This window comes from Xiphias gladius, chromosome 17 (genome assembly GCF_016859285.1).
Source record: "Xiphias gladius isolate SHS-SW01 ecotype Sanya breed wild chromosome 17, ASM1685928v1, whole genome shotgun sequence".
NCBI classification, from domain to species: Eukaryota; Metazoa; Chordata; class Actinopteri; order Istiophoriformes; family Xiphiidae; genus Xiphias; species Xiphias gladius.
This window is the reverse complement of record NC_053416.1, coordinates 16775432-16847520: the sequence shown is the minus strand read 5'-3', so window position 1 is coordinate 16847520 and position 72089 is coordinate 16775432. Positions and strand designations below refer to the sequence as shown.

Here is a 72089-nt window from a genome sequence, read left to right as displayed (position 1 = left end):
TTCTCTCACCATAAATCATGAACTCCAAACAAGGTGATTATAGGGACCTGGCTGTTTCCTTACATTATTAATGGAGGGGAGAAAGGAGGCACGCAGGTGCTCTGTCATGGTGTAGTCAGCATTTTAACCTATGCTGACATTTACAGTTAGTTTTCACCTGAGACAGGAGGAAGACACTCTATACAGATGGTTAGATGCAAATGATGGATTTTTTTTTCCTGCAGTTGTCATAAAATGCCACACACATGCTGAGCAGGCTCTTCTCCAGAGGGAAGCACACCTAGATATTAATAACACTCACGTCAGTGTGTGTGAGTGTGTGTGTGCGCGTGTGTGTGTGCTTATACATGCATTTTCTGAGTACAAACTGTGGGACGATTGTGGACTGTCTGTTCTCTACTCCGTTTCTGGGTTTTAAATGGTCATTTCATCCAAATTACAAAGAAATGTTCTCTCGTGCATTTAGCCATGCAGAGATTTCTGCCTCCACCTCAACACAGTGGGGGTGAATAAATGTTATTTGTGGTGCTCACAGCACTGATAAATTCAATTTAAAAAAAAAAAAAACAACTCCAACATCTCGTTTCTATAGTCAGTGTCCTAGTTACTCTGGATAATAGACCTGTTAACGTTTTTTTAAAGGGACTATTTTTTTCAGTAGAAAGTAGTTTCACTAATAAGATTATCCAGAGTATCAGGCACGCTGTTTCTGATGCTGCCGAATTAAAACAAACTATTTTTCAATGCTGTGACCAAAACAAACAAAATTCCCTTCACCTCCATTGTGTTGCGGTAGAGGCACAAATTTCAGAGACAGATATATCAAGGGCTGGACAAATAAACCAAATTTCTATGGCAAGAGAGATAAGTGAGAAAATGTGTGGTTTTTTTGTGTGAACCGACTCTTTAACTCTGAGGGACAAGAACCCAGTGTAATTCTGACAGTGTACTAATTCTTGCTTCAGCTATTATTGATGAATTCCGCTAAACAAAAAGCTATTCATATGACATGATGTTTTTAATTCAGTTATATTAAAACAGTTAGGAAAGTAGGTCCGTCCTAATTATAAAATACACATGCTGTGAGCGGAGCAAATGGAGGGGAAAAAAAACACAAAGACTCACTCACACATACAGACACGCAAACTCAGCTGCTCCCCTCCTATGTTATGCATCCACTGCTGAAACTTAATTGCTGGTTGTGACTCTCCTATTAACTGAAACTGCCTAATATGAAAAGTGTGAACCTTTTTAGAATTGTGTGAAGTGTCTGTTTTTCTATTCAAAGTTTGCGACTGAACATGAGGATTTGTGCAAGACTCCTTTCATTGGCATGGATTATGATTTTGAGGTGAAACTGGGTGTAAAATGTGACTTGAAGGTGAAACAATGCAAAAATGCCTATATACTTTAAATTTTGAGTCATCTCAACATGTTCAAAAGGAGTTTATTAGTGAAACCTATTGTCTGAAAAGGTCACCGCACTGCTACCTGCCGACCCATTTTATGTCTGTTGAGAAGGGGATGAAGATGAATATTAGAATGAAATGCCAGTTTCCTGGTCTGCTGCCTCATAAATACCAACTTTGACGGCTTGATGAATTTCAAATGATTAAAAGCAGATGCTAAGGTGTTTTTTAGCATCAAGCTGGGACTCAGTTTACCTAGTTTCTCTTTGTTTCTTGAAAATGTCTCAACAGAGCTTCTTTGCTACAATGAAGTAGTAACATTTGTTGAAAATGTTGAAATACTTTTACAGTCTTTACAGTTTAGAATATCCCAACAACCAAAATAAATGAAAGCTGTCAAAAACGTAATTTCTTTTTTTTTCTCAATAGCATTATTTCTAAATGCAAATACATGATCCAAACATTTGTTATTCATCTTATTCGGTAATTATGTAAACCATCTGCAGAACAGTCTTATTTTATTATCACACCAAAATGAATTTTAATTAAAAGTATATCTAATAGCAGAGTAGAAAAACTGATAACTTTAAAACACTTAAGACATGTAAAGAGCTTAAATCTAGATCATATATTTAAATACTTTTTTGAGAATTTTCTAGGACCTGTGGAGACTCTTTCATTAGTCTGTGTTTCCGCTCTTAAGTAATGAAATGCAATGATGACTTTGTCTCTGCCAGAAGACAATATCAGACCTTGACTTTGACTAGACAGCCTATTCAGAGGACGTGACGTGGATTTTCTGGCCCTGATTATTCAGAATGGGCCTGCTGATTGCCGCTGCCATCGCATCCATCTACAGGCAAATACTGACAAATGTAAGCCTCATCAAACAACACTGACCCGGCAGTAACTTCCCATTTTGAAAAGAACAAGTTATCTGCCTCATGTATTTTTCTGTGTACAAGTTTTAAAATCTTTGTGGGGTTGACGTGGTGTTGATATCTAGCTCCAGCATGCAGCTGCACAAATAATAATGGTCTAAACTATTGTTCAGTTTCATTATTAATAACTATAACATTTAGCAAACCGCTAATGCTCTGTATATTAGTTATATTACAGATGAAATAAGCAGCCAGATTTTTGCAGTTTAACAGCCAAAAGCAGATCAGAGTTTGGATACCTTTTGGTTATGGGCCAGGCTGAATTCTGAAAAGTGAAGATACAGTCTGACTTTGTCTAAAACTTGCTTCAGGACCTCAAAGTGATGTCACGGATCCCAGTGAGAGGATAGTTTAAGATCAAGGTTGGTGCAGCATGCTGTCTGTTTCTCCTCCCTGCTACACAAACCATTTGTTTCAAATCATTATTAAGCACAACAACAATATGAGGCCAAATTACTTCATTATCCTTTAATTATTATTCATGACTCAAATGTGGAATGCACATTTAATCATTGGTTGGGATTTATTACAAGTTAAATACATATGGTCTCCATAGTGTTTTATAAAATTGAGAATAATCTGCTGGTAAATGTCCCCACAGCTTTTCAGAGCTTAATGTATATGGCAACTGTAAAACCACATCACTTAAAGTAAAGTAAGCAAATTAACAAACTGGAGCTGTGAAGTGTGTGCGTGTGTGTGTGTGTGTGTGTGTGTGTGTGCGTGTGTATGCCCTCAGTGTGTATAAAAGGGTAACTGTAACAACAGGCATACTGTGAGAGTAATAAGACTGGGGCTGGATCACTGTTTCATAGCACTAAATGACCACAGTATATCTGTAAAACTTGACAGGGCTGTTCATCAGTACCAATGACTCCATCATTACTTCATCAGCTGCTGAGAGTACAGGCTTTCAGAGCTCACTGTTCAAGTGTACTCCGTTAGAGAACAGAACCTCTCTGCATAGTTGAATGTCAGGACACTTCAACTCCTGATACAAATGCAAAAACATCTGATCCTCGTTCTCTACATGCAACTGAATATTGGGTATTATTATTATTATTATTGTTACAGAGTTTAGCTCTGAGGTACATCACCACTCACTGCACATTTCTATTTGTTGTCTGCCTTAACTACTGCTTATTATGTCATTCCTCTTTAAATAAAACAAGCTATAGACAGGTGAGCATGAGAGTTCATTCTTGACCTTGAAAATAGAAGTTAAACAAAATAGTCCTTACCCAAGGCCCACCATAAAACTTCTTCCAGAGCTTTCTGCCACATCACAGCATCCGATGAAACTCACACCGATCAGACTGAGATGTGGTCGAGAGCTCTATAAAAATGCATAGTGTAAAACCAGAAAAAAGGGGGAAATAACCAGCCTGGCTCTGTCCAGTGGTAACAAAATCTGCCTACCTCTAAAGCTCACTTAATTAACACGTTATATCTTGTTTGTTTAATCAGCTGTTTAGTCTTTTTTGCCAAACTAAACTAACCAGCTACTGGCTCTGGCTTCATATTTACAGTACGGACGTGGCACTGATCTTCTCATCTCACTCTCGGCAAGCAAACAAATACGGTTATTTCCCAAAATGCTGAACTATTGCACTGGCGAATTATGAGCTGAGGCCGACAGATGAGCTGGGGATGACAGATTTAAAAAGAAGCAGATATGGTGTTCATGTGTCATCATCCCTGAATCCCTTCCTGTCTGTCTTTCCTCCTGTCGTGGAAGTTTTTTTTACAGCCTCAATACAGACATTTTGTTAAACAATGTTTAACTCTTTAACAGTGTCTGACTGTCTGTCCTGCGTGTTACAGTGTCATATGTTTTATGTTAGTACGGCTTTCTCTCCTTCTTCCATGCTCCTCCTCTCGCTCATGTGTTGGGAAAGTTGCAGCCAGCTGCCTGCCACTGACACAATGTGCCCTGCGGCCATTAACGTACAAAAATCCATGAGAGATGTCCACCAGTGGTAGATAAAACTACGCTGGAAGTGAACCTGACCGGCTTTGCAGTTTGCTGTTGCTGAAAGGAGAGGGCCTTGTTGCCATAGAAACAGCCAATTTGCTGAGTGACAGAACTTTGCCTCAGCGACTTCAAGACTCCCCCCGCCCCCAACAAAAACAAAGACTATAATTGCTTTGTTTTCAGAACTTTTAAAAAGATTTGAAGATATCCAACATAGTTATATGAACACGAATTGTTCATCTGGGTGTAATTGTTTATTTATATTTTATATTTATATCATTTATTTAATATTATGTAGACTTTATTCGGTGATTTTCCACCATTTCCACAGAAATTTAACTTTCAGTTTTTACAATTATTATTATAATCACATAGTGACACTTGTATTGAGATGAAATCTATCCAACTCTTCTAAGATACAAAAAATTCAATAATGTATAATGTATAAATGCACTGATTTTTGTTCATTTACAGTAACAATTATTATATTATTATTATTATTATATTATTATAAATGAAGCTGTTTTTCTATTATACTCCTAATATTCATAACAACACACACACACACACACACACACACACACACACACACACACACACACACACACACCTTTTCAACTTTGCAAACAAAGAATGCTGCAGTCAACTGTAAGAGTATTCACTGTAGTATTTTAGGGAAAATTAGTCAGAAATCTAGAAACGTTGATCAACGAAAGGAGCTAAAGAGAGAGATTCAGAGAGAGTCGGGGCCGGGGATGACAGCAGGGGCTCATGGGAGTGATAACTGGCAGCAGGTGCCATTGTCTGTGACCTGCTGGTGAGTGATGAATACTCAGGTTAATGAGATACCAGGGGGGGATTCGCAAACATGGAGTCAAACAGGGTGAATAGAGGCAACGATAGGCGCCATCTGTAAAATGGAATACAGATGAGATCAAAATTATTTGCAGTTGTTCACTTCTGCTCTGCTGTGATATTCAATTGGCCTCATCTCAAGAAATCTCCTACATTTACTCTCTGCTCACATATACAGACTCATTCATACAGCATGCGGATGTGTTTCATGGACATTCCTGTGTCTTCCTGACCACAGTCTGATTGTGACAACAGTGTAAAATGGAGAACGTGTGACCACTGTGCTGCCACAAACAGACTCTGTGGCCGGGTGGTGGGGCTCTGAGCGGGCTCAGTTGCAGAGGGGACTGATAAGTCACAGTAGCGCTGGCTGATTAGGAAATAAGACAGACAAAAACTAAAGGCAACGCCTGGGGTGTTGCCACTGGCAACTGGAGTTGGCCATATGCTATATAGACTTATTGTGCTGCTGCAATCCCTAATACTGACACTTTTCCAGAGACAGCAGAACAACCAGAATAGTCCAACCCAATCAGAAGTACGTATGCAATTCTCAAGGAGAAAAGAAACAGCAGTGGAGATATCTGGGTTTCATCTTGTGCATCATTCCCTTTTTAAACATCCTATTAAATGAAAATTTAATAGACTGAAGAGAATGGCAGCAATTCAATCAACCTGATTAACAGGAAAACAGGTCATTAAAACTCTCCTCCTAGTTATTGAATTTTAGAGTCAAAATTAAGGACAGAGATGGTGGTTGTGAGGTTACGGTTCTATAGATTATAGATTATATAATGTTAAGTGCATGCTGAGTGTTTTTATGTGCATTATTTTTCCATGGCTCTAAGAACCCCTGTGTGAGTGCGGGCCGCACGAACAGCTGTCCTTGTCAAGCTGAAGCTCTAATCCATCAAGGTGAACTGAATCTGTTTCTGTGCCAAAAAAACTGAAAGGAGGCAAAAAAGACAATGACAGTCTTTTCTTGCTGTTTTCCTGGTCTGTTTTTCATTCCTACGTTATGACTCAGACCTGCTGTGTGCAACAATGTTTTTTCTGTGCGTGAGATACTCGGCTGCAACACTGTTTTATGAAAATTAAATGCTTTCAAAACCTCCAAGAAAATCTGGGTGTCCTGGGGTGGTTTTAGGGAAGCTGTTATTGGAGGCAGGCTTTTTATTAATCTGTGGTGAAGAGCCAGGGGCCAGGGCAAAGTCTGTATTAAACACATAAGCCTGTGGCAAATGCTCCTATATGCATTCTGTCTGTTATACTGCGATAACATTATGGCTGTTTGCTATGGATTATATAAGCATTTTTACATCCATCAGAGTAAGCGTTTTTAAGAGTAAATGTCATATTTTTTATAAGGTCAGTAGAATCATCGCTGTATGTGCACCGAGTTGCTTTCATCTTGGCTAATGGACATGGAGGCAGTCTGCACAGTATATTACAGATGCATGCTGGTGATAATTCAAACTAACCTTAAATCCGCCTCACATCTCAACAAAGAGATGGACGGAAAGAGAAATAAAGGAAGCCTGGCTGGTAGGTCGTCATGATTAGACAAGGACCGATCAAATATCACCTTCCACCTTGTTTCTGGTGGAGGATTTTTCACTGATGCTCATTGTGATAATCTAGTACCTGAGAGATAATCTGGGGGTCAAAAGGCCTTAATAATCAAAACCATCTCTGAGTCAGATCCCTCTGATGCGAATTAACCCTCCACCGCTTCAAGCTCCGGCTCCTCGTCTCCTCACCGGGCCCACACTCACCTGTACTTCATACTGGTGTGGCGCCCGATGGCCTCCTTCATGTGGGCATGGCCCTGTGGAATCTGACGGGACCCGGGCCCCTCCCTGGTCTTGACTGAGCCTTGCGAGATGTAGTTGCCATTGCTCCCTTGTCCACTACCTCCTCCTCCACCGCCTCCTCCTCCACTACCGCCACCACCGCCTCCACCTCCACCTCCTCCACCGCCACCCCCTACTCCTCCACTGCTTCCTCCAGGAGGTGGAGCGGTGCGAAGGCCACAAAGCCGGTCCTCACTGCGACTCTTGAGATTGTGCTCGGTGCAGGCAAAGGACACCTGCATCCTGACCCTGGTTTCCGGTGTCTCTTATTTTGAGAGTTGAGGGGTTTGAAACCTTTTTTTTTTTTTTTTAGGAAGTCACACAAACAGTAATGTCTGCAAATTGTTGGTACTGCTTGACACTGTTTCCGGTTGTGCTGTTGTGGCAAAGCAGTGATGCTCATACAAAGGGCTCAGACGGGGCAGGTCAGAGATTTGGAGGGAGCAGGCAAGAGTCCAGCCTCTAACATGACACACACAGAGTCACCGTCTGCTCTGTCTCTTGTCTGATGATGCCAACCTGGCAAAAGGCTCTTAGAGTTTTCACACGCGCAAGATGCATCAGGGCTGCCCTCCAAAAATCGTCGGGAAGCTTGTAAGCTCGCAGCAGTCCTCAGACGGATCTGAGGATGTGGCAGTTCTTGGGAAGCCCCCGAACCTCAGTGCAAGAGATGCCTCCCTCGAGAGTGTCTGTCGCTCGGCCTTGTCGCACATACATGCACAGGCTCGTATGGCTTATGTTGGGTGGTAGAGCACTCGCCAGCTTAATGTCTTCTCTTCAGTTGAGGTTAGTTGTGGCGGACTTGAGCCGAGCAGCTCCGGAGTGTGCCGCAGCAATGACACAATCACAGCTACAGGCATCTTCGCACCTCGCGTCGAAATAAGGCATTTTTTTTTTTTCCCCCCCTCTCTTTTTTGTCGCAAGGTGGGTCAGCAGAAAACTGGCTCAATTGTTCGAATTTACATTGCCGTGGTCCGAACAGGGTAAATAGACTTGATAGGAAGCGAATTCACACAGTCAGACCCCAACGATGCATCATCGCCCAGCAGCCTCACGCAGCATCAAATTGATGCAAGAGAGAGAGGGAGAGAGAGAGATAGAGAGCGATGGAGAGAGGGAAAAAAGAAGCAGCAACAAATTCGAGAGCAAACACAGAGCCGGTTTTTGTAACCTTCAGTTTGTGAGGTCGCTCACATACCGGCAGCAGCAGCAACTGTGCAGGGCTCCTGTTATTCGACCAAATCTCACGGTGCACGGATTTGAAAAAAACGCCGGCATAGTGGCCCAAAAATCAGCTGCAGCAGACATTTCAAACGCTCCATGATGCCGCCTCTTGGCTCTCCCTCAGCATCATCTTGTCAGTTCAGAGTCCGACTTTTTTTTTTTTTCCTGTCCTTTTTTTTCAGAAGCTCCAAAAATGTTCACGACACACGAACAGTGTGGGGGTTTGCGAGATGCTCTCTCTCTCTCTCTCTCTCTCTCTCTCTCTCTCTCTCTCTCTCTCTCTCTCTCTCGGGTGTGATCGCTACATTTTTCATCACACGGGTGTACACACATTTCATCACATCGTCACATTATGTTACGGGAGCTTATACGCATTATTGCGCTTTGAGAAAGTAAAACGAAAAAAATCATCATGCACCATTTTTTTTTTTATATATTAGCACACAAAACGCCTAGTACAGCGTAGATATTACAGCCATTATATTCACTTTAATTTTCACTTTTAGTGCACGTTAAATCGCCAAAGGCTCCAATTTTTCACACATGCAAGGATCTGTTTTTCTACCACACCCAGTTTGGATGTGCAAAAACTGTTGTATTTTTTACCCCCAATTGATCTGCTGTGTATCTATATGGCCAAACACCAAAATTAGACTGAAACACTGCACCATCGTCATCATCTCAGAACCAAGAGCAGATTCATGACTTCTAAATCACATCACATCACATCACATCACATCACATCGCATAGCATAGCATGGCATATCATATCATATTGGATCACATCACATCAGATTAAAATAAAACGGATGTGTCATTTGGTAACCAGGCGATGATAATAGTCCCTTTAAGGCGGTGTTTACCAGCTAAACTATGCTGCCATAGTCTTAGAGAAGACTGTCAATCCAGAAAGTTTCAGCCATTGATCAAGTGTTTGCTCTGATACGTCTGTTTCTCACAGCAGGACAATCTGCAAAGAACCCCAATTGTGCAAATGAAAATGCACACAGACACACAAACATTCATCCCCTCTATCATCTCGCTCTCACGTCTAATGACATCTTGCTTTGGAGCTATCTGCAGTTCCAGGATGAGCTGCCAGCGAGTTGGCAATCAGCTCCCTTTAAAGAGCCATTCAGTACAAGCTGGGATGGGAAGTTTCCAGCTGTACGTGCAGAAAGGAAATGTGAGTGAAACCCACTGGGACATTTTAAAAAGAGGAGGTTTAATGATCTACCGTCCTGGTAAAGCACAGCGAGTACCTGCACAGAGATTGGGATGTGACAGCCACATCAGTTAGTTTTCCAAGAGTCGCCTCACTTTGTGTATCCAACCATTTACAGAGAGCACCAGCTGCTCCATCTTCAAAACTGAGTATGTCTTTAGATACGTCTATTCACTTTTCTGCAAACAAGAAGGCCGCATTAAATTGAGATCTCAGGAACTGAGGCAAAATATGACCACTTTTCTTATGGAGATGCTTTATGCAACAGATTGTATAATGAGAATGTCCTTGAAGGGTAGATGTTTTATACAAGTCTGCCATCAGACTCAGCACCAAAGCTCACTACAAAGCATATCTCTCCTACCGGTGATCCTCTATAAACTGCTAAGTCTAAAGCCTAGATGAAATGCTCAACCTCATTTGCATAATGCTGGCCTGATCCTATCTGCAGCACATGGGGCTACATTTTCATTTTAAAACTTGACAATTCCCAGTAACAACCGGTCGAAATAATTGTGAATTTTGGCCTGTAGAAAACCTAAATGGAGTAAAGAAGCACAGGGGTCACTTCTCTGGTAGCTAAAGGTGCTTACAGCTGGTTTTGACTTGCTTGTGCTAGAGTAGAAGTGAAGAATGCCGAGCATTGTTTGTGGTGTGCCTCTTCATGAAATGTGCGTGTAGTTTTAGAAAGCCGAAGGCGTTTATCCTCAGTGAAACTGGAATACTTGAAGTATTCTCTCAGACATCTTGTTTTTCTTACGGTTTTGGTTAATGTTGAAGCGATTCAGCATGACATTGAGTTCATCAAGAAGAGGACAGCCAGAGGACAGTTATTAAATGCTTTTAGTAGAATTGCTTTGACTTAACTCCCTCAAAATTCAGAATCCATCTGAAAAACTGTATTGTGTTTAAATATGTCCTTTAAGCTTGATTTTATCCAAAGACAACATCATGCATTCGGCCCTGATAATCTGTCTCACTTTCCCGAGTTTGCTCCGCACTCAGCAGATCAGCTGGTGTGGAAAAATTGTTGTTTCCAGCAAAACCAGCAAATTAGAAAGGTGGAAGTTAGCAGTTGTGTTGATTAGAAGTAATCAATTTCAGTCGTGAGGAAGTTTAAAGCTGGTGCATCATTACCCAAATTAAGCGAAGCTAGCACATCACACACACAGAGGCTGTAGAGATGGCCGCCATTAAAGACATTAAACGTGAGAGGGAATTCACAAGAGCCGGTTTGAGTGATGGAAGCAGTGCTGATAGAATCAGCTGAATCATACTCTGGCGTGGCATAAATTTATTTCACTCGTCAAATGCATGCTGTCAATAAATGCTACATTAGGTTCTCAATTTGAGTGGAAAGGAGGCATTTATTTTCTGAAATTTCAAATGTCACTAGTTCATACAATGGATACCCTTTAAGCAGCAGCTTTTGTTCCATCTCTGGCTGTGAATGATTGTGCCACACGGCTGACTTGTCTCCACACCAGGGTGACGCTGCCACCTAGAGGCAACTTTACTGGACTCTTAGTGACTGCGTTAGTGTGTTTGGGATACAGTGCATCAAATTAAATGATATACTGAATCATGAAAACCCTGTTTCCCAAAAATTTGGTTTATATACTATTATTTTCATCAGCCAATAAATCGTGAGTGACACTCACAAATAAGCCACTGATATTCTTAAATGCAAACAAATCTACAATGATGACATATGCTTCATATATCTTCTGTGTTTATGCTGTTATATGTGTCCTCCTTTTAGTTTCATTCCAAACTTGGCCACCATTTCATCCCAACATAGCTACACGGGGCACTGACTGAGAGATACAAGCACTGCAACAACCCACTGCCTGTCCCCTGCTGTCAAATCTTACATCACTGATCCTAAACTTCTGCCCCACTGATGTTGACCACCGTCAGGCTAAATTTTGGAGGTCCCATTTAAGTTAGTGTATCTGGCATTAACACTAGGGATCCTGAGCAAGCCGATGTGTCTGCAGTCCAGCCCCATTTATTCAGCGTTTGCTGCGCTTTGACATCTCAATAGACGCCTGATATGTCTTTCTAGGTCACTGGTGGAAATAAGAACTGCAAATATCTTTCTTTTTTTTCACCCATGAGTGATGTCTCCACTCACTGCCTTCAATTGCAGTCTTTCGCAAACACTCAACTACATTCATGCATTATATTAGAAAAAATATTAATCATGTTATTTAAAGGGATCATCCACAGATGGCTGAGTGCTCAGGGTGGTTTGACGTTCTCGCTCTATCCTGCAGTTTCTACTTCTTAGAAGCAGCTGATAATCAAACTATAAAATCCTCATGTTTCATTATTATGCCCGTATTTGGCTGTTTTTATCTGTCAAAAATCTCTCTTTTATGACTCTTTCACTGACACTTTCTTCACAGGTTTAAGAGAAAGGTTTAACTTAAAGATGTTTTACATTTCTTATCATTTTCTCATAATTGACATGCTTTTTATCTTCAAAAAAATCAAATTCCATTGTGATTTCACATCATAACTTTGCCGCACATGCACGAGCAAACCTCTCGCTCTCTTTTTCCCCTCGTTCTGCCTCTTTCCCTCTCACCTGTATACCATAGCAGAGCGTTCAGCCTCGCACTCGGCCAGGGAGAGGCCACATTCTCTCAGGTAGAGCTCCAGTCGGCGTCGCTCCACCAGCCTGTGCGCCGCCTCCAGGATCTGCGAAGCCAGGGCCTCGGACTCAGTCCTCTGGTCCGAGGTCTTGCTGCTCCGGGCCCCAGATTTGGCCACAATACTCCCTGAGGAGGACGATGCCTTGGGCTTCTTACTGATGCCATAGAGGTCTTCCACTGAGTATTTCCCTCCCTTTCCCCCTCCACTACCACCACGGCTGGCAAACATTGTTATCTGGAATCAAGTGCTGGAACTGATGAAAATCGTTCTTCTCTTTTGCTCGGTTTTACCTGCTACATCTGCTTTAGGTAAAATCAGCTTCTGAGATAGAAACAAAACAACAAGGCAGTGCTATTTTGATAGAGATTCGTGAAGATTTGAAACATCCGGCCCGAGGATGTCAGACATCAAGCTGCTGGAAACAAGAACTTAAAGCACCTTTAAAATATCAAAGGTCTCGATCGCTCCTTTGTGGAGTCTAAATCCAAAATAAAACAAAGCCAGTCCTAACATGTCAGCAGCAACACCCAGTCACAAACAATGATTCCTGCTGATGTGAGGTTCTTCTTTGAGTAAAAGCGGATGGGAAAAGCAATCAGCATCTTTCTCTCTTTATCTTTCAAAGGAGGGACAGTAAGGGATTTGTGTTGAAACCCCACCAGCTTACATTTGTTCAGATTACGAGAGCGCCCGGATGAAGTATACATTCTTCTGCAGCTGCCACATAATCTGAATCATTGAAGGCTGCGAGAGTTCGGCTCTCTGACCAATTCTTCAGACACTGAGTAGTAATGTGTTTTTTTCCCCACCTATACGGACAATTGATCAGTTGATCTGCAGGGGCATGCCATCATAACCAACGCTACCGCTGCCTTCCTGCTACTGTTGGCTCCAACAAAGAGAGAGAGGGTCTCTTCCCTTCAGGCCAGTGCTGAGTGTTACTGTCGGGGTCTGGGTTCCTGTGCAAGCCACAACCCCCAGTGCCCGTTTTTCACACAAACCATGAAGAAGCACAGAATGTGGGAACCTCTATCCACTGTAGCGGAAACTAAAATCTCTTACTCCTGATGAAAAGGACAGGACATCAACTGAGTGCTAAAATGAAACGATACTAAAGCAGATGAAATACAGACATATGGACAGAAAACAATAGGGAAACACAGGAGGCTGCAGTTTAGAAAAATGACAGTGTTGATGGAGAGGATTACTTATTTTCTCAACAGTATATGCAAAGAAAATCCACCTTCTAATCTCCTACATGCATAGCTATTACGTCCCAGCTTAAAAACCAATACCGGAAACAAAAATGAATTTGCATCTTTCATAAAAATAATGAATTCACTCTCTCCCACCATGAAACAACTACAGTCTATTATTTTGACCCCCCCAAGAGATTGCTCTTTACCATTTCAAAATAAAACAATCAGAGGAGTCATGATTCATATTTTGAAGGTGGTGAAAACATTTGCTCACAAGTGACATACAGTAGGTTAAAGGTTGGATACATAGGATTAAAAACCTATCAGTGACTTAAAGATTGAATGAATGTACACCAGTACACAAAGGTCAAGACCATTGACTGACTGAGATTCCATTCATGCATCTGTTTAACTGTCTCTGTTCCTTCAGCTGTCATGGAGGTTAGGCACTGTTCCAAAGATGCGGCCCTCTCTGCCTTTGCCACAGTGGCTTTTAAAAGCAGAGATCATCTGGGATTAAGCTGCTGCTATAATCGCTGTTCTGATTTACCACAGTCACAGCGGCAGCTGGTGGAGGTCAGTCTTGATCTTCAGTCTAAATTACAACCTCGGGTGTTTCCAGGTCAGAGAGGGCGCATCATGGTGGCAACCAGCGGTTCTCAGAAGTGGGAATATTGTCATGTGCGGTTGGATGAAGAAGTAGTGGATAGAGAAGTATATGTTTGCATTTCTTTGATGGATCCCGGTCTCCACAGTGCATAAGTATCAGATATCTGGGTTAGAACAGTGTGTTTTATAGTAATCTGTTCCATAACTGTGCAAAGATAGTTTTGGTCAGTCTGACAGTATACTGTAGTAGGGTATAGTAAGGAATATAGAGTACACAAACATGAGGGAGTCCTTTCCTTTTTTTTTTTTTGCCACTGTCTACATACTGTACAGTGATGAAAGGGTGGCAAGCTCAGTTGTTAGTGAGAGAAGTGGGTTTTCTGCAGGGGGAGGCATTTTTCTCAAGTGTGGCAGAAAAAACGCAAATTTTAATAAGAAATGAGGCCACCACAATTCAGGATCCTTGCCAGGTTCAGTTTTACTCAACCACCAGCACCTTGATACACCGTACACTAAAGGGTGTCAGATTTTACAGTGTTTTATTGTAACTGTGGGAGTGGTGGGGCAGGAAATTGTCTGAAAAAGTAAGGGTGGCAAATCATAAAACCACGCTAAGGGACTGCATGAAAGTTATTTAGCAAATTCTTCAAGTTAAACAACAAAATGCTTTGATTGTCCATGCACTGTAGAATGACACATAGAAGTTCTTTTGTTTCTTTGTTATAATGCCCCTGTTAGAACACTATGAATGTTAGTTAATTTTGCCATTAATGACTAAAGTGCACAAAGAACTTAAGACGGTGTATGTCCAATTTAAACCTTAATATGTTCGTCAGTAAATAATTTTCACATAGCTAACAAATGGACACGTCTTACTTTACGGTAGCTCTGCTTTCTGTTAAGGTGCAAAATAAAGTGAAGGTGGGAGCTGCTAGAGGACTCTGACAGATGACAGTCTGTCTTCGTACATTCCCCGAAGAACACAAGTTAACTCAAATGTACCTCTCACGTCCAGTACCTGTTTTTTAGGTCAGGGAACGTGGGGCTCCAATTGTTATTGTTATTATTGTTTTGTGTTGTACATTTGTTGTTTCTAAGGAGTCGGGGCGAGGGTTAGCATTAGGTCTATCTTAGCGTTAGGGTCCAGGGTTAGGCATTTTAGTGGTAATGGTTAGAGTAAGGGTCAGGGGCTAGGGGCAGGCATGATGTCAAGGAGTGTCCGCACAACAAGAGAGAGACCAGAAAGCGTGTGTGTGTGAGAGAGAGACTTTTTTTTTTTTGTTTTTATTGTAGTTGCACTCAGACCTCCATCTGTGGCCGGCCAAGGAAAACAGGACTCTGTTTTTCCGTCAGGGCGCCGCATCTCCCCCCCGCGACCTCTAGGGGGCGACAAAGTAGCGCAGATGAATAAACCCGCGCCTCGTCAGTCGTGGCCGATTCAAAGTTGCTGTGGAAGAATCGCGAACAGCTGAATTCTGAGACGACCCCTCCCCTCTGATGTGCCAAGGAGACAGACATTTCCATCAATAGTTAAGATGCTGTCGAACGCGCCAACCTTGAAAGGCAAGAATAAAGCCCCTTTATACAGGAGACGCACGCTGAGCGAATCGATTATGGATTAGTCCCGTGTTTGGCATAACTTGTCAACACTACAGACGAGCTCGCATCGCTTGTCCTGACCATTTCACTCATGCTGCCCCCCCTGTCTCTGCGTCTCTGCCCGCTTTTGTCGATCCAGACGTGCGGAGGCAATGGCGCAGGCTGCGCACCGTGTTGTACCTTCTGGAGGTGAGCAGCGAAAATGATCTGCTGTAGGTGCGACACGTACAGGCTTAGTTATTCACACAGCAGGTCCTCTGACAGGGAAGTCGGACTGATGCCTCGGATCCAAAATAATGCCGAGAGCCTGGACGCACAGCTTAATTTACCTTTACACACACACACACACACACACACACACACACACACACACACACACGCAGTAGCCTACATGTCTGATGTGCAGAAGATATGCACATGTATTTAGTTTTTAAAGCTTCAGCTGAGTTTATTTGCTCCACACACGGGAGAGCTTGTAGGTATGAGTCACAATAAACGTGAGGTAAAGCAATTATGATTTGCTCTCACTATTAGAATAAACGGAGCGCGCTTTCTGCACACTAGAGGGAGCTCATCACACAGTAAATCATGTCAACCCCTCTCCTCCTTTTGTTTTGTTTTGTGGTGGAGGAGTATGTTCTTCTGTTCTCGGTATGTTATGTATTTGGAGAGGGACGGTGGGCATTGTTTTTGAGCTGTGTAAAACTGTGGCCAACGTTGACTACAGTTACTGTATTTCTATAACCTGGTTAAATTCAATACTACACACACACACACACACACACTTTTTATACTTTGTAAAACCTTGCTGTATTGTGTCCAGATGCTGGTTAAATCATTACCATATGCTACTTCCTCAGATTTCTAAGTGGACTCTGCACATTTTGACCAATGGTGCAGGGACCTAGAAAGAAACACACACACACACACACACACACACACACACACACACACACACACACACACACACACACACACACAGAGTCCTGAGTGCCCTGCAGATTGTCACAATGTGAGCCAAAAAGCACAGTTTGCTCACGGGGTCAGCACTAGACGTGAGTGGTCATGTTTTTACAGTATAATCAACAGCTCTGACAGGATGTCATTTATCCAAAGACGGCTGAAACAGTGGGTGTAGGTTTTGGGGGGCGGGGGCACAGGGGAACAGAGGGGGGTAGCTTTAATCTGTAGGCCTGTTGTGAGAGGAGCTGCATTCATGCATCCCAAAAAAGTGACTGAATAATGCTGAAACTTAACATGTAAGAGCAAAATCTGCTCTCGGTGCAGTAACTTACATATGTGTATAATTTTTTCATTTGACTATCCAGTGCTTACTGCTCATTGCTCGGTAAATATCTAGTCCAGTGCAAGTAAACAACTGTGACCACAGTGCAAATACAAAGACCAGACTTGGTCTGTAATCATCAAAAAACAGAACAAATCAGACAAAGCTGAAGGCTTTACTGCAGAACAGAAAACAAGCCTTAGTTTTTTCAAAATGATGTTTGGCAGTTTCTCCAAATCTTGAAAGCTCTACAAACTCCGTCTGATCTAACTGAACCTCAAAACTCCCTGGTGGTTACAATAAAAAGGCTGCTTCTTAATTTGTGACGAGATGACTTTTGGCAGACGGACATTTTTCAGCTGACGTAAAGATTTACACTTGTGGGGTTCAGGGGTGCGGAGGAGCTGGGTTGAGTTAGGACATAAAGGTGAGGCCTGTGAGAGAGGTTAAGCACATGACCGCACAGTAAACTCATCAATCTAAGTTCAATACCCAGAGTCCAAAAGAGCTATCAATCACGCTGAGCAGAAACATCTTTAACATGAGATGTTTGCCATTTCTCATCAGTCTTTTGATCAACTTTCCCCTACTTCAGAAACATGCTCACACACACAAAATCCTTTAGTCACACAAAGCCTCTCTACTTCTTCTTTGGACTTGTGCAGCAATTTGATAGTTTTCCGCTACTTCTAATTCCCAACCCCCCTAGCCTAGTGGTCCTTGACGCATGTGGATTGAGTTTCAGAAAAAGGGGTGATTCGCATAGAGAGGATAAGGAGCGGGAAGGTCACACTCCTTTCATGTCCTCACAGAAGGCAACGGGCACATCTTAGCAGAGTGGAAAACAAAAGGGTGCCGCAGGGGAGATGGATGTCTGCTGTGAGTCTACTGAAAGCCGTGACAGAGCGGGAGCCTGCAAACGCCTTTGGAAGGGCCAGTCGCTCATCCCGAAGGTGTTAACGTTCATATTTGCATTCTTCATCCCACTAACACCTCCATCGAAAACATTCTGTGTTCTTTGAAGTCTGATGAAGGAGAAGTGGATACCAGGTATATACAGTATATCTGACTTATGGCTGTTTTGGAGTAATAATATGTGTTGGCAAACTGTTTTTTCTTTATGAATAATCAATTTTTATGAAGAAACAGAATCCCAAAGGAGCAGGCTGAACATGGATCTATCTAACTGTATCTAGGGCCAAATTTATTGAGATTATACAAAAATAAATTGATTTCAAAGGTGACGGCCTGGAAGTAGATAATATTACAATATTTGAATACCCTGCTCGAACAAATGTTAACAATAGTAACAAGCGGGAGACAGCAGGGGGCTGTCATCTAAATGTTTACATTGATTAACTGGATTAGGTTCATGATGAAAAGTACAAGACTAATTCCACATCAAAGTGTTTTGCAGCATGGAAGTATAATTACATTCTAACAACATTTATTTGATCAGGTGGGTCAGCTAAGAACAGATTCTCATTTACAGTGATGGCCTGGCAAAAGCACCAGAAAAGTCAACAGATATGCTGTAGAACAGTGGGTAGCAACATCTTTCCCAGTGATCAGATTTAATACAAAACAGAGTGAAAGCGCTCTGCCGAGCAATGGGCCTCCAATCTTTGACCACCATCACAGGTACACAGGTGCGCACACAGCTGAAAAATAATCTTAGCTGGCTGCTAGGCGGATTTGCTGAGAAATATTGGGCCATTTCGATCATCTCGGGGAGGAAATCTGGCAGCTAAGGCGGAGGGCGAGTGGCACAGGAATGACAATCTCTAATCTAACTTTCAATCTTCAAGCTACTGCTGCTGAAGAAAATCAAAGTTATGCTGCAGATTCCAAAAGAAGAATTAAATCAGTCAGTGGTTTCCAAAAAGTAATCTAAGTTTACATGTTAAAGGGGTATTCCACCATTTTTACACATGGAGTTCAAGGCGAGGGTATGACCGAAACGAACTAATTTGTACGTTGTAAGACAACGATGGAAAACAGAAGTGCTCGTATCTGTTCCTAGTGGTCACACTCAAATGTGGGGGGAAAAGATTATGATAATCATTCAAATACAGGGATAGTGGCAGTCACTTTCAGTCTTTTCTGAGATTCATACTCACGGCGTTTAACTTGGTTGTACGCACAAAAACAAACAGTTGTGCAGAGAATTAAAGAGAGAGAGAGAAGTCCAAGCCTTGCTCACCTGGCCAGTCTCCGAAGGCTGCATAGTCGGATGCAGCTCCTGAGAATTTCGACATGAGAAACGTGTGAGGGGAGGGGGTTTCAGGCGTTGTTCAACCATCTGACAAGCACTTCAGTTGGAGCACGCTGGCACCTTTAGACTGTATAAAATAGTCCTAAATAACCCTGATGCTGGAGTCAACAGGGTCATCGCAATTTAGGCTTAAGACATAACATTATTAACAGAAAACCTGCATTAAAAAAATGGATATGTGGACTTTGAATGAAGTGGGCCTTTAGGAGGCAGACTAGGTCTAATGAAAAATGCTACATAGCTGCGTTATGGGAATTTTAGAATCCTGTGTTTGACCTATACTAGAAGCTACAAGTCAGGACAAGTTGGCCAAAAGCGGTTTCAAATTTGACCAATTTTTTGGTTTTAAAAAAAACAAAAATATCTGTCTCTTGTGAGTCCCCCAACTTTATGAAAGTGCGATACTGTCGCTGGAATACGTCAACAATACACATTTGATGCAGGATCAGACTTTGACTTTCTGCTCTGTTTACTGCTCCAGACACAGTGATACCATTTCAGATCGTATCCCTCCCTGCCCCCTTTGTTTTCAAACACACATGTACCTGTCCCACTGGTTAACCCCCATCCACCCACACACCCACCCACCCACATGTACACACACAAACACACACACCGGCACACCACACTTGAATGCACACAGGAATGCAAGGGGAATGACACAACCCACCAAATGCTAAAGCCTGGCCGGCCTTGTCGGCTCGCCGCTCAACAGCAGCCCTAATGAATGGCCATTCAGATACACAGACAGAGATGAGGCTAGATTTGCACTTTACAGTGGTGTCAAGGGTCACACAAAGTAGAAACCAGAGATGAATGCCCATCTCTCTTTCAAACACTGAACCACCCTGACACAGGGATTCATACAAACCAAAACACACTTGGGGATTAAAAAAAACAAAAAAACATGCTTACAAGAACAGTTGTTACTCATCGTTATATATATCCACTACAGGGACGCTCCACTTGGGCAGGTCTGTACTGTGAGGGCCACACGAGAGCAACAGAACAAGAGGAATGAGTCAGTAATACAGTGATAATCAAATACATTAATCAATGAATCTAAACACTTTTCGAAGCCCTGGCAGCTTAGCCTGGTTATGGTAGCTTTGGAGATAGGAGGAGAGAGAAAAAAAAAGGGTGTGTGAGTGTTTGAGAGTGAGTGTGTGAGAGAAAGAGAGAGAGAGAGAGAGTTTAAGCTTATGCTGCGCTATAAGCTGCTCTCAGCCTGAGGCACAGGAGAAGAAAAGAACATCTCCTCGTGATTAAAAGGGCTGAGGACCAGGAAGGGAAACATAGGAGAGGACAATCTTCGAGCCCTCGGGGGTAAAGGCTCTCTGAAGAAATAGAAGGCAAGAGATGGCAAAGCTGGGAAATGTATGGGGGAGTGAGACTCAATTCTCGCCCTCGCAGTCTCCTGTTTCTCTCTCATTATTAAAAACGGGGTGCCGGGATAGATGAGAGGCATGTTTGCGACAAAAGCCACCAAGCAGAGAAAAAATACCCCGTCAGATGTTTTCCTTCCACATTTCTGCTATGATCTTAGACAGTTCAGGCTGGGGCTTATCTGACCACAGATAAAAACAAGACCATCAAAAACCAAATGTTTTGTTGGAGTCTATGAGCACTGGAATAAAACTCAATTAGGGATATAATGGTTCAATTACAGAATTAAACCTTTACTCTCTAATTGAGTTTTATTTCAGTGCTCATAGATTCCAACAAAACAAATGGCTCTTGATCGTCGTGTTTTTACTTGAACAAATCCAGAGTCATCAGTGTGTATTGGAAATGGTGGGGCTGCTTTGTTGTGAGTCTCCATTCGTGTTGAATTCAGGACAGGAGTCACTGGGGTCGCCGGGACAGAACAGCCTCTTATCAGACCGGATATAGGTAAATTATGTGGGTTACACTTTCAGGTCAAATAGGGATGTCCTATGACGTCTACACCTCCAGCCCGTCTATGACCTCCACATATACTGTACTTGTGCAGTTTTCAGTTTTGGTCCACTTGAAGTAAGAATTACTTTGATTAGACTAAATATCTACAGAGGCCATCTGACATGTTCATAAGCTGAAAAATGAGTCCTTGACGGTAAACACTGCTGTGCATCTTTATTATGAATACCAAATACAGATTAGCCTACACACAGGGCAGTAATCAAAGCATAATTTTATCTATTCATTATTTCAAAGCTGATTTTACTGAGATCTTCAATATGAAGACCACTTTTCCCATAATAGAACTCTCTCAGACTCTTGCAGGACAATACCACCGTTTTTGTCTAAGGGCTAACTAATTTATGTTAGAAAAGAGAATAGATGATTTTGGTACAGCAGATATTTTGACCATATTTTGTGCTTTTTCAAATGGACAGCACAATCACTTCAAGTCATTGTGCGGCTGTTACCAACACAAAACTTTTGGTGTGCATTAAGGGGATTTGTATTTATGTTATTCATCACATTTGAATGGACTTTAGCTGTGCGTAAATGGCGCTCTAAACCTCTTGAAACCCTAGAGAATGATCACATATGATAAAAATGCAAAGTAAAAGTCCAAGGAGCTATTATTTAAAAAAAAAAAAAAAAAAAAAATTGTCAGCTGAACAATAAATAAAAAAATAAAAAATACTACAAAACACAAAACGCAAAGAACTGTTTTGACTATGGCACAAAGAAAAAACCATTTAGGAAAGCAATACTATGCATTTTATATCCAACATAGTTGTTTTAGTAGCTGTTTAAGCTCCATTTTCCAGATTCACAACAGGTCTATGAGCCACCTGGGGAAAATTATACATGACCCAAATGTCAAAAAGGCTGGTATTATCCTTCAAGAGCTATAAAGTCTTTGAGAAATACCTTGACATTTTCAACTCCAGTCCATTCTTCTTCTTCAACAAGCACACGTAATAATGTGAAGGGGGGCTGCTCTGCTAATCAATCAGGAGTTCAACGGTGTTGTTAGCATTCCACCCAGAAACCAATGGATACTGCTGGCTACAAGCTAGCCTGTTAGTTGTGTATTGTTTGCCATGCTAAATTTTAAGAAACCATTTTTGTGCAGCTAGCTGGGCAAAAGCAGAAACATTGTGCCATCCACACAACAAGCACCCGATGAAGGAAAAAATACACTAAACTTCAAAATGTCAAAGTAACCCTTTAAGGTACATTTAAACAAGACAAAATTGAATCACTCATGAGAGGTTTCAGCTGTACGAAACTGGCATTTAAGTCCACAAAGACAACTGAATGGCACTGGAAGATGGAAGATACAGAATAAAAAAATCGTATCAGTTATATCAACAAAAAACAAGTTTGAGGCCAGATTGCTTCCTTTTCAAATTTCTACAAAGAAAACCAATTCTACAGTGTTCTCTGGTCTGTGAGTCCACTTGGTTCTCATTCAGTCTAATTATAATAAAACTGAGCTGCCAGCGGAAACACAGGCAGTGGGAATAACCAACCACCCTCAAAGGGAAACACATGGAGTTACTGAAGATTACAATTCACTATGAAATGACAAAAGTGCTGATGTGTCTGCGTCTCTCCTCTCGTCACACATTTCTGAGTTTCTGATTTCTGCCAGACTGACGAAGATGAGAGAAGCATGATTAGGAGAAGTACAGCCCTCTCCAAAGTCTGCATTACACATCACACCTGAGTAAAGAGGAGGTAATGTTGAAATCAAATGGAAACAAACAAGTAAAATCCAACAGTTAAATTGCTCAGTCTTGATGTGAAAGGTGCCTATTTAGTAATGTAATCCAGATGGATATAACGCAAGACACCCAGGGTGAAAGCAGTTCTCATTCATTATTACACAACAATATGAAAGCTGATTCCTTGAATTGGTATCAGCATTCCTTTTAATCTCCTTTGGTGAAGCGACGTTTAACAACCCGTCAACTGCCAGTTTTCAAAATGACATGATACTACAGAAACTTTGTAAACTCTGATCTGTCTCTCCTGTTGGTTTAGCACATTTATTGGGTCCTAACCTCTGGTAGATATTAAAACACTGACCACAAACTGTCAAAATGAGGCAAAGTCAGTCTGCACATTGTCAGCTTCATCCCCTTCAGGCTGGGGGGACAGGGACATGCCAGTTTCCAGACGACTCTCTCATCCTCATGGGAAAATCATCTTTATGCCACTGATTCTTTATCTTTTTTTTTTTTCCTGGTCATGAATAAATTCTGCCAATCTCTCTTGGAGTCCGTGTTCAAAATTGGGTCACAGGAGAGGATCCAGAGAGCTCTCAGTACATGGCGGCACCTGTGTGCTGGTGTAATGTCCAGGTTAGGAGACAGGTGAGCTAGAAGGTCATAGTTGCAGTGCTCTTGTTCCGAAAATTCATAGTCTGGATGCTGGAAAGGATTTTTCGCTGATGCCCGGCCAAAGTTACACCCATGTGCAGGAGATCCCTGAACACAGACAGCAAGAACAGAAAAGAAATGAAAGATATGATTTGATGGACATAAAAGTAATATTTCAGTCATCACATTTTTGCTCCCTGGGCTTTCATACTACAATTGAAACTGAACCTCAGGAAACTGTGGTCACAACCTTAGTGATTTAGACTGTTTGCAACTGTCACTACTAAAAGTCAGGCTAGCTCTCTGACCTCATTGCCAGGAAGTGTGATTTGAAAGGTGAAAATGTTTCTACACAGATACGTATCAGTTTAGATAAGAAAACTGGCGATCGGGACTGACTGTGTGGTGATCTGGGCCAGCTGGTCCACTGAGTTGAAGCCAGCCTGCAGGAAGCTGTCTTCGTAGCGCTCCATCTTGATGGCCCTCAGCCATTCCCCCACTGTAGCACACGCCGAGAGGGCTAAAGGTGGACGCTGGTCCAACAGGGGGTAGGACGGCCTGGGGGAGAGAGTCGAGACACAAAGGAAGGCCTTACTCACACTGTCACCAAAACAACAGAGAAGAGCTTTTATATATATATATCCTACAGCAACATTCCAGCTGACACACAGAGGTATAATCTAAGGCTGAGTGACTGACAGGGACAAACAATGGGATTTGTCAGAGGTGGAGTGTCCTCTGCTGCATGCAACTAGCTGACACGCAGAATGTGGAGGAAGGGAAATGGGCCCAGCAAGTGGCTGACAGGTCACAGCAGGACATTAAGGTGGTACATAAGATTGGGCGGTAGGAGGGTAATGTCTGTCCTGTGACTGTCAGAACTCTAAATGGACACCGAGAAAGAGACATGTTGAAAGGACACAGTTCCTTTTTTCTGCTCATTCTCAAGCTGTATATTTACTGTCATTGTGACCTTATTGTCTGTCAATCACGACGAACACATCTGCACTCTCACCCTGCTCCTTCCTGAGCTACTATTTTCAGCGACGCAGGATTGCGGATCAGCTTGTCCAGAGCGCTGACGAGGTCCGTGAAGCGAGGACGCGCCGAGCGGTCCTTCTGCCAGCAGTCCAACATCAGCTGGTGCAGGTGGGTGGGGCAGTCAGGGGGCGGGGGCAGCCGGTAGTCCTGCTCTATAGCATTGATTACCTGATAGGTCGAAAAAAGATCAAACTAATACATTCACTGAATGGTATATAAAGAAAATATTGAGTTGCACGAAGGGCTAAAAGATTAGCAAAGGTAGAAAAAGGAAGAAAAAAAAAACAATACAGAGGAGGAAAAAGGCAGAATATCCTGAACTTAAATTAGAAGTATACAACTGTTGGTAATCTCATGATTCAGCTACTAGTCAAACACTAATACTTGAGACCCACTGATTATCTGAAACTTTCAAGTTATTCTTTTTTCAGAATGCAAATGTTAAATTTATTACACAAACCTTTAGATATAGAAAAGCTCAGCTTTGTGCTAAAAAAACCTTAAAAATCAGCCTTAAAAAAAGCCCAACATGGCTTTTTGCTTAAACTTACATCCTGGTTGCTCATGTCCCAGTACGGCCTCTCTCCAAAAGACATCACCTCCCACATGACAATGCCATAGCTCCAGACATCTGAGGCTGAGGTAAACTTTCTGAAGGCTATCGCCTCTGGTGCTGTCCAGCGGATTGGGATCTTACCTCCCTGCACAAAAAAGAAAACAGTCAACACTGTAAGACTTCAGTAAGCCTCCTGATCTCCCATTCACGAAATGGAGCCTTAAAATGAAAGTTTTTGGATGACTTTTATTCATATACAGATGTATGAATACCATCCTGCAGGTAGGTATTCTGCAGATGAATTTAATGAAAGGGTTTCTTAGTCAATAACTGAAGAGGGCTGTCATCTCACCAGAGAGCTGGTGTAGGTTGGGTCAGACGAGTTCTCCTGCAAGAAGCGTGACAAGCCAAAGTCAGACACCTTGCACACCAGGTTGCTGTTGATTAGGATGTTGCGGGCAGCAAGGTCTCGGTGGACGTAGCTCATCTCTGCCAGGTACTTCATGCCGGAGGCAATGCCGCGCAGCATACCCACCAGCTGGATGGGCGTGAACTGGCTGTCGTTCAGCTACGGAGGAGAGAAACACTTCAGTTGGAGAGCGAGTGAAGTGATTACGTGTTTCAGTTTGTGTTCTCTATCTCACACTGACCCGCAGAAAAGAGTCCAGAGCTCCGTTCTCCATAAACTCTGTGAGGATCATGACTGGACAGCTGGCCGTGATGATCCCCTCCAGGTGGATGATGTTCGGGTGCTGGAACTGGCCCATGATGGACGCCTCAGACAGGAAGTCCCGTCTCTGCTTCTCCGTGTAGCCTCCCTTTAGTGTCTTTATTGCTACATAGTTCTCTTTTTTCCCTGGGATCCTCAGCCGTCCTCGACACACCTCCCCAAACTCTCCTTCAGCACAAAGACACATAAACACACATTAGAGCTGTTTTCTTTAGCAAGTGTTCACCACATCAGGAGGAGGACTGTTATCTTCCCCAAACCTAAACCTCGCTTGCAGCTAGTGTTGCCCTTTGGCTTGAATGAGGGCTACTAACATTGCTAACATTTTGATCAGTTAATTGCTTTATTTACACGCCGATATTGAATTAAAGAGAACAGACAATGGTTATAAATGTCACACAATCAATTTAAATTAGTAAATTAGATACATTTTAGAAAATGCTGTTATGAAAGAAGACAATCTGCAACGCCACAAAAAACTTTCTCTCTGTGTCCACATAAAAAGTTGACCGGTGCAATTTTATGAATAATGGGAAAAAGAATACGGCTGGGGCTTACCAGCGCCGATAACCTCCTCAATCTTGACAAAGGAAACATCGATTTCCTTGGCAAATTCTCGCACTGCCTCATTAGGGTCCTCATAGGTGAAGGGGTCGATGTAAACCTTGACCCCTGCGAGAGTAAGACAAACAGAGCCGTGGGAAAGGAAAAGAAACAATGTTAGAGAACTAGGAGCAGCAACGAGCACAGTCACATTAAATATGATTTTCTTGATGTGAATGAGTTGGAAATCAATGCCTGGTGTGCATGTCCTTTATCTGTTACCTTGGCCAACAAGGTACTGGTTGTTTTTGTCATTCAGTTCTGGATCCTTCATTCGGTTGTGTTTGCTGCAGGCAGAAAGAGATCAGGATAAATAAAGTGAGATTAGGATGGCCGTGCAGTTATCTGAAAAATGGATGTTTGACTTAACTTTTTTTGTCAAGCATTCCTGCGGCTTTTTCAATGTGACGCAAATAAATGATGTAGCAAAGTGACTGTTCAGAGGCAAAAACAATAAAAAGATGTCTTGCTGGCTAAAATACAAACTCTATATAGGAAAAAAAGGAGCCAAAAATGTAAAACATCGTATGATTATTTTTATTTGATGTTAAAAATTCTAGGAAGCAAGCGAGCGTAGCAAAATATGACAATTCACTGATCCCCCTTGGGAATACTCAGGGCCACATGCACCCATGAGAAGTCAGAGTCCATTCCAGCTACAGACCAATACCCTGTAATGGACACAGATCCAATGTCTTAAAAGACACACTGTTCCAAAAACACCGCCATTATTTTATTTTATTTTTCTGACGAAAAAAACCTTGATGGCTTTAAACAAACAATCCTCATGGATTTCAAACGCACAATGCATGATGACTTGTGGTAACGATGAATACCTGAGCCAACCCCTATGGTTCTGATCTTTGACACAAGCAGCTCCATTATAATTCTGCTGGCAAAAACTCATCCCTGCAAGACTGTAACAGCCCTGTAGCTACTGGATCCCAGCCTTCCTCCATTTCTCTCCCTCTCCCACCCCATAAGCCTAAAATAGCAATAATGCACCACCCTTGGTCAGTGGCAGATCTGGGCCTCAGCCACTAGTTTATGTGTGTAACTGTGTGTGTAATTGTATGTGTGTGTGTGTGTGTGTGTGTATGTCACAGGGTCACAGCTATTGTTCTCCTGTCCTGTGGAAACAGGGTTGGGACGCCTGCATCCTGTCTCTCCCTGCCCTCTACCCCCATCGTTTCTCTCAAACTCTCTCTCTCTCTCGTTCTCTCTCACACAGACACACACACAGACATGCACACAAACACAAACACACACTCACTCTCCCTCTGATGGCATCCAACACTATTTACTCAAACAATGAAGCCTAAGGAAAATGTTCTAATGAGCAGGATAACTTTTAGCTGTGCAAGCAAAAGACACCATGAACATTGCTTTGTGTCTGAACTGCCTCACAGAGAAAAAAAAATGGTGTGGGTAACAGAGTGCAAATCCACTGCTGATAAAATATGATTTGTATAAACAATAGAACAAAGTAGTGCAAAACTGTAAAATTGGGGTCATGGTTGTTATTGGTTTTTGATTTCCCCATTTTCCCCCCATTTCCTGTTATTCTGTCAGCTTTTTTTTCCTCTGCTTCTTTCCCCTTCCCTTGTTCTCACCGTATGCAGTAAGCGACCACAAAGACGAAAGTGACAAGCAGCAGCATCCCAACAGCGATAAGGATGCCAGGTACCAAGAACTGGGAGGCAGAGCCATGTCCTGAGACAAACAAAGGAGACAGAGAAAAAAGAAAAGGAAACAGACAGAAAGTCAGAAAGTTAAGGGTAATGTAATGACAGAAATGATTAGCGGTGGTTTACACTGCTAGTAAAGAAAAGTAAGAGAGGGAAAAAAAGACAGGGCTTCACATTACAGGAATTCATAAAATTAAAGCGGCTCAACACAAGGATACTAACTCAATACAAGGCCACAGGCAATAAATTCATAACAAGAAACTGTGCAGGGACTGACTGAGCAGAAAAGAATAAAAAAAAAAAGAAAAAAATGTGGGAAAGGAAGAAAGAGTGAAGTATGTGAAAGTCCTTCTTTAAGGGTAGACGGGGCTTTTTCTTACCATCAGGCAGGGTGTGGAAGATAGCTGCAGGACTGAAGCTGCCATAACCGGCGATGGTGCGCGCGCGAACCTGCACTTCGTACTGAGTGGCCCTGCGGAGGTCTGTCAGCACAACCTGGTTTCTGTTGCTCTCTGTGTAGTGGCACTGATCCTCACTTTGTCGCTCCTAAATGAAAACGGAGTTAGCTGGCCTGGAAGTGAGCCTAAAACAGTTTTCTAATCCTGAGCCATAGTACGCTTGAAAAGAAAATAATGAAATCTGACTGGCCACACCGTTGAGAGATGTTGTCAGCGAGCTCTCACCTTCTCACAGTAGCGTAGCTGATACTGCAGGATGGTGTAGTGTTGCTGAGCTGGGACTGACCAATGCAGAGTCAGACTGCTCTCTGTGGAGTCACTCTTCTGAATCACAGACACCAGTGATGGCACTGCACAGATGGCAGAGGAACTATAAATACCACATGAAATTCTGACTATTTTTACCTTTCATCTCTTCCTCTCCATTTCTTACCATCATGGCTTGTGGTGATGTTGACACTTTCACTGGCAGGGTCCTTGCCGCCGAGCTGAGAGACTCCGTTGAGTGCCTGGATAGTGAAAGTGTACGTGGTGTGCGGTAGCAGGCCCCACACCTCCACCCTGCGACCTAGCAGGCCATGTTGTGCTGGCCGGTAGCTGACACTGTCTCCGCAGGGGAGGCACGATCCCTTGGGCGACCTACACACAGAGCAGCTTACAGTGTAGCTCAGGTCTGTTCTGCCGCCGTTGTCCAGCGGCTCGTTCCACTCCAGACTGAGCGTGGCGTCGTTGATCTTGGTGATGATGCTACGTGGGGCCGACGGAGGTTCTACAGTGTTGAAAAAAAATGCCTAAGTTAAACTGCCATTCCCTACTTTATAAATACTGGCAATGAACAGAATAATTGCCCTTCAAGCTCCTGTAACAGCAAAATCATTCTGCTTAAAGGAATAGTTCAACATCTTGGGAAAGAAACTCATTACCAGCGTCATATTTAACATACAGACATGGGAAAGTGGTCTTTTCCAGCCTCTCATCCAATTCTAAAGAAAGCGAATAAGCATATTTCTCACAATGTCAAACTATTCCTTTTAAGGTTGTCTTCCTGGTCGTAACAACTGCAGCAGCACGACGCAGGTGTTGCAATTTTTTCTAAGCTTGTTAAACTCATTCAGCAGAGTCATTATAGCAACATCACATATGATCCTTTTTTTCAGTTTTTCCTTGTGACTAAATGCGTTCAGAGAGCACCAGTAGTCACCCCCCAAATATCGTCACATTATTCGGTCAAAAATGTCATATTTAATTTTCCAGTTGTCGCTTACCCCTGATGCAATCACAAGGTATAAAATCCCTCTTTCAAATCAAATTAAAATCTCTTCTGCATCATTTTACTGCTGTTTTACCTTTCCAAGATTCACAGACCATTTGCTTACTTTTTTTCCCATATGTGCTATCCATATATTTTATTCAGTGTGCACATGTAGTCACGAAGCAGAACAATGCTCCTGCAGTGGCTTTGCCTCACAACAGGAGCATATGTGTTGCAGAATTTAACTGGTGCAATTACATTTCTGAAACTGGATGATAATGATCACTGTCTGAAAATTGTAAGATGATAGCTATTGCCTCAAGCCAAGCATAACTTAACAGCAGTACCACTCAGCCGCTGTGAATGAGTTTCTGTGCCTGCCAAGGAGACAGAGCTTTGTCAGTGAGCCTGCAGCTAACTTAAGTGCTAATAAGTGTTCTCATTGGAAACCCAAGTGGGGCAACATCACAGACAATCTGGGTGCATTATGAATTTTGAATTCAACATTTGGGAACGTGGATTTTTTAGAGGTGATACATTTTATGACTTAATAATCAGAATGCACTTTATTTAAATCAGCACGGCTGTCACAGCGATAGAAAACACTTATTTTCAGGGGAAAAGGGATGCATGATTTACAGACGGTGCGTCTGCTTTGCAATTTTGCATACAAAGTGATGGTGCAGAACTGCACAAGCAATCCAGTACAAAAACAGAATATATAATAGAAATTTCCTAATTAATTGATTATTCATTAAGATAAAGCCTTTGTAATTAAAGTTATCAGTAATAATAAAATTGGTGCATGTAATTTCTAGTTGGCATTTATATCACACCTGCAGAGAACAAAAAATGTCAACAGCCCAATACTGAGTTTCACATTGTTTCACTTTCTCTTTAGGGACATACCAAGAGAATGCACCTAATTAAAAAGCCCCTCCCATTCACACATCTAACATATTGCTGAATTGAAATGCCTGAATAGGGAATTGTCACTTGAGACCATCAATGCCTACTTCACTTTGGAGAGAAAGCCCTTCCCCCAACAACCTGTCACAAGTACATGCATCTCATTGCCCAGCACTGGGAGAAAGGACACAAAACAGATTAGAGGAACTTGGCTAAATGACACACAGAGGAAAAGAGAAACAGCACCAGAAATGGTGAAACAAAATGAGGAAGACCAAGAGAAGGCAAAGACTGAAAACAAACATTTGGATGGTTATGTTGCTTAGTACCCCCATATTTGCATGAGGATTTGTGTACTAAGTGCTGTTGTACGAGTACGTACTAGTGCACGGGGTGTCGGGAGTGTCAGATTCCGCACGCAGGTATCCAGAGCGACATGCGCACACTGACGCCCCTCTGATGGTGGTGTGGCTCAATCCTGGACAGCCTCTGCACTGTCCCTCTGTGCCGGACTTGAACTGACCCATAGGACAGGCTACGAGGGGAGAACAAATGAAGGCAAATTATCCACAAAATTGCACAAAATCCTCACACCCACTGTGTCCCACACCGACCTGGCTCAAACTAAATGTGCAAATACATTTCTGTTTTTTTCAGGGTACTTAGGCACCAGATGGTTGCAGAACTATGTAATAAGGGCTCTAAACTGAAGACAATCACAGTAAAAAATATGATAGCAAAAGTCTTACCCTGAATACACACCGTTGACATGTTGCTTATCATTGAATTTACCCGATCGTATCTGAATAACACGACTAAACATGTGGGAGTCCTTACAAAGAACTGCCTTTGCTTATTGATCAAAATCTTGTTCCAAGTCTCCTTACTAAAAACAAAACCAGTATTGTGGTACTCAAGATGCAAAGAAATTAGTCTGAACTGACTGATTAGTTGACTGACAGAAAATCAATGGACATCCATTGAAGCAAAAATGCCAAATGTTTTCTGGTTCCAGCCTCTCAGATATGACGATCTGCTGTTTTTCTCTGTTGATTGATTTTAAAAAATTTTTATAAATCATTATAAATTATTTATAGATTAACTGATAATGATAATTGTCATTAGTCGCCCTAGTCTGAACCCATTTTCTTCTCAGCTTCTAGACATGAATGTGATACAAACCAAATTCAACACACCAACTATTGTCCTACACGTGAATGTGTAATGAGCTATTGCCTTGTAACGCAACACGCAATGTTTACTGTTCTGTGTTCAGTGTGGCGGCTGAAATGCTGCTCCAGGTGCTGAGTGAGAGGAACAAAACAAGGAAACTTTCACACCAAGTGGAATTTTGTTATAGTCAAAACTGACTGTGGTGGTGTTGTGACTAATGCTGCACACCTCACCTTCTCAAACTTATCTATCCATATCTAGTGCACTCAGAAAGTATTCAGACCCCTTCACTTTTTTCACATTTTGTTATGTTGTACCCTTGTGCTAAAATCTAAAAATGCTAAATTCATTTCCCCTCATCAATCTACACTCAATACCCCGTAATGACAAAGTGAAAACAGAATTCTAGAATTTTTTTGTAAATTTATTAAAGAGGAAAAACTGAAATATCACATTGACATAAATATTCAGACCCCACCTCTACTCAGTACTTATGTGAAGCACCTTTATACATATATATTCATATACATATGTATGTATACATATACATACACACACATATACAGACATATATACACATACGTATATACATATATACACATATATACACATACGTATATACATATATACACATATATACACATACGTATATACATATATATATATATATATATATATACATACATACATACACACACACATACATACATATACAGCAAACATCAACAGTCACTAATGATCACTAAGCAGTGTTTTCCAATTTTCACTGAAACCTGCTATGAGAACATTTTGCACTTGCAGCAGTCTGTTCTGTTATCCTGAGTTCTGGACTTTATTTCTGACAAAATCAATCCTTTGGGGGGCTGGGATAAGTAATGATGTCAAAATAATTGCCACTTTGCCCTTTGCTCATTACTTCAAATCTATTTAGGTGTCATCTTGTAATTATATAACTATAGGGACACATGGGAGTATACCCCTCTCATGTAGCAGTATATATTTTAGAACTTTACTTCAAAGATGTGGTTTAAAAATACTAATCAAGCTCATCTAGAAAACTAAATCAATTAGACGGCATCCATAAGTTTTATGTTAGAGGGTGTTGTGTTTGACCCAGAAAATATATGTATTGTCTACGGGACATAATGGCATTACAGCAAAATGTATTTAATTTTAAACCTAGACGTTAATTTCATTTTCTGAAATGACTGGCCTATGAAGCAAAAATTAACTGTTCAATCCTGCAATAAAGGCAAATTCCCCTTGATGATGTGCAGAGTGTTTTTTCCTCACAGCTCTCTTCAGTGACAGAACGCTGGAAATGCCAACCCACTTCACCAGAAGCAAAATGTCGCAAATAATTTTTTGATATGAAAAATCATTATACCTCCAGCAGGGATCAAACCGAATCCTACCTTCAAACATTTTCTTGAGAAAATGTAGCATTTCTTCTTGTGTTTCTCTGTGGGTACCGCTACATGTTTTCCGTGATGGTGTGATGTGGTGTGTGTGTGTGTGTGTGTGTGTGTGTGTGTGTGTGTGTGTGTGTGTGTGTGTGTGTGTGTGATGTGGTGTGTGTGTGTGTGTGTGTGTGTGTGTGTGTGTGTGTGTGTTTGTGAGAGAAGGAGTGTGCACGTGGGGGTTGTTCATGCACGAGGCTTTCTAATTGGACTCATTAGACAGTACCGCTGCACAGCTCCAGAGAGAATCATCCTGCTTCTTCCTTCTTTTTTTGTCTGCTTTGCTTTGATGTTCTCAAAGCGATATGATCTCTACCCCGAGCACCCCCACCCCCTCGCTACCTTCAGCTCCTGTGCTCCTTCTATCTTAGCTGAAGCATGAGTTGTTGCAGCAGTAAGCCTTTCACCCTGCTCTTCCTTTCTGAGATAAGTGCTGCTCCAGCTGACCTCTCTCTGTCCCCTCCGTGTCTAGACCATTCTCCTACCTCATTCACTGCCTTGGTCTCTCATTTCCTCTTCAACGCTTCAGCCCTCCCCCAGTGAAGCCCACCCTCATCTTACCATTGTGTTCTTATTTAGTCTGCCTGCTCTGCTGCCTGTGTGGGTGTAGTCTATATAAATACATACTTGTATATGTGGCCTAACTTCGCCTCCTTACCTGTGCATCGTGTGTGTCCCTCAGCGGGCTCAAATCCTGGTAGGCAGGCGCAGGAGGTTGTTGGCTGGCCCACCCACTGGCCATCTTCCCCGCAGAAGAGCTTAGGGGGCCGAGGTCGGGGCCCCTGCTGGGCGGCGTGCTCTACACACGCACCCTGTGCCTCTTGCACTAGAGTACGGGGAACGGTCTCAGGGAAGGAGGAGAGAGCACTGACCAGGGTTGGACACTTTTTGAAGAACACCCTGACAGACAGCAGGGCCATGCAGGCGCCCTGAGCCTGAAAAGCCAAGTAGAAGCCTCTTTTAGATAGAGGGCCGAGTCTTAAGGTCTTCACATTAAATTTCCGCTCTCCACCCTTCCTCAGTAGAAAATCTGCGGCCACTGTGTCCACCTAAGACAGGAAGAAAGAGAAAAGATCTTATGTAATGGTCAGATTCCAACACAGAGGACTCAGTCTTAAAAAGGACAAGACTGGTGGTATGGATTTTTTACTACTTTTAACTAAACATCACATATGCTTTTTATTATTGATCCTTTTTTAAAGCATACCACTGTGATTTTAGATTGATTTACCACCTTACTGGCACCCATTGTTTCCAATTTGTTACAGTACTCTTTGAACCTCAACCTACAGGAACTTGGAACTTGCTGAAGAGGAAGGTGATTCATCACAGTGAACATGTCATCCCTCTTGTTTTTCTGTCAGTTACATTATTTAGTGGTAATGAAGTCGAGGAGCAGGGATTATTTTGAAAGCTCTCTCTGGTGGTGTTGTAAAGGACGCTCTGACATCAAACGTTTGACCAGACGCTGAAAAGCATGTTGCTTATAAGCTACACAACACAAGAAGTTTATGGAGCCCTTATAGAATTTTTGTTAAGTCACACTTTTCCATGATTTCGCCTCTTTTGGAGACTATTAAAGGGGTATTCCAGCAATTTAATATTGCACTTCCATAAAGTTGGGGGACTCATAAGAGACAGATTTTTTTTTAAAAACAAAGGTCAAATTCCATGCAGCAGAGGCAAAAATATCTGTACCTCTAAGACCCCACTTTGTATAATGCAATTCATTAACTTGTTTTTTTAAGCCCTCCTTGTCTGGTAAACGGTCCTAGGTTTTAAACTCCACACCCTCAGTTTGTACCATAGGCTTTCTGTTAAAAAATTTAAGTTTTTAAGATCAACCCAAGATTTCCTGGGTGACATCAACAGGGTTATCTTGAATTGAGATAATTAATTAGAGCTGCAACGTTTAGTCAATCAATCGCTTACTCAGTAAATTGCCAGATTGTCAGAAATTGAATCAGTAACTATTTTCATTGATTTGATTTGATTTCTATTGACTGTTTCAGTCATTCTTCTAGCAAGAATGCCAGTCATTTTATGTTTACAGTTTCTCATCTGTGAAAATTTACTGTTTTTCTTTTTTGATATATATTTCATAAATAAAGATATGATTGAATATCTTTAGGTTCTGGACTGTTGGTCAGACAAAACCAGCAAATTAAAGTTATCACTGTGGGTTCTAAAAAATTGAGACCACCTTTTTCTTTTCTTTTTTAACTGTGTTTTTTGACATTCCTTGGACTAAATGCTTAATCAATCAATTGATAAAGAAAATATTCCTTAGTTTCAACCTTAAAATTAATTATATTTTCTGATTTGAAAAAGTTCCTCCAGAGCCAAATAAAACATTATATAGTGGGTCACACAGGCTGAGTTGTTCTAACACGACAAATAAACTGATTTTCATGTAAAATAGGTGGAGTACCCCTTTGTTGCAGATATTCAATATTTTAAAAGTCAATTAAAATGTTATTTAATAATTCCTGAACAACCTCAGAGAAACAAAAGTCATTAAATAATAATCCTATAATAATGACGCTGGGATTTATTTGTTTTGAATTTTAGAGGGTGGACGTACCTTGGTGTATGGGTTCTCCATCCAGGGTGGGTAAGTGGCCGTGGCCTCGTTGGAGTCTGCCTGGTAGTAGTAGAGGTTAAAGGTCTCCTTACAGCTGCGATGGTGGGTGCTCCTGGAAGAACACTCCATCATGGTGAACCGCAGTTCAACGTAAACCTGAGATGCTCCTCGACGCTGGATGAAGCCACTGCGCAGCCAGTGGCTGGATGAGCTGTCGGTCTGACAGATCTCATAGGTCCTCACGCTGTTGTTCTCCTCATCTAAGCCGCTTACTTCCTCCCACTAAGAGCAAAGAAGAGAAAAAAGGGTTGTCCAGTTGCACGTTAAAATGACATATGAACCCAGAATCTTGAGAACATTTTTTGGAGTCCACAGTATGTGAGAGCCGGCCAGGTGTGGATTTTCCTCCCCCTGAGCTGCAGCCCAGCTAGCAGGAATACTAGTCTCACTTGTCAAACAGAGCACATGACTGCACACAGCATCAAAGATGGACACAGCTTTCACCCCTCAAACACACTTTTAGACTAAAATGCAAGAAAACAGAGGGGATATCACAAACATATATGAACTGAAAACCCTCCACAGAAATCTACATTTGCTGGGGAGCCAAATACAATTGAAAAATGCCTTCATGTTTGACTTCTGAGTCAACAGCAAACATGTTCATCACCATTATGTTCCAAAGAGTGGGAAACAAGCAAGAAATTAACATAGTCAGGGCAGAATTTAGCAGATTTGCTGAACTTGAGGCTCAGAAATTCAGTTATGTAAATATGTAAATTTTTAAAAATCCATTTGCTGATGATGTCTTGGGTGAGGCAGAATACTGGTCTAAACGAATTACCGTGCAGCAGAGCACCGAGAACCAGGTCTGAATCACTTGAAGGGAGAATATTTCCCTTCTAATCCCGAGAAATAAATACTATGGACTTTGGCAGCACATATTTCTGGGAACAAAATGTTTTCTGTGATGAAGATGCACAAAACATCCCACAGGGCTCATCCGGACTTGACAAAAAACAGATAACAGAAAAATGGTTAAAAATGTGTTTTGAAAGCTAATCAGCCAGGGAACTATAAATATTGAGTTGTATGGTTTTACACCATACACACAGTTGTATGCAAATTTTGGGCAAATTTTTCTTGAATTAAAAAGATTTAAATCCAACCCCTGCAGCAAACAGACATTAAAAATGAGCCATTACATGTCAATGCTTTTTTATTTCAAGAACTTATGTATAGAAATATTAATTTAATTGTGTGTTAATACATGTAGCAGGGTTAATCCTGTGTTATTGCTGTTCACAAAAAACTTGATTCTGCAACTGTAGTTGGATACACATTACTGTTAAACCATGAAATTATATTGATGATTTCATTAAAATAGTCATTGCAATAAAATGATTACACTGGAGGTTTGACATGAATATTAGTTTTATCTGGTCTCTTTACAAAACGTGAATGCAACAGCTACAAAGCTACAAATATCTGCTATGAATCTATCACAGCCCTTCAATCCTAAAACTATATAACCATATAGCAATTACTTAATATCTGACTATATCAATTACTTTACTGACTACTTACTGACTACATCACTGTTCTATACTGTGTTAAGTTAGTGTTAAAGAACAACAATCCAGCCATGTTTTTTACAATGTGAAGCTTTTGATAAATTGCTCCAAACGATAACGGCTGCTAAAACCATTTAGAGACTGACTTTCTGTTTTGCTTTGCATCTTAATCAAAAGCACAGACACATTTGTTGAGTATTTCTGTCCAGTCCCAGAAATCTCCCTGCCAGCATTACTCTAACCATTTTCCGTCTGAGACATCAGCAAGTTGAGCAGTTTTGGTCACTGACGCTGCTGGCAAAAATACCCTAGCAACAACTCCTCAGTTGAACAAATTACAAATATGTCTTTTTCTGGCTGCAGTATGCAAAACTGTGGGCAGCCAGTGACTCCAACTCCAAGGCTGATGGGATATATCAAAGCATCTGCTTTCAATGTACTTTGAATCCAATATTCACTCTGGTGCTCTCTTTATTCTGTCATTTACCTGCCATATAAGGAACTCTTTTATAGCCAAAGTGACAAAGGAACAGCTGGAAGCCAAAAAATCCCCAGCCACCACAAGGTTTGTGTTAGGAATACAGATAACATAGTGAATGTGGGGTTACATACCTCGGGTTTGGCACGCGAGAAGATAGTCCATTTGAGATCAGAAGTCTCTGTCTTAGTGTTCATCAAGACCTCTGCAAGAAAAGATCAAAAATATATTATTACTCACTGCAGGAAATATAAAATTGACACACATTTACATTCAGAGAAACACAGAAATGAATTTATAATCAGAGAGTGGACATATTTCAAATCTCAAGGTCTTGCTTATACTGGGTTACGGGTAGAAGATGGAGTTTCAGCAGTCATTACAGCTACAGGAACATTCCCACTACCCTAAAATTGTCTTTCCACTCTTGTTTGTTTTTATTCCCCCTGTCCCCTCTGTTCCCAGAGACACACCATGCCTGTGGTCGCACTACTGGTGAAGAGTGTGCTTTTGTCCTGGGAGAGTAGGGAAAAGGAGTGAGAACAAGGGTATCGACCAGATTCACATAGATACAGACACACAGACACACACTCACTCACTCACACACACTCACAGAAATCAGAGAGAGACACACGTTCTGTATATAAAGTTTTCAGCCCTTCCAGTCACGATCTGTGATTACAATAGAATTGATTTTTTGTAATCTTTTAATGGGGCAGGCTGCCAGCTCACAAACAATTTGAGCAGTTCTGCATGATTCAATATCCCAATAATATCTGGGACCTGAAATGCATGTAACTTGAATCACAGTTAGGTTCGGGTGAAGGGACTTCTTCTCATGCGAGGACATCACCCCCCCCCCAGCTGTCTTAGCAGATTTTCTCTGTTAAATTCTGACTCATATTTATATTGATGGGATGAGGTTTCTGTCACAGACTGACTTTTAGAGCCCTACATGTTCCCTGCAGAAGCTCATCTCAAGGGTCAGGAAGTTTGATTTTACCAATAAACAAGATTAATGCGGCTCTCCTGTGTGCCATGATCGAGGAAAGCCCTTCCATGAAAATGGATGCTGGAGGAAAGGGGAGTTTCAGTGAGAGTTTATCATTGGGGTTATTAAAATGTTTTGTTGAATTAGGTTCCCAATATAAGGTCTGACAGTTAAGTCAGAATCCCTTGAGCCCACTAATACACATTCACACACACACAATACTAGAAAAAAAAGCATCTTTTCCCAGGTTACTTTTTATGGTTTCATTTTTCTCCAATTGTGGTTTCTACGGGTTTGTATTTTTTCTGTCACACATCCCTGATTTTAGTGATAATGCTTCAAATAAAGAATATTACAGTGCCTGACATCCACTGAAATCTATACTTTAAAATAAATTTGAAATTTTAAAAAGATTCACTTCCTTGTAGTGTTGCCTGTCTACTTAACTGTAACTGGCAAACAATGGGTTTTTACATTCATAAAAAAATGCTCTGAAAAATGCGTCACCCTCAATCCTGGACAAGTCCAAACTGTTGCTTTTTCTCAATTGTTTCAGATGCATTATTTCCACTTCCTACTTGCTATGACATGCTGCTCCGTTGTCCAAAACATCTGCTGTGAATACATGCATGTGAAAATCAAGTGCCTGATGTTAAACACAGATTCAGTGATTCCATCTGTAGTGATCCAAATGTGAGATTAGATAGCCCTGTAGTTCTTTAATAACACGACTTCTATTGGTTTAATAATGGCTTTTGCCATTTCCGAAGTTCCAATAATACTGCTCTACATTTTCAGAGATAATAATTATCTACCTACTATCTTTGTGCTGAACACTGAAATGAGCATTACACAGAATGTAGTCTAAAGCACCTCAACTAGAAATGTTCCCCATTGTCTGGACCCTCAATCTCATGAATCTTAAACTGAAGTAGTGGTGAAATGGTTAGTCCATTAATTGATTAGTTGATTGACACGATAGTTTAATAGCTGATCAAACAGTCTGGTTCCAGCTTCTCAAATGCGAGAATTCCCTGCTTTCCTTAGTTGGTTGGATTAAATGAACAACTTGAAGACATCAACTTGGGTTTTGGGAAATACTGATAAGCATTTGTCAAAAATAATCTATAGCTTAATCAATAATAAAAATAACCATTAGCTGTAGCCCTAGAGTAAAGAAAAATGCCTACAGTACATCTAATATATTTCATCAACACTCCTCCAATGTTTTTGATGACTTCCACTGGTCAACCCGATACCCTGCAACCAAAATCTTGAAAATTCATTTTAAATTACCTTAGTGTAATCCATATACCAGTGCCTAAATTAATTTTATTGCCTGTTCAATAAAACAAGTCCTATTGATTATAGTGAGTTTCGTCAACTGTATAGATGACTGTATAAGGGATAAGGGAACATAATAAAGATATGAAAGCTGTCAGGGACTTCTTGTGCTCTATGAATATATTTTCCACAACACCAACACTTGTAGTATTTTTCAAAAATAACTGCAATGCCTACGGTTATTAATCTCTGTGATCCTGTGGAAATGAGAGGCAATCACATTTACCACTTACCAGCCCTCATCCCAATGAAATACACATGAAGGCACAAATAAAAACCCCCTCAGGGTTAAAGCAGAATCTGACTCCTACTGAGTTACAGTTGTAGCCGTCCAAAAACAGACGTCATTGTTCAAAACTGCCATATGTTTAATAGTTGGTTAAAGATCAGATACTGCAGACAAGTGTGGTCTATTCACAATGGACTGAACTCAACACTAGAATATAAACTGATATTTGGAGATTCTAAGCACGTAATCTATGGTAAATCTGTTTATTGTTCCATCGTGCTTAATGCTCAATTTTTAATTTCCCTCACCGTTACAGTAATTCCAGAGTTGATCACAAGTCACAATTTCTATTAAAAAACGCATAAAAGTTCATGCTATGATAACTGTATTAAATAAATATATCATCCTCTTCCCCAATGCTATTCCTCCCTCAGAATGAAATATGTTTAACTGCAACACATCAACATTGTAATACAAAATAAGTAACCATTAAAAAGAACGAGTGTTTTAAGTAACAATATCTGGCGTTATCTGAGTCTTTATATCCTCGTTTTTTCTATAATGAATTCAATGATCACTCAATCACACCCACCGCTGCTCATATCTTAGCTTCTGCTAATTTAATACATTTCCTCAAAGAACCCACACACAGGCAAACACAGAATTCATACCCTTCTCAACCCCTCTCTCTGTTGTACAGCAACATTACTTAAATCTTTTCTTATTACATTCCACTTCAGTGTCATTTTCTTGTTCCCATTCCCAGGGTGACCTGTCTCATGCAAAGCATATGAAAGTGAGGTAAATGGTAACTGTAACTTTAATCAGTGACTTCCCCCTCTATATCTCCCTATGTTTCTTGCACAATCTACTCATTTTACTCTTTCTGCGCAAACTCCCTGTAAAGAAACACAAACATGCCTCTCCTCCTCTTCCATTTCAAAACCACAGAAGCCCACCAGTTTTATAACAACAATCCGAGGCAATAAAGAAAGAAAGTCTTCAGATAGCAGAGAAAAAGAGGAGAGAGGTGGATGAAGAGGATAATTGGGTGGCAAAATTCAGGCCGGTGCTTTTCCCCGCGTTTGGTCCGCCTCGAGTCCACTCCAGCATAATTTAAAACACTCTTATAATACTCAGGCTCCAGTGTGGAGACTGCCTTGTCTACACCTTTCATATGAACACCTGCCTCTTTTTTCATATGGTGATTTTGTTTTGTTTTTTTTCTCTGAAGGAGTGGAAAAGAAACACCACGCCCCAGGCTTGGTAATCACTGTTTATCGCTGCTCTATCATTAAGGTTTATGAGACAGGATGCGTGAGTGTGAGTGTTTCTATTATGTGCATGCACGGCCTTGCCTTTCACTGAAGTAGATTCAAGCTTAAGTCCTGTTAGAGGAAGCCAGCGTTTCCCCTACATTCTTTCAGCAGCGGTGGCCACCCACCGCCGGAAAATTGCCCCAAGTGCTAGAAAAATGTGGAAACAATGGAAATTCGTCATCCGGCCATATTTAAAACCCAAAACAAACAATTGTACAGTAATTACAGTACAATTGTCCACATTAAGAAACACTAGAGAAGTCTAAACTGATACTGGCACTGGCAAGAACACTAGGACTGAGCCTTGAAATTATAATTATGAAACAACTGTTTCAAAATATATTATATATAGGCATTATTAGCCAATATTTGTTTTCAAGTAAAGATAGTGAGAGGTGAGTGAGTGAGTAGGTGGGTTGAGATATCAGTATTAAAATGGTGCAGTTTTATTTTTATCATCATGTCAGGAAAAGCAGAGGGAAAATGCATTAAGTTCTCTGTATGAAAAGCAGATAACAATGGAAAATGTTGTACACAGTTTTCTTTTGAAATGTAAAACCTGACACTGTAAATGTCAAATTCGAAATCTGGACCCGTTTGATCCGAATCCCTTTTCCTTTTTAAAAAAATTGTAACTTCACTTTGGTGTTAATTTCTACACTGCGTGCCATTTCCGTCCCTATTTTCCACTTTCTCTGGGGCTCTGGCGTGTGATAGGGAAAATATAGGTCTATGAACATTTGCCCTGTTTCTGTTACAATTAGACCTCATTTTAATTAAAGAAACAGAATGCCAATTACCCTCACACACCTAGAGAAATGTAGACAGAGGGGAAGAACAGGGATGATGAAAACATCAGAAGAGGAAGACAAGTTTGAAGGTTTGGGATTTAAAGATGACAGATGCATAAAAACCAGACTGTCTTATCAGTGCATTTGCCAATATTACAGCTACAGTCATTAGGCTATACTTGTTCTCAGTGTGTAGTTTTTTTTAAGTGCCTGGTTGGCTAACATGAAGCCATGACACGTTGATAACATCCTGGTGTCATTATGATGTATTTCTGTACTGTCAATACTTTCCTTTTATATCATGTCTTCCCAATATACAATATCATTTACGTGTAATCAATGAGTAACCTAATTATTTCCAGATAAAGACATACATATTTCGAGTCTGTGAAATACACTATTTTATATCATAATCTAATCAATACAAGACACAGAAATGTAATAATTGATAAATTGCTAAGCTAAGGAATCAAATCTGCATAACATTTGTTTGGTGGTTTGGGACTTAAATCTGCTCCCTTCCAATGCTCGATATGAAGGTTTGTCCTGTTTCTTGGAGTAGTGAAATAATTCCTCAATGGGAAAGTTAATGTCGCCCAGGTTTCACTCAGAACCTCGTGTGTTTCAGCAGATAAAGCCACCACATGTTAAAAATTCTGCAAAGCTAAAAACTCTGAGATCAGGCATGCTTATGGGATGTTCTGGTGCCTCAAGCAATTTGATACCTCCATGTTTCACATTTAAAAGAAATGGAGTACTTTTGCCTTTTGTTAAATATGCTTATTTGGTTTTTTTTTTTTTTGGGGGGGGGGGGGGTTGGACAAGAATTACATGAGAATATCAATACCAATCTCATGATGAAAAAAAGGCACCTACCAGCAGCTCATAAACTCACTAATTAAAATGGTCTATCCTCCTGGTTGAATCCAAACACCCAGAGCTAGTTGTTTCCCTTGTTTCCGATCATTGTGCAAAGCTAAGCTGAACTACTGCTGTAGCTTCATGTTTATAGTACAGACATGAGAGTGGTATCCTCTAGCTTCTCTAACTCCTGGAAAGAAAGTAATTAAGTGTATTTCTCAAAATGTCAAACTAATTCTTTTTTTTTTTTTTAAGCCTTAATTTTGGTCATTTTCTCTCCATATTAACATTAGTAAATGTTCCCAAGTACGGCCAATATTCACACATTGATAACTATAGGTAAAATTATTGAGGCTGTTTATATTAGAATTAGTTTGATGGATTATAGCTGCTACTACAAAAGTTAGTGAAGTTTGTTTTGTTTGTAGTAGTAATTTCTTTGCAGGAGTTAATGAACTTCATTATACTGTAGGAATGATTGTTTACCCACTATTACTGACCACATGCTACAAACAATATTGTTGGTTAATCTTTAAAAATGGTAATTTTATATGTCTTTGGCACTCAGGTTATCTACTATAGTGCACATGAAGAATGCAAATGAAAACAAAAAATGATTTTCCTTCACGTGCCAGCTTTCCAGTGTTGTTTTTGTGAGTGGAGGTCAGTGTGTGTGAACATAAATGTTTAGAAATATATGCACTGAATTAGTGTGTGTGTGTGTGTGTGTGTGTGTGTGTGTCATTGACAAGAGTTGTGTCTAGTGAGATTAGACCTCAGCTTCCTGTGGTTCCTGTCCCCTTCCCGTCTCCTGGCCTGGTGGGAGCCGATTTACCTCTTCGTCTACTGTATAACAAAAGCCTAAGCTACTTTAAGGGTCATGGAATAGTGAGATGAAAGGAGCAAATGTGAGATGAAGAAAAGGCTTTCCTGTTTGACACTTTTTTCTTTCTTGTCCATGAGGGATGGATATCAGTAAGTTTTGTGGTTGGTCTCTGTCCCAGGAAAAGGATGTGACCTAGTTAGGGAGGAAGCTTCATACTGGACAAAAACCAAAGATACTACTGGAGAAGATCAAGATAGCTGTGAATTAAACTGACTGACCTAGACCACTGAGGATTAGGTAAAGGTCTACGATACCTGACCTCTTACATATACATGGCCAGCAGAGATTCGCTATAGTGATATGTATCACTATACATATGTAATTTTCAGGTGAAGATGTGTTTTCCCCAAGTACGTCAGTCTCAGAGTTCACACTGGAGAGCTTGTTTGAGAAATCAGATGACTTCACTTCCTTAGCTAATAATAAATTCAGTACAACACTAAAAGTGTTTGATTTCTAGTTGATGTTCAGCTGCACGTATGTTCTGATTACCTGGCAAATCACCCTTTTAATCTTTTCTAATTCTTGCTCAGTGTTAAATATCAATACACCTGTGTATCATAACAGCTTTCGAGATTTAACAAAAGCTTCTCCCTGGTGTTAGAATACAAAACAAAAGTAAATTAATACAGGTAGGTGCATCTGTGATTCATTGCTATTCCCTTTTAATGAATTGTGGCAAAGTAGATGGAAAAAAATGTTGCATTATTCAAGTCGCACAAGTTCAAAGAGAATATTTACTTTAATCACAGTGGTATAAAAAGTTTTAACCGTCACATAAAATGAGAGGCTAAGGTTAAGAGGATATGAGACATCGACGTGGTTCTGTTCCTTTTATATTGCCGCCTGCGAGTAATGAGTTTTGACCTGTAGTGTTGACTGTTGAACAGCACTCGTGCATCTTGGACTCAGACAGCCTTTTTTCCCCTTAAACAAAATTCACATAGCTGTGAGGCCAAAGATATTCCCAAAGAGGCTACACTAGATGAATAATGAACATTATGTATGGAAAGGTAACGTGTAGGACAATAGGAACTGACTTATATTGGCAAAGAGAAGTAAAAGCAATACATTTTAACATTTAATTCTCAACAAGATGCAAGGAAGGGAAAAAAATGACTTCTTTTCTCTGGGTAATTGTTAATCATTCAGAGTTCGATTCTAAGCAAACACGTCAAAGAACTTCAAGGTTTAAACACATATTTTTGCGCACTCTCTCTCATGCAGTATGATTGATCAAATTGCTTTGCTTTAAAGCATTTTTCAGCTTCTTTGGAATATTGATCTGCCACTGAGTAAATTCACCTCCCACTACTTCCAATTAGGGGCGCTGCTTTCTCAAGCCCTCTTCAAAAATAACTCAACTGACTGCTCTCTTGAGAACATTGTTGCAGGCTACACCAACTCCCTGGTGGCTTCCTGATACAGAATCCTATAAGGGGAGGAATAAACTACAAAGGAAAACTTAAAAAGACCTCTTTTTAAAAAAATCATTACATTTTGGGAGGGTGTGCTGCACTTCTCAAAACGTCGGCAGTTCCACAAGCCATGCTACCTTTAAATAAAGAATACTGTAAAGGTAAAAAGAGGCAAGACTTGAGATGATGGCCAAATTAGAAAGTAGACAAACCATTGATGTGTGATCTATTGGTTTTTGAGGTAGGCCATCAGATGAATCAATTCCACTGTAATCCGGAGACTAATTTCATTATGAAAATCCACGACCAAGGCTGCAACTAGCTGTCATTTACATTATTAGTTTTTTGGTTCATAAAATGTCAGAAATAATTGTGAAAATTGACGTTATAATTTACAACAGCCCAAGTTGACGTCTTAAAAATGTCTTTTTTTTTGTCAGACTAACGGTCCAAAACCCAAAGATATTCTGTTTACAAGAATTTATGACAAAGAAAAGCAACAAAGCCTCACATTAGCACAGCTGGAAACAGAAAATTTCAGGCATTTTACACATTAATGACTTAAATGACTAAAATAACAAAATAATAACAAAAATAATAAATTTGATGATCAAAACAGCTGCCATTTAATCTTCCGTCGACTGAGGAATCGATTAATTGACTAATCATTAAAGCTCTTTCCATAATATTTCATCCCTTCTAAACCACTCTCCTCTCATATCTTTCATTCTTCCCTTATTATTTTAGCTTGTTTTCTCTTTCCTCATCATTCATTACCTCTTTTCCTTACATTCCCTGTCTCAGACGATGCTACCTATTCTTGCTGCTGTAGATGGGAGGAGGAAAGTCCCTTAAACTGTTGGTTTTGTGTATTGATTAGTGTAGCCAGACATATTTTTATTCATCAGTATGTACACAGTGATACTACCGGAACCTTGCTGAATTAGGAAAATATATATAAAATATATAATAAATATAATTCTACAGTATTAATTCAATTTATTTAATATGCAAAAAAAAATGCAAACATGGTGAAACAAGGAATGCCTTGTTTTTGTGACCTCTACACCTGTGAGCTCTAATCTTTAAACCAATGCCATAACCTATTCTAAACTTAAAAAACATATTTAATTTCTTTTCAAAGGCCTTGATGCTAAAAAACAGAAAGGCAAGTGCCTGCGTAAATTGATGTGTACATTTCAGCACCTCGGTTTTAAGACAGTGATGTAAAATGATTTAAAATTGTCACAAAGTAAAAGGTTTTACTTGGTTAGATGCTATCAAAGACTATAGTCTGTACAACTGTAGTGGAGAAGAGAAAATGGGATAAACAAAAACTGTAGTTAACATCAGAGAAAGCAGTTTAGATTTGAGATTAGAGTTGGCAGACGAAACAACACATTTCCATGTCTGACTGCAAATACACAACATAAAATGTAATTTACAACCCATTCAGACTAAAACAGTGTTGCTGGTTAAACCGGCATTGAGGATCTAACCTGCATCAGCCGACCCTCCTTTTGACCAGGGTTTGACTGGGATTTGCTGCCCTGCTTTGGTGAACCAGCGTTGCTACCAGGAATGGAATTTAATTATTTGGCACTGACGTTTAAATGTCATTTAATGCAGCTCCCAGAAAAAAAGACAAAGACGGAAAAAGTGATAGAAATAGAAATTGTCCACGTGGGCGATCAAGAGAGGGAGTGTGCAGATGGACAGACCGAGAGGTGAAACTGAAACCTAACTTTTATCTGGTAAATAATTCAATATAATTCATGTTATTCTCAGGTTTATCAGTGAAATGCAAATGTGGCAGCTGTTTCATATGAATGGGTCTAACTCAGGTCGAACACGTGTTGAGTTGACCTGCATCATACGCGGGTCTGCTGTCTGAAAGTGGTTTAAGATAGAAAGTTGTCAAAATCTTGTTGCTCTTTTTTTACAACAGCACCAAGATCCTCATGAGCCAAATTCAGGTCTGACAACTTAATACAGACTCTTCACTTCTCTATGCTTGCGAGCTATCGCATATTCTCATACTGTGGTCAAAACTGCTCTTAAATTTATGCTCTTTAAGTTTGGCTATCTCCTTTATAGAAGGCTTGTGGACAGCTGTTCATCTGCAAATCCAGAGAACTGAGCTATTTGCTGTGTCTTTCAATAATTAGACCAGATAGCTTGCCAGTTAGATAACTACAGATTAATTATTAACATGTTTGTCTCAAGTGTCATTTAAACATGAATACAAAAGACTGGGATCCATTCCAAAATATTGTAAAGTTCAACTACAGGCCTAGAATGAGAGAGAGAGAGAGAGAGAGAGAAAATATAAGATAAAATAATATATAACGGGTGACCTATCTTATTTCAGACCTGAAATCCCACATAACTACATCTACTGCTGTAATGCATCCAACAAATTCTCCCTGAGCCCCCAAAATGTATATTGCTGTTCTTAAAACAGAGTTTTTATCAAAGCCTTTACTAAAGTAGAGTCTACACTTCATTTTGGAAAAAAACAAAACAAAACAAAAACAAAAAAAAACACACACACACACACACACACACACACACACACACACACACACACACACACACACACACACACACACACACACACACACACACACACACACACACACACACACACACACAGCTTTCAGTGACTAATCTGCTGTGGGAGGTGGACAGCATGAAGCTAACAGTGCAGACTCCAGATAAATAAACCATCTAAGGATTGACACATTTGAGTAGATATAAGAGACACTCTTTGAGAATTTTCTCTTTTATTCTGACACATAACACTTTTTCATATTCAACCAACAACAGACACACTGAGAGCTAATTCTATCCATCAGTTTATGTATTGCTCCTTACAAGCCTGCTGACTGGGTTCTGTGTGGTGGTGACTATATGTACATACATATATATATACATATAAATATATAATAAAGAGAGACTCGTCTTTGGATGTGAAGCCATTTGTTAGAGTACAAAGAGCATAATTTTCCACCCTCAGCCATTTTGTGTATTCAGCAAAAGGTGAATTCAGTAGTTTACACACTATTGAATTTCAAAAACACGTTTTTTCCAATTTCAGAAAAATGGACCAAGTTTAATAATACAATGACTCTTCTTCAGTGATTGGACAGGCTTGAGTGGAGATAGCAATTAGTTAAAATTGAAGCATGGTTATATGGGGGAAGGCAAAAAGTACAAGATTTTGTGTGCAGCACTCCTTAAAAATAAGATAGCAAGCTGCCAAAAAAGGGTGTTTAAAGCTTCTTTAACTGAACTGACCTATTCCGTGACTCTTTCTTAAAGTTTTTAGCTGTGTGCAAGCTGTAGGAGGGCAGTCAGTGCGCAAGAATGTCTTTGTTATGGCATATATAACAGAGCCCACTTGGTTCAGCGCAGTATATTAAAGCAGGCGCTGGGTGACCTACTGAGGCCGTGTGTATGCATGAGGGTACAAGCAAATGTGCACGTGTTCTCTAGGTTGATGTTGAACCAAGTGAATTGCATTTTAACTTAAAATTGGCATATCAAACAGAAGATGTAGGTCAAGCTATGACGCAGGGAAGAAAGTATCCCAGACTCGAATCGACACACGTCTGCTGATGGTGCATGCTTTGAGCAGAGAAATTTTGCACATCCAGCCTCAGACGTCTCACCAGCCTCATTTTGTCTTTTCCCCTTCAAATGTTCTTCTGGTTTTGAATGTAGCAACAAAAACATCACAAGGAATAAGACAACAATGGCATGTAGAAATGCTTCACAAAAGATTTTTCCAATACAATGGTATGCCTCAAATAACAGCTGTGATTAGTGTGCAAGATAAATGAAAAAGATGGACGTGAGATGGATACTTCCTTTATCTGTTGTTGTCTTCTAATTAAAGGCCTCTTTAATCCCTTTATTATAATCACATATTCAGTCTATCACATAAAAAGAGGTGTGACAAATTAAAGGAAAACCCTTTATAAATGAGTGGAGAAACATAATGAATGCAGATGCTTCCACACAAGTGCACTGCATGGTACAACTAAGCAATTAACTTCCAATCATGCTCTGTTACATGTATAAAAATACTGTGCAGGCCCAGTTGATTCTGATTTTGTATCAAGATGGCAAGAGGAAAAGATCTAAGTGACTCTGAAAGAGGGTTCATCACTGGGGAACGGATGGCAGGAGCTTCAGTCACACAGACTGCTCAGCTGGCTAGTGTTTCAATAGAAACAGTGACAGAAACAGTGACTCAAGTGACATCTGCATTTAGATCTAAGGGAAAAACGTCAGTAAATAGGGTCGGAAATTGTGGTCGACACCACATATTTGATAACTGCGCGTGCATTAGTGCAATGTGTAAAGAAAAAAAGCAGTAAATCTTCCTCAAGTGACTGAGAATGTCAATGCAGGACGTGAGCAGACTGTTTCAGCAAGATGAGTCCGTTGACAATTACACAGAGATGATATTATAGTTGGGTTGCATTGAATATACCACCTCATTAAAAAGATGAATGCAAATTTGAGCATTCAGTTGTGCTAAAACTATAGGCACTGGTCTACAGAGATGTGGAAAAAAGTGATATAGTCAGATGAGTCATCCTTAGACCATATTTGACAAGTGGGCGAGTGCATGTGTGGCTTACACCAAGAGAACCGTACACGCCTGAATGCTTGACCCCTACAATGATTGGATCCGGTGGCTCTGTTATGTTGTGGGGGCATTTTGCTGGCATGCTTTAGGTCTACTTTTCCCTTCAAGCCTCAATTATACTGCCATGCAGAAGCGCACACGGACAGCTGTGGACACCATGGATGCATAGCTCTTATTATACCGCTTGGTGCGGACCATGCGCAGTTGGTGTCCTTGAAATTGGAGGTACATGGACGTCCTCGCGTACACCCTCTGGTGATGAAATTTAAGTCACTCTGACCCTCGCAGACCCTCGCGTACTTCCGGTTGCAGAAAGTATAACACTAGCCTTAGAGGGAAGCGCCACGCCAATTCAATACAAAGTTGTTGATGATGGAACATCGGGAGTGGTCTCTTCCAGGTTGACAGTGTCCCCATCCATAGGGCACAAGGGATCACTGAATGGTTTGATGAATATGAAAATGATGTGAATCATATGCTATGGCCTTTGCAGTCACAGAATGATTACAGAATGCAAATAGGCAATACACATACTTTGCTCATTATGCAGTGTGCAGGCATGCACATACTTCCAACCTCCTTGCCCGCACTTGCTCTCTCTGTTTCGTTGACTCACACCGGTCTCCCCATCTCTCCTTGATTCACTTCAAAGAGAACCCCCATCCCTCTAAAAGTGTCATTCTCCTTGGTGCTTATGGCTGATAGGCTGCGACCTCATTCCCTCTCCACTGCAGCCTGTCCCCATTGTGTCCCACTCTCAGAGAGTAGTGTGTGGGTGGAGGACAGAGGGGCTCTCCAAAGTGAATGCCTGACATGGACGTATGGGCTGGGGGTGTATCCTCTCACCGAACTAAACTATCATCCACCTGCAATTCCCGGGTGCCATACACATCCCTCTCCAAGAGGGGAAAGGGAGAGAGAGACAGGGACTGAGAGTACTTGTGGCACTTGGATGCCTGTTTAACTCCTGAGGAAACTAATCATCGGATTGAGGATGATGGGCTACAGGCTTTCGAAGAGGGGGGAGGGTGTTGCTTTAAATGCAAATCCCTTTCTTATAAAAATCGGTTCCGTCTAAAAGGATTTCTGGGAAACGATCCACATTTCCACGGCAGGGGAGACAGTCAGCAAGAGAAAACAGCATAGCACCAGTCAAACATCAAGGAGACAGAGGACGTGGAAAGAGTAGCAAAAGAAAAGGCTACATGTCCTCAAAGGGAGGAATCGGGGCTCAAGTGAGGCCTCCTAGATAAAAACGTCCTTTCTGCATTTGAGACACTTAGTAAGTTCTGGTTTAGATTGTGAAGAATTATGCTAGTCATCATGCTATTTATGCAATGGAGGAGTCAGGAGGTTAAAGAATAAACAGCAGACTGTGTACAATATGTGAGAAAATCCGCCTTTTTGAGAGTTTTTGAGGGTTGATCTCAGTCTTTCCATCCACCTAAAAGCGGTCTACTATCATCAGATAATAAAAATATGAGTCCTGAATGTTGTGTTTAATTCTATATTAAGAAGCCTGTTACATTTTGTGTAGCTGATTGGATATTAGCAACTGGCGAGTGTTGCAGTACTTGTTTAAGGCAAGCTACAGATTTGTGTTGGCCTACCCACCTGCTTCCTTCCAACAACTACCAATGAACGGCAATGCACAAAAATTTTCAGTAAGCCTGTGCTTGTGCAGAAATTTGGGCACCTTAGGCAACAATATAGCAGCTTTTATGATGGCAATTACGGACTATGGATTTTTTTACAATATGTTTTAAATCAGGTAACTCTAATGGAAACTGTCATCTCATTACTCCCACGTTGCCCCTAGTCCATCTACTTTGCTGTGTGAGCTCACTGTTCAGAACAGAGGCTACACATTGATAATTTCAAAATATTAATGTCAGCTCTTTTATATAGGGTTGCTTTGGTTTGAGAGAGAGTGATATGGAACAAACAGCGCCTGTGTGTAAAGTTTGCAAGAGACAGGATTCCACTTCACCCCCTTTCGACCTACACAAGCTCAAAAGTGCTGTCGATGTTTTTCAATCCAACAAGACATGCCCATGTAAACAATTAACACTAGCAGCTGCACTCCCTTGTTTTATACTATGTGAAAAGATGACTAGCAAAAAGGAGATAACAGCTGCAGTAACATACGATAATGGAGAAGAAACACTCCCCATTGCTAGTGCAAAGAAAGATGGGTTTAAAAAGTTGTTCTAAACTGTATGCCATGAGTACAAGCCACGCAGCCAAATTTTTGTTGAAGAGACACTGCCTTATCTTGACCGCCTGGCTCAGCAGACAGTCACAGATAAACTTCAGAATCTCAGCTATTTCTACTGATCTACAGTGAAGTTGCACGAACACGTGTAACCTTATGAGCCTTATGGTGTATTTCAAAGAGTGTTTCCATCCACCTGTCTTAATGCACATTTTCAATTTATGCGTAAAAAAAAAAAAAAAAAAAAGTATCAAAGTGTGATATTTTAAAAAATTGAGAAAAAAAGTAGAAATATTGCAAAAAGCTTTTTTACATTTGGCTTGGGAGGAAAAACTGGTGTATTGATAAAAGCAAAATGTGAAAGCTCATTAAGAACGGACTAAGCAAATTTATTATCATGTGGTGTATATGAAGCATTTGACTTATTGTCACTGAAGCCTCTGCTGCACTGGAAAGACTGGGGCAAACAAAAACATCAGATCTGTGTGGACCAATAAGGAGACCATCTTCAAATTAATACATACAAAACAAACATAAATGCCATATTTCCATCAAATGCTATAAAATGCCAACAAGCCATGGAAACTGGATAAAACATCACTTCTGACAATGGTGTTGATATCATTAAAGCTCTGGACCTGAACAGGTGGAAGAGATTGTCGTGCGCTGTCACTGGCTGTATCTTGCCATTGGTAAGAGAGAGAAACTGTATGTGTAAGGAATAAAGAAGGGCAGAGAGAAAAACAAAATGGGTACTTTATGTGTGGGATGATAGGGAACCTTTATAGCTTACATTTATAAATTCAAATATGTTTTAAAATTGTAGTAGGGCCACATTGGTAAGACTTATTAATACTGGATAAATGCATTTTCAATCTAAGAGCTTCGTTATAATTTTCTGTACATTATACATTTTTTATATGCAAGGAGAGGCAGAGAAAGAGTGTTTGTTTTTTCTCTACGTGAGTGTGAGTGCTTGTGTTTGAGTGTGTGTGTGTGTGTGTGTGTGTGTGTGTGTGTGTGTGTGTGTGTGTGTGTGTGGGTGTGTGTGTATTTGGCAATGTGTGTGCATCCTCGTTACTAATTTCCACCCAAAGGTTGTTATTAATTTCGAGCCAAAGTAATTATCTGATCAAGAGGTCTGTGTTTTAATCTTCATGGAGACAGAAGGAGGAGTGATCCATGCGCTCAACAAGCAAGTGGTGTGTGTAAGTGAGTCATTTATCCTTTAGCTGGAAAAGGAGGAGAGATTTGGCAGCTGTGAGCTTCATCTGCCCTCCCATCAGTTCATTACAGAATTCCCTACTAGGTGGAGAACAAGAGGGATGATGATCCAGAGTGTGCTGGCAGAGGAGCGGATGATTACCCAAAACATGGAAACCAGACATCTTGTTCACACTTGGTGAGACACAGGTGTTCTGGAGTCAGTCGACAAGGCGCTACGACCCCTTAGCCTTAGCCTTAGTCTACATCCCTGTTCTCCACTTCGAGCAAGTGCTGCAGCTGTTTGGAACCCGGATCTTGTAAACATTCAGCAAGGGGGAAACAGAGCCAAGTAGACAGCGACTATTCTAAAGGATTTTTAGGGGACATGTTTGATCATTCTGCCAGCAAAAACCTGCAGGACATGACTTCCCAAACATAGATCTGAGGTTAAGTATCTTCTGCTTTGAAACCTGCAGCCGCAGCTGAAGAAGAAGCTACAGCTTCACTAATGGCCTGATCCCTGGCTCCCAGAAAACTCTGACCAAAATGAAGTCACTGGGAAAATCCCAGACTTCTCTCCAAATACAAAGTCAACAGTGTTTTCCCCGCAAGAATTCAGACTCAGTAGCTGCGGTAATTTAACATCTTTTTTTTGAAGGGTGAGTATACACGAGCGGCAAATCCAAGCTTGAAAACCCCCTTAAGAAATCCATGGGTTATGTCACGTACTGTACATCCATGTGTTTGTACAGCCTGTAGTAGAAGCCATACCGTAAGTCCCACCCGTAATAAGAAAAGTCAGGGCAAGAAAATGCAGCTGATACATAACGTCCAGCCTCAAACCAGACGCATCTGACAGATTTGTGTTCCTGCCACGTACAGTATGTGAAGCCATGTATGTTCATGGTGTTCCTGTTTACAACAACTGTTGACTGGAATGAGCAAACTTGGGGACAAGGTTCATTGTTAAAGTTTTTGTCAGGGCAAATTTATTTAAGTTTTGGTTGCAAACCCCTGGCCTCACATAGGAGTAATTGTTGGAATTTAGCCAGAGAAATGGTTGTTTTGTCAAGATTTTGTTTTATGTTAATTTATGTACTGTATATATGTCCATTCGTCTTCGTTTAGTGACGCTTACCAATGAGGGAAAATTAAATCTAGAAAACATGCTTGTTATGCCTCAATGAAGCAACATTGCTTTAAGCAGCTGTGCGTAAGCAAACAAACTGTACCTACCAGAAAAAAAAGCATTCTGGAGAATAAAGTGTAGCCTTCACAGGAACATAACCGCATGCAGCCTACACAGCAGTAAGGTACTTTTAAAAACCCTGCAGTTCAACAGCTCTTAAAGAAACACAGCTGTGATCCTGTGATCCTCAGTAAACAAAGGCCTATTATTTCCAAAGACCATTTTCTATCAAAAGATTTACAGAAACATTCTTAAACTCAAATCAATTTTCATTTCACTCTGTAGAACTGAAACTTCCCTGTTAATGCCTGAAAAAGACTGAGACACGGCAGGAGATTAAAAACTAACACATAGCCCTCTGATTTTTCAGTGTGGCTCACTGAAACTCAGTCCTCCACCCCTGAATTAAGAAAATTATCCAGACACTGGCCGTGATGTTAGGCTGATGATGCCGAGCTATACTCGCCTGAAAAACTAGGCAATTTGCGACCGTCATTTTCTTTTAACATTACGAAAGATAATTTCAGTCTTTCAGTCCTGTTTGTCCTTCCAGTGTTCACAAGGCCAATCCATACCACTATGCTCATTATTGTCAAATCTGCTGCCAGAAACTAATCCAAATTATGATCCAGATTTTATATTTGACTCAAAGCATTAGAGGTTTTTCTTCAAGTTAAATGTAAAAGCTAAATTGCCTCATGTAGATCTCTACATCACTCCACAGGAATCACTCCAGTCCCGTATTAGCCTCCATGCACTTAATGTCTTAGTATTGATTTAAGGGTAACCAGGTTAAGGACCGCTTAGGATGCAGCCTAGGAACTTTTTTGATGGTTTTAAAGTGAAATCTAATAGTCACATCGTCTTAGAAATGGCCTTCCTGAAGATATCAGGGGGGTAAAACCAATATTTCTGTCGTTTCGTATTTCTTCTTCTGATTTCTTTTAAAATAAACTAAATAAATCGATCACATTGGGATTAGTGCTATGCCTGTCACATACAGTGCTTCTGATCAATCTTCCCCAGAGATTTCGGTCAAGTTCTCGAGAAAGGCTTGCATAGCTTGCTTTTAAAATTACTTGTGGTTTCACTGCACTTACTCCGGGCGAGGAACGGGATGTAATACTAATTGGACATCCCACTCAACCATGTAACCACAGAGAAACAAGTCTAGGCAGCATTTGAAGAGAGAAGAAGAAAGAGAGAGAGAGAGAGAGAAAAAAAAATCTAAACTCACCTTCCTCTGTGGAAGCCAGACGAGCCCAGCTCAGGAAGATGCACCCCAGATGGACGATGCTCCAGTATGTCAGCTCCATAGCGGTGTTGCTAAATGATACAAAATGAACCGGTTGTTTCCGTTTTGCCTTGAATTACAAATCAAGTGGCACCGGCAGCTCGGCTGTGCACTCACCGACCGCAAACCAGTCCGCATTTAAAGTGGACTTCAGTTCAGAGAGCCTCGCGCTGTGGACAAAACACTGCAGTAGATTAACACACTCAAGCTAGGTGCAGTTACCAGCCGATTGTGAACATAGAGCCCAGTGTGATACGCTTCCGCAAACAGCAAGTGTTACTGGTGGCGGACTGGAAACTTCTCCGTGTTGGCCAACTTCGCAGTGTGCTGAAAGTCCAGGCGTAAAAACCACTGTCAGAAACGAAGCACGGTGCCGCGGCTCTCCTCCCACCTCAGTCCTCTGTCAGCACAGGGGGTGCGTGGCTGGACCTTGTTGTATTCTCGGCTCTAATAAGCTCTCTGTGCTCCACACGACTTCTCCCAAATGCCGCCCCCCCCCCCAGCCCCCCAGCTCGATGACCGAGCAGGTTGAATCTGCAACCAGGGCACCTCACTGCACATCTGTTAAATGCAGAGCTAATCCTCGTTATCAGTCGGTTCACGCCTTCTTCGACATCTTCTCGTCATGTTCGGCCAACAATCCGCCAAAGTCCCTTCGAGCACCAGACTATTTTGGCTGCGGGGGAAAAACAAATCCACGAGAGGTGGCGGGGATGTTGCGCGACAGGTCTAGCCTGGCCTGGTTTTACGGGAAAAATGAGACTGAAACTGAAGGAAAATGTCTCTTGTTTGGTCTCTGGATAAGTGAGCGGGCTGGAGGCGCAGCAGGTACTAAAAGTTGTGTTGGAGAGTAGCTTGTAGGAATGACTACAGTGAACTGGTCACCGAAGATTGCATCGTCGCATCAAACACTGTGAGGAACGGCAACGGCAAGCCCCGCCCACTCCCGTTTCCATAACAGCAGAATCAAGAGCACGCGATAAGTATAGAATTTCCGGAGACTGCCTTCAAAATAAAACCTATATTACCAAGCCTTTGGAAAGTAGTCAATGCCCTAAATGTCCTAAAAACACAATTCAGTTGTGTTTAATTCGGTTTTGCTTTTTAAAAGTGACTCTTTTGATTCTGTGGGCTATGTATACTCATGCTATTTCCCTGGACTGATAGGTGTGCTCATAGTTGGGTTGCTGAACAGGGCAACCAAAAACAGGCCCAGGGGCCCGGGCAGTCAGGGGGCCTCCTTTCTTCACCTGCAAAATATCCCAGAAAGAGACACAAAATGACCTGAGGCGCAAAACATCTACAAAGAGATGCAAAAATGTCACAAAGAGACACAAGAAAACAACCACAGAGATGCCAAACAACTACAGGAGACACAAAGTGCCTACAAAGAGATGCAAAACAGACCCAAAACAACCACAACCACAACCACAACCACAGAGAAACTTAAAAATGACCACAGAGAGATGCAAAACTGTCACAAAGAGATGAGAAACTACCCCAAAGGAACGTAAAAAAATCTACAAAGACATGTAAAAAATAAAGAGAAACAATATTAAAGACACACAAAATGACCACACACCACACAACTGTATGTTTGGTGTCACAATCCATCTAATGGTATACTACTAGCCACAGTTTTCAACAATAAGATAAACTTTATTGATTCCATGCAGGGAAATTAAAGTGTCACAGCAGTAAACATACATACAAATGCATGTACAGATGTATACTATAGATATGTGAAGTAACCTAATAAAACTAGAATGAAAAGTATAATACACCGTCCGTGCTGTAAATACTCTATACATCATTCAAAAATGTACCATACATAGACACCAATACAATTCAAATGCCAAAGCACTGCTTGGAATAATTCATGCCAATTTGACAATAACATTTTAAACCCATGTGCTTGTTCATGCAGACTAGAGGACTTGAGTAGGCAGTATCCAGTCATCCAGATAAAACCAACTGGTCATATAAGTTCAAGGTGGCTTTCCACACAAGCTCCCCAAGGACATACAATGTCTTTGCTTCTGAAAGTTTTCATACATACTCTTATTTATAACCCTGGAGCACGGGTTACTTATCCAGTATCAATCCCGCATTTTTCTCCTCTCTGCTTCAAAGGCTGGTCTTGTTTAACCAAATGGAGCTCTCTAGTTTCTTTCCACATGAAGCACGCTGCAAGTTAAAGCACGATAGGCAAAGGAAAGATGCCTTTATTTTGACAGGAGATTCACACAGCATCCGGTGATAATTACACTTACTGACTGTCTTGACTCCAAAATAACAATTAAGTCCGTCCTATCTGCAAGTCCTGGCATGCTGTTCCAGAAAACTGTCCTGAAGATGAAACCTGCGGGATGAGTTCCATGTGCAAATGTTGGCCAAGTGGGAAGGCGGGTCGTGTGTCCATTCCTTAAGCTGACCAAAAAAAAAACAAGTGAACCTTTACTAAAACACTGTAATGGCTGATATAACATCCCATTTAGGGCACGTCGGAGCCACAGAGCAGCACGACTGAAGAATACAGGCCTCCAGGGACGGGGCTGGTAACTTCTGACACTTCTGACAGTGTGTGGTCTCAAGCTGAGCTCAAAGAAGCCGGAATCTGCAAAATACAGATAGTGCATCACTTGACTCAGGATGCAACCCTGCTGCCGTATTGCCTCTGGAAGATATCCCTTTTCTAGCCGTATGCTAAAAAAAAATATAGAATTAGCATAATTAGCATTTCTAGCCTTAGAAAGAATGACCTATCATGCATTTGTGACACCTCGCTGGCCATTTTGAAACTTTTACGTTTTATGAGATCTTTGAAATGTGCACATTTTTCTGCAACTAGCCATTCTGAACACAGCATATTTTAATGACAGCCATAACATTAACAATTCATTACATCAGTATTGCAGCACAGCAAATTTTCTTATATAATTAATGGGTGTTTTCCTCAAGGGGAACTGAATGGAATCACTTTCTGAAGAAGATCTGGGAAAGACGGCAGCATAAATAAGAGAAAATGCAAATTTTAAGTCTAAATGACAAAATGTAAATAAGACATTAGCAATTCGAGCTCACTAACAAGGCCAGGCCAATGTGTAATTTTGGCAAGACAAGACCAGTGTTTGTTGTTCTCTGCATTCAGCTTGTGTTGTTACGTTTTTTTCTAATGTCTAATGTCAGAAAAATTGGGTGGACCTCCGAGTTACATTTGATTTATCCATCCTATTGACATCATCGCAGGCTAACACACGGTGCCATGCCGTATCTTGACGCATCCTAGTAATAAACACATCCCAGAATAAGGAATATGAAAATGCACAAACATTAGACTATGGTGAGATTTGTATGGCACAAGAGAATGAGTTGCATTCTTATATTGCTGCTTTACTCAGCACCAACACTTGTTTATCTTAGTATTTACTATGGAAACTGCCTTGAAAGTAAGACGAGTAAGATCAAACTATGGAAACAGAAGTTAGTATTTGTCCTTGATTTTTTCTTTTTATAAGACACTGATTTGGTTTTCCTACTGTATTTTTGTGCTCAGTTGCACTGACAAAATGTATTGACACTATAATAAATAAAGTCAATAAGCAAGAAAAAAAAGCTCATCCTGACTCTGTAACAGTGCCTGTTGCACTCTTCTGTAACAATTGTCTTTTTTTCCCATTCTGTTCTTTTGTTCATATGTTACTGTGTTAGATAAGTCGATAGAAACTCAAAGTAGCATGCATAAAGATGGTGCTTTGGGGTTTTCAAACTCACCAAAGCTGTCACATTTACCGTATGCGGTGCATGAAATTCTTCTTCATAAGTTTTAATCATCAGGCTCTCACTTCCCAGCACCGGCAACAGCAGTGGGAGTTTCGACCGGGAATAATTGTGAAACAAACGAGATTGAGAAATGGCTTTGGGAGGGTCCTTTTTTCTTTGTCACACCAAGTCTATAATTTGTAGAACCTCTGGAGTGTAAGACAGAAGAGCTTTGGCATCACAGTGACCTACCAACAGGAGAAAACAAGGGTATTTGTCAGCTGTTTATTCAGACGATGCTTATTTTTGCCGAGGCAGTGTTCTAAGACGCCTTGAATGTCATCCCAGTTTTATTGATCATCACAATTTTTGAAAGTCTGAAAGAAAGTACAACTTTTTAGATTGGTCTGGCTGGTTTGGAAGGACCTCTCCTACTAGAGGACGAAGAAATAAAAGGAGGGCAAGGGGCAAAAAGAGTAGCTGTTCAGCAAATACCTTAGCAAACTTCCTGGAACCAAGTAACTGTAACTGTAACCACAACCACAATCCTTCCCATACTTTAACCAAATATTGTAGCTTTTGTAATGTAACCCTGTGACCACAGGTGTCCAAATTACATTTTTTAGCTCAAAGCATCACCGTGTGCCTCAGAGAGCTGTTCGCATGGCTGTCAACTCTGTCTTGTTTCCCCACACATATACATTTTCGAAGCGGCGTGGCGTTCAGTGTTTTGCCGAAGGGCACGATGAGCCAGAGATTGAACCACCGACTGACCTGCAATCAAAAGCCCATCCACCTCTATCTGAGCGCTAGCCATCCCATTAAAGTTTGACCGTCCATTCTTTACATATTGCATTCAAAGGTGGCTCCTTAAAAGTTGCATAATGAAAAGTCAACTGAATTTTTTTTTAGCTACTTTCTTGAATCATTACAGAATCACCAGAAAGGCATTTTCATTTTTGCTTCTGTTCTGTCACTTTTACACACAGACAGAACAATGTCCCCGAAAGTCTGTATGTTTGCATTATCTCTTCTTTTCCAGAAGCAACTATCTGGTTAGTACAGTTTACTCTTCCTTAAAAGTCTATTTGTTATTTTGTGTATAGTTTCCATAGGCACATGGGTGTATTAACCAAAGCATTTAAACATTGTAAAGCTGGCATGTTCCTGTATGCCGTCATCTTAATTTTGGGATCATATGTTATCATTTCTGCTACAAAATGAAAGTGTGCATTTGGCCTAGGTGACATTATAAGCCTTCGTGGGCTAAGCTCTGCCCCTGCAGCTTACAAAATCACACCAGAAGGCTGTATTTTGAAATTGCTGTCACACCCTTGGTTGGTGAAACAGTGCAAAACCAATATCTTTGTCATTTTCAATTCATTTCAAGGTTGTTAAGTATTACCAACAGAAGGTATCATTCCTTTGGAGCCAGCTGGCCATGTTTTAATAAGTGGAATAAGCATGGAGTGGACATTTTTTCCACAGAAGTGAATATGCCAAAACACTTATCATGATAAATTTCTTTGCAGTCTCACATGGTTTTAGTAGAACTATACCAATCTGTGGTAGGGTGGGCTGCAGTGTGGTGTTTTTTTTGTTTTTTTTAATAAGAAAAAGAGGGAAGATGAAGCTCTGAGCTCTGCCACAAAACCACAGGAGTCCGTATTACATTGGTCTATAAACTTAAAACGGCAGCTCTTTTCAAACCAACATAAAGCAGCATCTTAACAGCAACACCCTGCCCCACAGCCTGCCCCACACCCTGCCGCGCACCAATCTAAATATGAATCATCTAATCTGGAGGCAGTCAGTGTAATATGTGGATAGAAAGAGCGGTTAAGTGGCCAAAGTGACATCATCTGAATTTACAAACACAGCCCAAGATATAAACAAAAGAGCTGAACTCACGTTGTCCTACACAAACAGTTTGATGGATGCCAGCTGGGACTTCATGGGTGGAAGAGTGAAAGGAGGGGACGAAGAATCAGCGAGTGGAAGACGCAGGAGGCTGAAATGAATAATAAAATATGAACATGGAAAGGATCTGTGTTTGATCTTCTACCCCAGGCTGCAGCTGTCATGTTGTAATGAAGGCAACAAATGATGCTGACGATCTCCTGTGTGTAGTCAAAGTGTTTGGTACACTGATTGAGGTGTCTTGGTAAAGTCAATGACATACAATATCAGTTGCTGTTTTTGAAACTCCTAGATAGAAACATGCCTGCTGTGTAATAATCCTGGATCTTTAGGATTACCTTGACCAAAAAATTAAATCTTGCAGAGGAATATAGGCAAACCCAGCTGATGGCTCATGCAATGGAAAGGTATAGATACATTTTGGCAATGCAGTGAATTAAAATGTATGTGGACCTATGAAAACTTTCCCGTGTAGCACCACTCAGAGGTAGATATTTTAGAAGGCCTCAGCACTTAATGTGATTATCTTGCAGTCTGGGGCCTGCATGGCTAAAAGTAAAGGTTCAGGGATGACTGATGCCTGAAAGACCTCAGTTGGTTTTTTCCCCCCAGGTCCGCGGGTGATATTGGCTTTGAGTTATAGGTTGTGATAGGTTGTGTTGTACTGAAATGCTTCACTGGTCTCCCGTGCAGAAGTGTATGAGCAGTTTTGAGTTTTCTCTAAATGCTTTGGGTTAATTCTCAGTGGAGTCTTCTCTCCAACACTCACAAGACACACGTCAGCTGTTCTTTCATCCATATCCGACCCTGTCACTGCAGCTCTGGACCCCCCAGCAGCAGGCATAAAGAGGTATTACTCCATTACTAGCTTATTGTGAGACAGGCTGCGAACAATCACTGGTGATACAATACTAGGACCGACCCGATACGTGTAAGAGCTATCATCTTGATCCCTCCATGAGTTGTGAGATTGAACTGTTTGACAATTATCCTGCTAATTTCACTCAGCTCGCTTCCTCATTTCTCTGTGTTTGGAGTGAAATTTGGCTCGTAATCACTGGCTTGATTTAATTATTCCATTTGGAAGCATTCATTTCTCATTCCTCCTTAGCTCGGACGCTTGCAGTGGACTCTGTGACATACAGGGTTTAAACATTTTCAACGTATGAGTCATTTTAATGATTAAAGAGAGAGTTTATCCAGTGAGTCAGTTACTTAGTCAGGAGGAAATTTCAAGTTCTAATTTTGAAGGAACCACATAAGTTTGGCAAATTTTTCAATAATCCATCATCATCTGTCAGGCGTCTGCCTTGCTCTAGGATCCAACTGTATATTCTTCCACCAGCTTGTGATTAGATGCATAACATTGTGCAGACACTTATTAACGGCTGATAGGAGAAAAACAGAAACGTGGACGGGAGTAAACTGATGGTTGCAAGGCCTTACCAGTTTGCAGGTTTAAATCCTGTTTATGACCTTTGATGGATGTTTCTCCACCCTCTCTCTGAGCCTTTATATCAATTTCAGCAGGCATAATACAGCAGAGACCAGACTGCGGTCAACCAGGTGACTGACGATTTGAATTTTGGGTGTGAAATACCTCAGCCTCACTGAGACCCTGAGCAAGATAAGTGGTTACGAATGAATAGATCAGTATTTTACCTCAGTCATTTAAAAAACCCTTAACCTACGTATATTTCCTATTTTTGCCCTAACGTAGGTCTAAATTAGGAAAACAATCTCATTCCACATTTCTGAGCTTGTTCGAGCTCTTCATTGAAGCTATGTGATGTGTAAAAAAACCTAAGACTCCACGTTTTTTTAAATTTCTGCGCCATTCAAACAGATGGAAATATTCTAGATGTTTTGTTGCATCATTCAGTCGCCCCAAATTAAGCATGACACACAGTATTTGGTATCCCAGGAAAGTTTGGGATTTAGACTAGAATTGAGAATAATGTTCTGTGGGTTGAAACAAAGTTTGGCTGCAAAACATGAGTCTGAAATGAGTCAGTGAAGTCTCATGAGTTACAGCTGGTTGGGTTTTTCTAAACGGCCTTTCTAGTGTTAATGTAAAAATTAGACCAGTACAGTATGTAATTCTATTACTGTGCAAAATGGTTGTACATTCTGAAAAAGAAAGACTTTGGGTCACAAATTAAATCCTACATTTGTGTGTTCCTTAACCAATCAGACTTTCCCAATCCCCTTTGTTTATGCACATATGAGAAAACCATAACCAGAAAGCACCAGAGAATATGGCAAAATTAGATGCAAGTGTCTTGGCAATAAATGACAGGTCATATCTTATGTTTCTGGCACTTGGATTAACCTTCTGTTTACATTTGAATCCCAGACTGCGCCTTTAAAAACTCTACAGATGATACGAATATGCTACAATTCGGAGGCAAGCACTGGGATGTAGGATCATGGCAACCATGCGCACAGTCAGAATGTCTTCATGGTCACACACACACACACACTATAGCATAATATGAAATCAAATGGAAGGATCCTCGTTGTGTGCTTTTCTAAAGACAAAATGGTTCCCCTGATGAGAGGGGGAGAGGTGGGGGAGCAACCAGCAAATAAAAGCCAGAGCAAGATTGTGCAAATGCAGCTGAGGGGAGCTTGTGTAAGCAGCTGAAGACTGAAGAGAATGAGTGCCCTCCCCTGGTCATACTGTTGTTTACTTGCAGTTGTCTTTTGTGGAACTGTAAGACATGAAATCACCAACACAGACAAACAAAAAACAAGGCTGCCGAGTCCATTTTCAGAAAGCATGTTTAAATTCATTTTATTATTTTATAGCTAATTTACAACAAGCGCTTCACTGAACTGGAACATTTTATTTTGCTCGATATTGTCATTGTTAAATATATTTTCTGCATCCTGACTTTGTTGTAAGTTTGTAATCAGTCTTTTTCTGTAAAAATTCATATATTTTATAAGGAATATAACACTATGGTACGGATGGCTGAGAGAGATATTAACAAATACATTGAACCCTCAAATAAAGAAATTGAAAACATATTATTCCATTCATGGATGTGCTGTCATGTGTTGTTGTTTCTGTGATTCTCTCAATGTGTAAATGTAAATGGATGTGTGGACGTGCTGATATCTTTGTGCGTGTGTGTGTGTGTGTGTGTGTTGCCCACCTGGAGTGTGCAGATGTTGTTTCTGTGTTTGAGCAGTTAAACTGGGCTGTCACTCTGATTGATTCTGTACTCGCATCGATTCAGCAGTGTGCACGGCTAAATCTAAAGCCACACAGCACTCCACCATCTCTATTATATTTACAGCATTTCTGTCCAAGACCGAAAAGCTCTCTCAAAGTGGGGAAAAAAACCCAAAAATATACAGACTTGAGATGGAACCAGTGACTCTTCTAAATAAATAATAAATCATAAACAAAAACAGAAATCGATACTTGTCGTTCACAGGCTTCATCTGTTCCACCATGAGCTAAGAGAAGCAAGTGAGCAAAAATTAACAAACAATAAATATGAATGGTCACTTCCATCAATACTTCCACCTTCACTCTTATAATTCAGGACAAATTATAAGTAAATACAAACACATGCTCATAAAACCTTGGAATCCTTTTGTATTCGCTCCCCATCTTTTTCCTGCTGATACCTGTAGCATTTAATGCCCTCAGTGCAAACTTTATAAATACTCTTTTTTTAATCTTAGACAAATGTAAAACCACCTTCATTGCATAACATCATAGCAGTATTGCACTACATCTTCATGTGCGTGTCTCACTCTCTCGCTCTTGCACACACACATACGCACATCACCCATTCATGTATTATACATTATAACCACCAGTGGATGTTATAAAGGATAGATATTCTCATATAGAATCGTTTATATATCGTATACATAACACACGCTTTCTTGTCGCCCGCACACACAAGCAGCAAACACACATATGCACACGCACACAGTCACACATACACACACAGCTGCATTGTACATGTGTCTCAGTTCGTTCTCTGTGTATACAAGAACACGTCAAATATGTCAGTTTGAAGCTCTAGTGTGAGGTCTGCTTTACATCGACTTGAACGGGTCAGTTATTTCTTTTTGTTGCATTTTACAACAATAAAATGGGAACGTGAGTAAATTCAACAACCAAACAGCAATATTACCCAAAGAAATCAATGGAATATTGTTTGTAGATGTTGATTTTTACACTTAGTCCCGTTAGAAATTGTCATAAAAAATATATATATATATATATATATATATATGTATGTGTGTGTGTGTATATATATATATATATATATATATATATATATATATATATATATATATATATATATTTATATTTATATTTATATTTATAGTTATATTTATATTTATATTTATATTTATATTGGCCATTTATTCATTAAACATGACTTAGCTTTAATTTGTGTGGACACGACAGGGACAAAGAAGCAGAGAAAAAGTGGAAGAGAGAGAATAAAAGAAGACCTATTCCTCCCCCACAGAGGAGTTTCCACACATGAATGTGCACAAATGCACACACACAGAGACGCACACGCACGTACACAAACACAAAGAAGCTCACACAGAAACACACACACGCCATGGCTTATACTACAGCCACTGGAAACAGTGTGTACGTCTGCGGCTGAGGGATTCTTTTGGAAGAGTGATTGTTGAGTTGGCTGTGGTGCGATGAAGCTAACAGCTCTGCTGTTTGTGCCTAGAGAGATAACATTCATCCTGGATTCTGACTAGCAGGTCAGAACAGCCAGTCCCCCTGTAGAGGAGTGTGCTAGGTTACAGCTGAGGTTACAACTCTACGAGTGTTGGTGGATAAGTGTGAGAGAGAGAGAGAGAGTGTGTGCGTGTGCGTGTGTTGGTGCGTGAGTGTGTGTGCATAAGAGAGCAGAGGCTAAACTGGATGTCAGAGCATCTACTGTGCTCAGTACTGGCCTCTCATGATCATGCCTCATGATCTTGTCTCTCTTCTCTTCTTCTTTGACATGCTAAAAAAACTCATCTGCACTAAGGATGTGGCCAAGGAGAACCCACCCTACTTACTCGCCTTTTATTTTGATTATATATTTTTCTTTTTTTTTAGTCAGATTTTTCCATTGTTTTTGTCTATTGTCTCCATCGTCTTTGAGGATGCATGCACAAATTCAGCATATGAGTTTTTATCATTATAATTATTTGAACTGCCTTTAAATAATGCCTCGCAATATTCAACATGGGTGATTGATCAAATGTCAGTCGTGGTCACTGAGGTGTAATTCTGACTTGACACCCATAACCAAGAAGAGATTCACAAAAAAAGGACTCTTTGCCAAGAAAGGACTCCTGGTCAAGAGGGACTCAGCAGGATCTGGGCCCCCTGTTCTCAGTCTTCCCCCTTTCCTGTCCTGAAACAAGGCAGAGCTGACAGGAGGAGGAGGAGAGAAAGCCAGGAGGTGATATAAAAAGAGGGGCCAGTGTCTTTTTGGGGCACCTCCATCCCAGACATAGGCGCGTGGAGGTGTTCAGTGGGAGCTTGAGACTTCCGGGGGATGGGGAGGGTGAGGTGGTCTTAATACTACCTCAGGGTCGGTCCCTGCTGGGTCACCCTCTACTCTCTTTCAAGCCCTGCTCAGACCTAATGTCTTTCATGTCCAGGTATATCCAGATTGTGTCTAGATCCAGATGACATGGACTGTAGTTCACACCTATCAAAATGCATCAGAAATCTCTCAAGTAATCACTTATGATTGGGTTCCGCTTCGCATATGATTTTATCTGTCGGGAAACTGCAACTGCCTCTAAACAGAAAAAGCACACATTACACACTAAGTTGTCTGGCATTGCTAAATCCACTGTGTTTGGGACATTAGCATTCCACCTTATGGGTGCAGTCACAGCTGTATTTAGAGCTGTCCACCTGTGGCCGAGATGCATTTTAGTGGTAAGTGTGAACAGGGCTTTAATACTCAGTCCTGCCTCATTAAAGTGGAATACTGATTAAGTCTTTTCTCTCAGTCTCTTTCAGTCTAATTACACATCACTGTCTTCACATCTGTCTCAAAGTCTCTTTTTTGGTATCACTCTTTGCCTCGCTGTGTCACTTCCTGTGTTTGTCTCTGTTTCTGTGTTTGTCTTAGTATGCATTTGTCTCTCTGTGTTATTCTCAGTGATTGCCTAAGCACTGACTTTGCTGGAGGACAGACAGGCAGGCGAGGCTGGCTTGGCTGTGAGGGTGAAGGGTGGTGTCGGTTGGTGGATGTTTAGGAGGGGCGGTTGGGCGGGTGCAGCATCACAGCCTCTCCCGAGTGGGGATCCAGATGTAAGGCCCTGATTGCTCCTCAATCACTGTCTTTACTTTGTGATAGACCTCTTCAAAGCTGTCCCCTTCCACGACAGCTGCAGCAGGGTGTGGGAGGGAAGGAGAGAAAACAATGAGGAATGGAGAAAAAAATGGCACAGGCAGTGGCAAAACAACAAGAAAAGAGAGACAGCAGGAAGCAGGAAAAAAGGAAACATTGGGGTGGGCAAAAAAAAAGGATGTTTATCTAATGTGTTTTCAAGACATTGTGAGGAATAATCAATTAATATTCATCATGAATACAACTTGATAATCTGTGCACATCAATACTGTGTGCAATCTCAATGTTAAACAAAAGGCACATTCCCATTATGTATGTATTTCTACAAAGTTTCCCACATATTTATTCATTCTCACACATATTCTTTCAGTGGTTGATAAAATGTCCCGCATGACAGCTGTTCATGATTTGTTATAAATTGTAGACAGCAGTGGATTTGTCAGGAAACCTAACATTCATATTCTGTCAACTGCTGCGATTTGTCCAAAACGTGTGTCTTAAATTTTAAAAAGCCTAGAGTCCACCAGGAATGCCTTCATTGTGTCATTTAACTCGTTCAGCAATACCAGGAACATGCAAATGTGAAGCGCCTCTTTGTGGAGGAGGCGTGTTATTTCATTTGCATTTTTTGGCATTAAACATTAAAAAAAAAGACACAATGTTCGCATATGTTCTTACCCTCTGAGGTGTGCACACGAGCACCAGAAATGAACTGAAAATATGGACAACCTATTGTTTATAAAATCTTACCATCATAAAATGAAGGATTTTTGTGATCACCACTTCACATAAAGTGGATTATAAGTAAGCATACAGTGGGGTGCAAACAAAGGTTTATTAGCTCACGTTTACTACCTGGTGATGCCATCTTCCAAAACCCAAAGCCACTGGTAAGTATGAAGAATGTGTAGTCAGTGCAGGATACCAGTTTTCTACCTAGAAATCCCAGGCTCCGTGTTACTTTGTGTGCACATCATTTCTGTGTGCGCTTACCTGAGAAACACTCTAGGAAGTCTTGCTCTAGTTTGAGAGCTCGGTCCATTCCTTTCCTGGCCTGCTCCTCTGTCAGGCGAGTGTTGATCTCTCTGTTAACATCATATACAAAATAATCCACTATAACACATATGTTCACAATGTACAGCCTATTCAGCTCCTGTTAACCAAACATTTTCAAATGGTATGAAGGAATTTTGCAGTACATACAGGACATTCTCCAGTGACTTGGGCCGGACAAAGATGGCGATGGGATGAAGCTGAGCCGCTTGTAGTCTGCGCACAGCATTGGCCGATACATCTAGGATGCAGTGTTTCCCCTGCTGCTCATGCACACGTGCAGGGAAAGGAATGATAAGGATTGATTAATACACACTGTTATTTTGGTTATGACTTCAAAATTGCCTTTTAATTAGGCAGCAAGTGATGACAGGTTGCAGCTCATTACTCAAACTTTTTTCTGACGGAGTATTGCTCCAAATGCAAAACATTTTGAACTGACAATTGCAATGAAAGTTATTTTTTGATCACCGATAAATTCATTATATTTAAATAACATTCCCGTGGCTTATCTTATATTTGCAGTACAAGTTATTATTTAGCAATTGCAACAAATGATTTGTCAAACATAAAATTTCATTATTGCTATTCATTTTTATTTCCCAGTACAAGATGTTGCTGCGCACCTGCTCAGCCACCTCACGGACACTCTGGACACTGGTGCCGTACAGGTGACTGTTGTACTGGCCTGCTTCGATGAACCGATGGCTCTGGATGTCCTTCTCCATCTGTTCCCGTGACGACACAAAATGATAGTCCCGTCCATCCACCTCATATTCCCTCTTGGGCCGCGTGGTGTCTGTCAGGCAAAGACCAAAACAATAAAAGCAGCCCGTACACTCACACCACTTAGAAATCTCAGAATTAAAGTATTTACTTCTCCGAGAGGGGATGCATTATGCAGACATCCCCCTAAAATGGCTGTAGGTGGCAGCAGTGACATCAAATTATAACCAGAGTCTCTATGACTGACTGTATAATAACTTACGTGGGACACAAGATCCAAACTTATCAGGGAACTCAGACAATAGGTCATCATTTATCCTGTCCTTCACAGGTCCCAGAATGATGATGGGCCTCGCATAATGAACTTAGCATGAGGAGAAAGAGAGTAGGAGTATTCAGAAAAGGGAACTCAAAACAAAAGTGCAACTTTATATAAGAGGCTTAAATAAGGGACTTAAAACATTCTTCTTAATTGACCTTACCTTCCACTTGGGTGACTGTCTCATAACTGTGTGATGTTTTATCTCTCCCTGGGGACAGCACACAGAAGCATTCAGCCAAATTTATTTTTACCGTTATAAAATGACATTTTGGTTTATGATTCTGCATGTGTGTGTGTGTGTCTGTACTTGTGTGCAATGAACATGATGTATTTTGAAATGCTGGCGCTAGTACATCACATGATGTTATTGACAAGAACAGTAAAGACCTGACTGTGTTTGAGGTGAAGTGTGCGTTGGACCACATTCTGGAGGAAAATGTGAATGAAAACTGCTCCTGTTTATATTTAGCAGTCTTTGTAATATCCACAAATTGGTGGTGAGGCATTTAAAGATGAAAGCAATACCAAAGAGTAGGGTAAAGGCAGGGAAAGGGCTGCTCTAGGTCTGCAGTTCTTGGCAGTTAACACATTTGCGTTAGGCGCTGCTACTCACACCTTCAATTGAGGTATTAATCTTGTAATGGATTCACAAAACAGTCTCCCACAAAATGTGAACATGTGCATTAAGTGTACGTAAATAAAAGAGATTTGAGCATGTGTCAGCAAATCCTGCTCCTGTTTTGCTGCACCCTGCCCATTTCAACAGTGTCAACTGTAATCTGCTAAAAATCAGTAACGTGAAAATGGTAGCATACATTTATGCTTCATACAAATTACCTTGAGTGCCCAAGCTATCTCGACCATGGTCCTGCAATAGAAACAACAGCATTTACACATGGGGGGGGGGGACGGGAGGGCAGTCTGAGAGAACCAGCCTCTTTCAAACACCTCTGGCAAATTAACTTACCCTCTCTTTGGTGTTAACACGAGACCACTCTTTTCTTTCCACCCTGTGGAGACAAGGATGAAAAATTAAAACATTAAATTCTGGAGACAGAAATAATAAAAAGAAAATGGTGGAAGTGGTTGTTGGATTAACACCGCATTAATCACAAGTCATTATGGCTCCAATGGCCTTTACACACTGGGCAATCAAATTAGATATACAGCATGTATGTATAATTTTGTCTTACTTTCTGTCAACAAATGTTCAAATATATGAACAATCAAGCAAAAAAAAAAATTTGTTAACCAAATCCTAAAGTTTTCCATAAATCACAGTTAGTTTTCTATCTAACCTAATAACCCCCATATGCGTTTAAGCATGGTGTTTACTAAATGTTGAAACAAAAAAGATCAGTCACCCCTCCCACTCACTCATTCACAGTGAAAAGTGTGTCTGACCTGTGCTTGCTGGGGATGAAGCCAACCTCTTCAGCCTCATTCTGGGGGCTGACTTTACGGGCCTGCCACCACTCCTCGTCTCCGCAGTCCAACACATGCAGCACATCCCCAAACTTGAAGCCCAATGCTTGACTGAGGAAGCCACAGTCCGCGGTCTTGTCATAGTCAAAAAGAGCCCTGAGTGATTAAAGGATTTGAATCA

The 72089-nt window shown here is 40.9% G+C and overlaps 3 protein-coding genes across 3 annotated transcripts in view; all 3 read right to left on the bottom strand.

The window, feature by feature from the left end:
* The window catches only part of LOC120802679 (voltage-gated potassium channel subunit beta-3-like), a 15476-nt gene extending 8201 nt beyond the window's left edge, over positions 1–7275 (bottom strand). Inside the window, exon 1 of the mRNA XM_040150749.1 lies at positions 6956–7275. Within this exon, the coding sequence (XP_040006683.1) occupies positions 6956–7275 (320 nt within the window). The remainder of the gene's footprint in view (positions 1–6955) is intronic.
* Positions 7276–21700: 14425 nt separating this feature from the next.
* On the bottom strand, positions 21701–57269 carry ephb4a (eph receptor B4a). Its single transcript, XM_040149941.1, has 18 exons — positions 56459–57269; positions 56285–56373; positions 38073–38143; positions 35887–36168; positions 33961–34351; positions 31052–31204; positions 28942–29277; positions 28734–28858; positions 28431–28596; positions 27976–28075; positions 26585–26649; positions 26318–26431; positions 25680–25927; positions 25382–25597; positions 25025–25174; positions 24448–24641; positions 23832–23990; positions 21701–23540 (listed from the first exon to the last, which is right to left on the bottom strand). The coding sequence occupies exons 2-18, from the start codon at positions 56361–56363 to the stop codon at positions 23432–23434; spliced, it is 2958 nt and encodes a 985-aa protein (XP_040005875.1). The 5' UTR covers positions 56364–56373; positions 56459–57269; the 3' UTR covers positions 21701–23431.
* Positions 57270–67566: 10297 nt separating this feature from the next.
* LOC120802403 (disks large homolog 4) overlaps positions 67567–72089 on the bottom strand; it is an 18546-nt gene continuing 14023 nt past the window's right edge. The window contains exons 12-20 of the mRNA XM_040150172.1: positions 71888–72064; positions 71447–71493; positions 71321–71338; positions 70644–70691; positions 70424–70525; positions 70062–70234; positions 69586–69695; positions 69376–69467; positions 67567–68419 (exon numbers count right to left, since the gene is read on the bottom strand). Of these exons, the coding sequence (XP_040006106.1) occupies positions 68313–68419; positions 69376–69467; positions 69586–69695; positions 70062–70234; positions 70424–70525; positions 70644–70691; positions 71321–71338; positions 71447–71493; positions 71888–72064 (874 nt within the window). The 3' untranslated portion in view covers positions 67567–68312. The remainder of the gene's footprint in view (positions 68420–69375; positions 69468–69585; positions 69696–70061; positions 70235–70423; positions 70526–70643; positions 70692–71320; positions 71339–71446; positions 71494–71887; positions 72065–72089) is intronic.

Excerpts from the sequence above, each read along its gene's own strand:
- ephb4a (XM_040149941.1), bottom strand. The coding sequence starts at position 56,363 with ATGGAGCTGACATACTGGAGCATCGTCCATCTGGGGTGCATCTTCCTG. Across the intron at positions 38,144-56,284 it reads TCTGGCTTCCACAGAGGAAG|AGGTCTTGATGAACACTAAG; the intron begins GTGAGTTTAGAT and ends CTTTTCTTGCAG. Across the intron at positions 23,991-24,447 it reads GTAGCTCAGGAAGGAGCAGG|GCCGTCCTACCCCCTGTTGG; the intron begins GTGAGAGTGCAG and ends TCTCTCCCCCAG.